At 48.2% G+C, this 72089-nt stretch overlaps 1 protein-coding gene across 3 annotated transcripts; it reads right to left on the reverse strand.

The window, feature by feature from the left end:
- Nucleotides 1-4280: 4280 nt before the first annotated feature.
- LOC147101939 (lipocalin-like) lies at nucleotides 4281-50634 on the reverse strand. 3 transcript variants are annotated; one of them, XM_085965958.1, is made up of 7 exons: nucleotides 50483-50634; nucleotides 31371-31510; nucleotides 28098-28174; nucleotides 14225-14338; nucleotides 10729-10830; nucleotides 7260-7285; nucleotides 4281-4424 (listed from the first exon to the last, which is right to left on the reverse strand). In XM_085965958.1, exons 1-7 carry the CDS (start codon nucleotides 50576-50578, stop codon nucleotides 4419-4421), a joined length of 561 nt encoding a protein of 186 aa, XP_085822084.1. In that variant the 5' UTR covers nucleotides 50579-50634; the 3' UTR covers nucleotides 4281-4418. The 3 variants fall into 3 exon arrangements, with proteins under 3 accessions (XP_085822084.1, XP_085822082.1, XP_085822083.1); XM_085965956.1 differs by lacking the exon at nucleotides 50483-50634 and adding an exon at nucleotides 32259-32691; XM_085965957.1 differs by lacking the exons at nucleotides 4281-4424; nucleotides 50483-50634 and adding exons at nucleotides 4566-4594; nucleotides 32259-32693.
- Between the last annotated feature and the right edge of the window lie 21455 nt (nucleotides 50635-72089).

The raw sequence follows: 72089 nt of genomic DNA on the forward strand, positions 1-72089 counted from the left end.
GGAAGAAGACCAACGACAACAAAAAGGCTACTAAGGAACTGTACAGGAAAGTACAAAAGATGACGGACAGTAGTTCCGAAGACCAGATGAGCGATAGTGAATCCGGGAACAGGAGACTAAGCTGTCTCAAACTTCATAACGTAATCGCAAAAGAGGATCACCGAACCATTTGGGTCACCCTCACGATAGCAGGGTCCCAAGTCAAAACGGAATTGGATACAGGATCAGCTCTAACCGTCATGAATCGACGAGACTACGAGCGGCTATTCTCACACATACCCTTGAGAGAGACATCCATTGTCTTGAGGACGTATACGGGGCAAAAAGTATACCCCAGAGGAAAAATAAGGGTGCCTGTCGAATACAACGGCAAGAAAATACGGAAATTGTATCTCTACATTTTGCAAGATGGTGGACCACCGTTATTGGGACGTGAATGGATCAGAAAGATGAGTTTAGACTGGCACTCCATTCAGGCACTGACGGTGGCTGGTAAAAAGGATGACGACGTCACTCCTGGACGATTGTCAACAATCTTAGCTGATGCCAAAGAGGTATTTCAACAAGAACTGGGCACTCTTAAAGGCGTAACCGCCTCGATAAAAATAGAGGAGAATGCAATTCCCAAGTTTTTCAAAGCAAGACCGGTACCATATGCAATTCGCCCAGCCGTCGAGGCAGAGCTGGAGAATCTGGAGAAGGCAGGCGTGTTATCTAAGGTAGACTGGAGCGAGTGGGCGACACCCATCGTTCCTGTCATGAAGAAAACGTTAAACAATAAGTCTGAGGAGCCAAGGAAGGTTCGCATCTGTGGGGACTTCAAGGTGACGGTGAACCCAGTCCTTCACACAGTACAATATCCTCTTCCAAGGATAGAAGACATCTTCGCCTCACTATCTGGAGGGAAGCATTTTACAAAAATTGACCTAGCACAAGCATATTTGCAGATGGAGGTTGAAGAATCCTCTAGGAAGTATCTCACGATAAACACTCACAAAGGTCTTTACCAGTATAATCGACTGGTATTCGGAGTAGCATCAGCTCCGGCGATATGGCAAAGAGCGATGGAACAAGTCCTGCAAGGGATTCCAGGGACTCAGTGTTACTTGGACGACATCCTAGTGACAGGTGAAGATGACAGTGAACACCTTGCCAACCTAGAGCAGGTGCTCACTAGACTACGTGAACATGGGCTACGAGCCAATCGCCCTAAGTGCGAGTTTTTAAAGAAACAGATATCGTATTGTGGCCACGTGATTGATGAAGAGGAGTTGCATAAGTCCCCTGACAAAATTGAAGCGGTAGTTAAGGCTCCAGCGCCTGAAAATGTGTCGCAACGGAGGTCATTCCTCGGATTGGTGAATTACTACCATAAGTTTTTGCCGAATTTGTCCACAATTCTGCATCCACTGAACGCCCTACTACGAACGGGAGTAGCATGGAAATGGAGCGATGAATGTAAGCGGGCCTTTCAGAAGAGTAAGGACCTAATCACTTCAGGAGAAGTATTGGCTCACTACAACCCATCACTACCGATAAGACTGGCGTGTGATGCGTCTCCCTACGGCATTGGGGCGGTACTGTCACGTAAATTCCTTGATGGTTCAGAGAGGCCGATAGCTTTTGCGTCACGCTCGTTAACTTAGCCCAGCGTAACTACGCCCAGATGGACAGAGAGGCCCTCAGCCTGGTGTGGGGGGTGAAGAAGTTCAATCACTGCCTGCACGGTCAGAAATTTACTCTACTAACTGATCATCAACCTCTCGTCTCCATTTTCAACCCTCAGAAGGGCGTACCGATAATGACGGCACAACGGCTACAGAGGTGGTCCCTTTTCCTAGGGGCACACCAATATGACATCGAGTACAAAGGAACTAAACAGCATGGGAATGCTGATGGATTGTCGCGCCTACCGTTGCCGACGGTGGAAGAAGAACTGGCAGTGGATCCAGTGGAGTTATTCCACTCGACTATAGTCGAATGTCTCCCTGTGACGAATGCAAACATAGAAAAGGAAACACGAAATGACCCGACACTCTCCTGGGTCTATGATTTAACGGTGAAGGGATGGCCAGCACATGGCGAACCACTGCTGCCAGCATTCTCGCCGAGAAGAGAACAGCTGTCAGTGTGCAGAGGAACCTTGATGTGTGGATCCAGAGTAGTAATTCCACCCAAATTGAAGGATAGAGTGCTCAATGAGCTTCAGGAGGGTCATCTGGGAGGGGTAAAAATGAAGGACTTAGCCAGAGCGTTTGTGTGGTGGCCGGGAATCGATAGAGAAATCGAAGAGATGACCAAGAGCTGTACAGGATGCCAAAAGGTCCAAAACGCCCCACCACAAGCCCCTCTACATCCATGGGAGTGGCCCTCATCTCCATGGCAAAGGGTGCACATTGATTTTGCTGGTCCCTTTATGGACTCGATGTTTTTAATTGCGGTGGATGCACATTCAAAGTGGCCAGAGGTAATAAAAATGTCCTCAACCACCACAGAAAAAACTATCACAGTCTTACGAACCATATTTGCCAGGAATGGGCTGCCTGAACAGATTTGCTCTGACAATGGACCACAGTTTGTGTCTGAAGAGTTCCGGAGGTTCTTAAAGAACAATGGTGTTAAGCATTACACATCCGCCCCATATCATCCAGCCACTAATGGATTGGCCGAGAGGTTTGTTCAAACATTCAAGAAGGCTATCAAGGCAATGTGTAATGAAGATATACCCCTACAACACAAGGTGGATAACTTCTTGTTTGCCTACCGGAATGCGACACATGCGGTTACCAACCAAACTCCAGCTATGGTGTTCTTCAATTGAAGACTACGATGCCGCTTGGATTTGGTTAAGCCAAATGTCAGAAGAGATGTGGAGAACAGGCAGTTTCAGAATATGAATGAAAGGCCGACCAGGAGTTTTAAGATAGGTCAACCAGTTTTGGCCCGGGACTACCGCACAGAGAAATGGCAGCCAGGAACGATCTGTACACGGCAAGGACCTCTAATGTATACCGTGGACGTTGGAGAGAGCATTGTAAGACGCCATGCTGACCAGATTCTAGAGTCACTGGAAAACGTCAACTCCACACCACGATCTGATACACCTGGCGATGAAACCGAAGTACCAATTGCATCTACCGCAGAATCGGTGATATTGGAAGCCGACGAACCAAACAACGACATTGATCCCGATTCAACCTTTCCAGAAGAACCTGATACCCCAAAGAGGCATTATCCAGACAGAATCAGGAAGCCTCCTCAAAGACTGAACTTATAATTGCTTAACTTCAACCTATGTATCTAGCAACCGTAATTGTAATTAGTTATTATTTAGTTGTTAAATTAATGTTATGTACTGTTTATCTAAAAGGGGAGGAATTGTTGTGTATGTACCTTTAAGGGAATAACTGGTCTCAGACTGCAGTACCGGCAGTGACCACCCCTGTATAAAAGGCCCTAGCAGGCTTCTGTAGTTTCAGTTTCCAGGTTGTCTCCATTCAGTAAAGACTTGTTATAATCAACTCCTGCAGTCCGTGTCTCAATTATACACGGACATAATAGTCCCTTTGCAACTTTCTGCTCCCATCTACAGTATTTACTGTGCCACCTAACTTGGTGTTGTCAGCAAACTTAGATATACGGCTCTCTACTCCTTCATCCGAGTCATTGATAAACAGTGGTGCATTCTGGCTTCCAGCATTGCTATGGCAGTGGAGGAGTTATTTAAACTTTAAAAGCCGCATAGCCTATGCAATTGAGGTGCGTTTTTAAAAATAAAATTCAGTGTGTGACCCGCCCCAAGACTGCCAGCCTGGTACACACAGCATGTGAGCCAGTCCTGCCACAGCAGTTCTCCTGTGGTGATTACCCAGTGGAGGGCAGGAACAGGCCTGAACTATGCATCGTTCCCTGAATTTACTGCCTCGTCTCACACATCAAGAATGGCCACTTGGGAGAGACAGCCGGTGCCTGTGTGACACTGTCCCCTGGCGGAGATCAGAATGTTCCGGAGAGGAGCGGGGACGTAAACTGTGCACAAATGGGACCCATCAAATCTGCTGTAATGTGGCAAATATTGGCCATGATCAGATAGCGAAGGCCGATCTTGCCTGCAGATTGCTGCCTCCATCCACCATCCCACTGGGGCCTGCGCTATATCAATGTTTTATCACTTCTCTTTCTCTTTCTTGGGAGGCAGTTCCGAATCAAACACGTAACCTTCTCCTGCGCGCAAATCTCCCGATAGGACCTCAGCAAATGTGAAAGCATTCAGGCAGAGATTGTGGGTGATTACTATTGACTTTATTGATAGCTGGCTGTGTAACTGCAGTTTACAAAGTACGTAGAGAACGGCATGAAGCAGATTGTCGGAGAGACTATTCCTTCCTCTAGGGTTCTTTCTGCACAGGCTCCACCATTCAGTTCTGTAGAAAGATTTGAAATTGTATTTAGCTGTGTGTCCCCAGTGGGTGTCCATCCCAGCATCCCCTGAAAAACTGGAAAGGTGTTCTGGCTGGTTCACTGTGTAAAGCCAACACCACATAGCAACAGGAGGAGGCCATTCAACCCCTCGGGCCTGTTCCACCATTCAGTTAGATCATGGCTGATCTGTACCTTAAGTACATTTACCTGCCTTTGCTCCGCATCCCTTGATAACCTGACCCAGCAAAAATCCATCGACCTCAGGCTCGAAAGCTCCCCAAATATGTTGTATCAGTCTTTACAGTAGAGGACACTAAAAATATCCCAACACTGGACAAACAGGGGGCAATGGGGGTGGAGGAGCTAAACACGATTAAAATCACTAAGGAGATGGAACTCTGTAAAATAATGGGACTTAAGGCGGATAAATCCCCCGGACCTGATGGCCTACATCCTAGGGTCTTGAGAAAAGTGGCGGTAGGGATTGTGGATGCATTGGTGATTATTTTCCAAAACTCCCTGGACTCAGGAAAGGTCCCGGCAGATTGGAAAACTGCTAATGTAACACCCTTATTTAAGAAGGGAAGTAGACAAAAAGCTGGAAACTATAGACCAGTTAGTCTAACATCTGTGGTTGGCAAAATGTTGGAGTCCATTATTAAGGAAACAGTAACAGAGCATTTGGATAAACATAATTTAATAGGACAGAGTCAGCATGGTTTTATGAAGGGAAAGTCATGTTTGACAAATTTGCTCGAATTCTTTGAGGACGTAACATACAGGGTGGATAAAGGGGAACCAGTGGATGTAGTGTATTTGGACTTCCAAAAGGCATTTGACAAGGTTCCACACAAAAGATTACTGATCAAGATAAAAAATCACGGGATTGGGGGTAATATACTGGCATGGGTGGAAGATTGGCTATCTAACAGAAAACAAAGAGTTGGGATAAATGGTTCATTCTCGGGCTGGCAATCAGTAACTAGTGGTGTTCCGCAGGGGTCAGTGCTGGGACCCCAACTCTTTACAATCTATATTAACGATTTGGAGGAAGGGACCGAGTGCAACATATCCAAGTTTGCCGACGATACAAAGATGGGAGGGAAATCAGTGAGTGAGGAGGACATAAAAAACCTGCAAAAGGACATAGACAGGCTAAGTGAGTGGGCAGAGATTTGGCAGATGGAATATAATATTGGAAAGTGTGAGGTTATGCACTTTGGCAGAAAAAATCTAAATGGAGAGAAACTGCAGAGTGCTACAGTACAAAGGGATCTGGGGGTCCTGGTGCATGAAACACAGAAGGTTAGTATGCAGGTGCAGCAGGTGAGCAGGAAGGCCAATGGAATCTTGGCTTTATTTGCAAGGGGGATGGAGTATAAAAACAGGGAAGTCTTGCTACAGTTATACAGGGTATTGGTGAGGCCACACTTGGAATACTGCATGCAGTTTTGGTTTCCATATTTAAGTAGAGATACACTTGCTCTCAAGGCGGTTCAGAGAAGGTTCACTCGGTTGATTCCGGAGATGAGGGGGTTGACGTATGAGGAAAGTTTGAGTAGGTTGGGACTCTACTCATTGGAGTTCAGAAGAATGAGAGGTGATCTTATCGAAACATATAAGATTGTGAGGGGGCTTGATCGGGTGGATGCGGTGAGGATGTTTCCACTGATGGGTGAGACTAGAACTAGGGGGCATAATCTTAGAATAAGGGGCTGCCCTTTCAAAACTGAGATGAGGAGAAACTTCTTCACTCAGAGGGTAGTAAATCTATGGAATTTGCTACCCCAGAGAGCTGTGGAAGCTGCAACATTAAATAAATTTAAAATGGAGATAGACAGTTTCCTAGCAGATAAGGGAATTAGGGGTTACGGGGAGAGGGCAGGGAAGTGGACGTGAGTCTAGATTCAGATCAGCCATGATCCTATTGAATGGTGGAGCAGGCCCGAGGGGCCGTACGGCCTACTCCTGCTCCTATTTCTTATGTTCTTATGTTCTTATGTAACATCCACAGCCTTTTGGGGGAGTGATTTCCAAGTTTCCACCACCCTCAGAATCCCTAGGATTTTAACCAACGGATGCTCACTCTCCTGCCATAGGAGGACACCTGATTAGCTAATCACAGTGAGCGTAGGCACAGGGTGGCGAGAGTCAAGGGTTAGCGACTCTGTGTGCACAGAGAGGTACCAGTAGAAGTTAGCTAGTTAAAACTGTGTAGCTCACCGACACAGACCTGCTGCTTGTCCAGTTCAGGCCGCCATACCCATTTGGACACTGATTGCAGTGTCTTCTGCTCCAAATGCCATCAATGAACCAGGGTGGCTGGCCAGTTATCAACAGCCTGCCAGGGTCCAGTACTGGGCACTGAGATTGCTACACGTGTGTTGGCTTGGTCCCACCTCCCCTCACCAGAGAGGTCCTGGTCCAACTTTCCACCAACAATTCCATTTATCTCTCCAACCAGAAGAGCCATGAACTGTCAAACACCCCACCCCCCATCCTTCCCACCCATCCCCACCCACCCACCACCCCACACCCCACCCACCCACCCCCCCCACCCACCCCACCCAACCCCCATCCCACCACCCCACCCCTCGCCCACCCCCCCCACCCACCCCACCCAACCCACCACCCACCCCACCCCCCACCCCACCCCTCGCCCACCCCCCCACCCACCCCACCCAACCCCCATCCCCCCACCCCCCACCCACCCACCACCCCACCCCTCGCCCACCCCCCCCACCCACCCCACCCACCCACCACCCCACCCCTCGCCCACCCCCCCCACCCCCCACCCACCCACCACCAGAAAGTGAACTAAAAGTGCCAGTACTGACCGGAGCAGATTTTGGTTGGCATTCACCTGTAAAGAGATCAAAAGGAGGAAAAAAATAAAAGTTAATTGTTATACCTGAGGCACAGAAAAATGTTGGTTATTTAAACTACGACTGAATCTTGTGCTCCACTGGTATTTACACTAGCTTGGCTGTCAGTCATGGCTCAGTAATTAGCTCTCTTCCCCTCGGAGTCACTAGGTTGTGGGTTCAAGTCCCACTCCAGAGACTTGTGTCCATAATCCAGGCTGACACCCAGGCAGTACTGAGGGAGTGCTGCACTGTCGGAGGAGCCATTAAACCGAGGCCCAATCTGCCCTCAGGTGAAAGTAAAAGCTCCCACTGCACGATCCCTCAACCAAAATTACTCAAAAACAGGTCATCTGGTTATTATCACATTGCTGTTTGTGGGACTTTGCTGTGCGCAAATTGGTGGCTGTATTTCCCCACATTACAACAGTGGCTACGCTTAAACAATTCTTCATGGGCTGTGAAATGCTTTGCAATGGCTTGAGGATGTGAAAGGTGCTGTTTAATTCAAGTATATTCTTCCTCTATTGAAAGAAAAAAGAAAAGACTTGCATTTATATAGCGCCTTTCACGACCACCAGACATCTCAAAGTGCTTTACAGCCAATTAAGTACTTTTGGAGTGTAGTCACTGTTATAATGTGGGAAACGCGGCAGCCAATTTGCGCACAGCAAGCTCCCACAAACAGCGATATGATAATGAACAGATAATCTGTTTTTGTTAAGTTGGTTGTGGGATAAATATTGGCCAGGACACCAGGGGTAACTCCCCTGCTCCTCTTCGAAATAGTGCCATGGGATCTTATATGTCCACCTGAGAGAGCAAACTTTTAGTTTAACATCTCATCCAAAAGTCGGCACCACCGACAGTGCAGCACTCCCTCAGCACTGCACTGGAGTGTCAGCCTAGATTTTATGTGCTTAAGTCCCTGAAGTGGGACTTAAACCCACAACCTTCTGACTCAGAGGCGAATGTGCTACCATCTGAGCCACAGCTGACACCTGAGTGCGACAATATCTTGGTTAAAGTGAAAAGAGGACCAGCCATGGGACAGAATCCATATCCATGGGTCAGGGTCTATTTCCGTGGGATAAGATCTCCACCCATGGGACAAGGGAACAGGGTTTATACCCATGGGCTAAGGGGACACGATCTACATCCATGCAAAAATGTCTATACCCATTGGATATATCTGTATGCATGAGACAGGTTCCGTAGCATTGGGAATGGGTTCAAACCTACAGGACAGGGGTAGAGTATCTATATGCAGGACAGAGTCTATATTTATGGGACCTATGTGCTGATAGAATGGGGATTGAGTTTATAGCCATGGGTCAGAAGGACAGACTCTATAAACATAGCTTAGGGAGACATGATCTGTAACCACAGGACTGAATCCATATCCATGGAACATGACAAATATGCATGGAATAAAATCTGTACCCATGAGACACTGGGAAAGGGTTTTAACCCATTGGACAGCGTAACAGGATTGATATCTGTGGGCCCGGATTTATACCAGGGGACTGGGTCCATATCCATGTATAGCAGTGAATAGCAGTGAACTGAGTCTACAGCCATGGGAAAGAGGGACAGGTCTAATTTCATGAGATTTGCAGGGACTATACCCAACACGGAGGGACTATACACATGGGGCAGGGTCTATACACATGGGCCTCTACACTGTCCCATCAAACACTCCCAGGGCAGGTACAGCACAGGTTAGATACAGAGTAAAGCTCCCTCTACACTGTCCCATCAAACACTCCCAGGGCAGGTACAGCACGGGTTAGATACAAAGCAAAGCTCCCTCTACACTGTCCCATCAAACACTCCCAGGGCAGGTACAGCACGGGTTAGATACAGAGTAAAGCTCCCTCTACACTGTCCCATCAAACACTCCCAGGGCAGGTACAGCACGGGTTAGATAGAGAATAAAGTTCCCTCTACACTGGCCCATCAAACACTCCCAGGACAGGTATAGCACGGGTTAAATACAGAGTAAAGCTCCCTCTACACTGTCCCATCAAACACTCCCAGGGCAGGTACAGCACGGGTTAGATACAGAGTAAAGCCCCTCTACACTGTCCCATCAAACACTCCCAGGGCAGGTACAGCACGGGTTAGATACAGAGTAAAGCCCCTCTACACTGTCCCATCAAACACTCCCAGGGCAGGTACAGCACGGGTTAAATACAGAGTAAAGCTCCCTCTACACTGTCCCATCAAACACCCCCAGGGCAGGTACAGCACGGGTTAGATACAGATTAAAGCCCTCTCTACACTGTCCCATCAAACACTCCCAGGGCAGGTACAGCACGGGTTAGATACAGAGTAAAGCTCCCTCTACACTGTCCCATCAAACACTCCCAGGGCAGATACAGCACGGGTTAGATACAGAGTAAAGCTCCCTCTACACTGTCCCATCAAACACTCCCAGGGCAGGTACAGCACGGGTTAGATAGAGAATAAAGTTCCCTCTACACTGGCCCATCAAACACTCCCAGGACAGGTATAGCACGGGTTAAATACAGAGTAAAGCTCGCTCTACACTGTCCCATCAAACACTCCCAGGGCAGGTACAGCACGGGTTAGATACAGAGTAAAGCCCCTCTACACTGTCCCATCAAACACTCCCAGGGCAGGTACAGCACGGGTTAGATACAGAGTAAAGCCCCTCTACACTGTCCCATCAAACACTCCCAGGGCAGGTACAGCACGGGTTAAATACAGAGTAAAGCTCCCTCTACACTGTCCCATCAAACACTCCCAGGGCAGATACAGCACGGGTTAGATACAGAGTAAAGCTCCCTCTACACTGTCCCATCAAACACTCCCAGGGCAGGTACAGCACGGGTTAGATACAGAGTAAAGCTCCCTCTACACTGACCCATCAATCACTCCCAGGACAGGTACAGCACGGGTTAGATACAGAGTAAAGCTCCCTCTACACTGTCCCATCAAACACTCCCAGGGCAGGTACAGCACGGGTTAGATACAGAGTATAGCTCCCTCTACACTGTCCCATCAAACACTCCCAGGGCAGGTTCAGCACGGGTTAGATACAGAGTAAAGCTCCCTCTACACTGTCCCATCAAACACTCCCAGGGCAGGTACAGCACGGGTTAGATACAGAGTAAAGCTCCCTCTACACTGTCCCATCAAACACTCCCAGGGCAGGTACAGCACGGGTTAGATACAGAGTAAAGCTCCCTCTACACTGTCCCATCAAGCACTCCCAGGGCAGGTACAGCATGGGTTAGATACAGAGTAAAGCTCCCTCTACACTGTCCCATCAAACACTCCCAGGGCAGGTACAGCACGGGTTAGATACAGAGTAAAGCTCCCTCTACACTGTCCCATCAAACACTCCCAGGGCAGGTACAGCACGGGTTAGACCAGAGGTTTGCATTGTTTATCTGCAGTACATGCAAAGGGTTACCTTGCTTAGCAGAAGTTAGGATGTTTTCTTTCTCCAGTCCCTGTTGCAGACAATACTGTCTGAACCTCTCCACGATTTCCTGTCTCAGCTCTTGGCCTCTACCTAAAACAATGCAGAACATTCAGACCGCGTTTAACGTAGGTTCTGGGAGCTCCACTGTATTATAGAACATGTTCAACAAGTGACAAAATCCTGCACCGGATAAATGCAACACACATTCCCATCGTGGCAGCCTTATCCCAGCAAGGGGAAGACATTGGTTGGCGCCCATTTTGGGGCACTAACCTTGCCGGGGCACCAATTTTAGCACCCCAAAAAGTTAGCGCCCCTACCCGGTAAATTCATTGGCAGCACCCCAAGAAGGAGGTGGGGCGCTAATGGAAGCTCCCCTTCTCCTTGGGGCGCTACTACTCCTGGTTAAAATGGGAAGGGTCTAGCGTTGTGTGCGCCGGGGCCCAGCCAGACCACCGGGGAGCGGACCGCTGTGGAAACAGCCCAGCACTCAAGAGGAGCGCCAGGCTGAACGATCAGACCCGGCAACCCGCGTACAAATGTCAACGGGGGCAGGGGCTGGCAGTCGGCCAAAATAAAAATGGCCGCCCGACACCTGCCCTTTAAATTGCGCAGCGGCCCGCTACCGCCACTGCAAGAGCTCCCCCTGACCCTGTCGCACATATCGCCCGGAGATAGGTCAGCGGGCAGAAGGGAAGTTTGCAGACAGGGCGTAAACAGGACACTGCGCACAGCGATGACATCGTCATCACCAGAGCGGCAGAGCGGGGCGTTACCGGCAACCGCCGCCGCGAAAGTCCCGCTGAATTTCATGGGGCGGTTAGTGGCACCACGCCTGCACGCCAGGGCATTTCCACCCGATTAGCGCCCCCTCGTGGGCGCAAAGGAGGCGCAGAGCAGCCCAGTTTCTAGCCAAAAGTGTCGATGGAATCTATACCCCAGCAATAATAAGTAACAGTGGAACTGTAACCCAGTGAGAGTCAGTCTCTGTGGAACTGTACCCCAGTGAGAGTCAGTGTCTGTGGAACTGTACCCCAGTGAGAGTCAGTGTCTGTGGAACTGTACCCCAGTCAGAGTCAGTGTCTGTGGAACTGTACCCCAGTCAGAGTCAGTGTCTGTGGAACTGTACCCCAGCAATAATCAGTAACAGTGGAACTGTAACCCAGTGAGAGTCAGTGTCTGTGGAACTGTACCCCAGTGAGAGTCACTGTCTATGGAACTGTACCCCAGTGAGAGTCAGTGTCTGTGGAACTGTACCCCAGTGAGAGTCAGTGTCTGGGCAACTGTACCCCAGTGAGAGTCAGTGTCTGTGGAACTGTAACCCAGTGAGAGTCAGTGTCTGTGGAACTGTATCCCAGTGAGAGTCAGTGACTGTGGAACTGTACCCCAGTGAGAGTCAGTGTCTGTGGAACTGTACCCCAGTGAGTGTCAGTGTCTGTGGAACTGTACCCCAGTGAGAGTCAGTGTCTGTTGAACTGTACCCCAGAGAGAGTCAGTGTCTGTGGAACTGTACCCCAGTGAAAGTCAGTGTCTGTGGAACTCTACCCCAGTGAGTGTCAGTGTCTGTGGAACTGTACCCCAGTGAGAGTCAGTGTCTGTGGAACTGTACCCCAGTGAGAGTCAGTGTCTGTGGAACTGTACCCCAGTGAGAGTCAGTGTCTGTGGAACTGTACCCCACTGAGAGTCAGTGTCTGTGGAACTGTACCCCAGTGAGAGTCAGTGTCTGTGGAACTGTACCCCAGTGAGAGTCAGTGTCTGTGGAACTGTACCCCAGTGAGAGTCAGTGTCTGTGGAACTGTACCCCAGTGAGAGTCAGTCCCTGTGGAACTGTACCCCAGTGAGAGTCAGTGTCTGTGGAACTGTACCCCAGTGAGAGTCAGTGTCTGGGCAACTGTACCCCAGTGAGAGTCAGTGTCTGTGGAACTGTAACCCAGTGAGAGTCAGTGTGTGGAACTGTACCCCAGTGACAGTCAGTGTCTGGGCAACTGTACCCCAGTGAGAGTCAGTGTCTGGGCAACTGTACCCCAGTGAGAGTCAGTGTCTGTGGAACTGTATCCCAGTGACTGTCAGTGTCTGGGCAACTGTACCCCAGTGAGAGTCAGTGTCTGTGGAACTGTACCCCAGTGAGAGTCAGTGTGTGGAACTGTACCCCAGTGAGAGTCAGTGTCTGGGCAACTGTACCCCAGTGAGAGTCAGTGTCTGTGGAACTGTACCCCAGTGAGAGTCAGTGTCTGTGGAACTGTACCCCAGTGAGAGTCAGTGTCTGTGGAACTGTAACCCAGTGAGAGTCAGTGTCTGTGGAACTGTACCCCAGTGAGAGTCAGTGTGTGGAACTGTACCCCAGTGAGAGTCAGTGTGTGGAACTGTACCCCAGTGAGAGTCAGTGTGTGGAACTGTACCCCAGTGAGAGTCAGTGTCTGTGGAACTGTACCCCAGTGAGAGTCAGTGTCTGGGCAACTGTACCCCAGTGAGAGTCAGTGTGTGGAACTGTACCCCAGTGAGAGTCAGTGTGTGGAACTGTACCCCAGTGAGAGTCAGTGTCTGTGGAACTGTACCCCAGTGAGAGTCAGTGTCTGGGCAACTGTACCCCAGTGAGAGTCAGTGTCTGGGCAACTGTACCCCAGTGAGAGTCAGTGTCTGTGGCACTGTACCCCAGTGAGCGTCAGTGTCTGTGGAACTGTACCCCAGTGTGAGTCAGTGCCTGTGGAACTGTACCCCAGTGAGAGTCAGTGCCTGTGGAACTGTACCCCAGTGAGAGTCAGTGCATTGAGGAGAATCGGTGGGGGTGGTCGTCAGATACTGGGCAAGCTGCTCTTACCATACATAGACATATACACAGAAGTTACAGCACAGAAACAAGCTATCCGGCCCATCCAGTCTGTGTTCGTGTTTACCCTCCATGTGAACAAATAGTCCTGATCACATTAACCCGGCCTGTCCCCATATCTCTGAAACCCCTTTTCCTGAATCCACCTCTCCAATCCAATCTTCAATGTTGACACAGTTTCTGCCTCAGTCCCTGACCCAGGAAGTGAGTTCCACAGCCTCACGACTCTCTGTGTGGCGAGGTTTCTCCTGCTCACTGTTCTAAATCTCTTACATTTAATCTTGTATCTCTGGCCCCTCGTTCTAGACCCTCAACTACTGGAACAGGCTGTTTCCATCGAGCCTGGCCCATCCTTTCATACCTTTAAACACCTCGATCACATCGCCCTGTAATCTGTGTTGTTCTAATGAAAAAGTCTGTATTTGGATTGGAGTTTGCTCCTCCCAGGCAGCATCCTGAACCAGCACAGCTACAGAAAGGCTATAAAGTGAAATGTCCCACACCATGTACAGTGTTCACTTGTGTGCATAGTATAAATAAGAAGAGGGATGTGTGCCTGGTTTTCCAGAGTAGCAGCTCACAGGGATTGCACATTGATTCACTTTTGGACCTTAGTTCATACTGAACAGGAGAGATATCAGAATCAGCGCTTCATACCGTACAGCTTAACCAGGGTCGTGACCTCAGAGCCTTTGGTGATGGAGCTGTGTACGACAGCATATTCATCGTAGTTGGTTTCTGTCACGTATACCTCTTGGTCATTGTTCCAACCTGCACATGAACAGAAAAGTGTTACAGCAGTAATTATTATGCTGGGACAGACTGAGATATATTAGATAGAGTGCAGTGTGACACACCGAGATATATTAGATAGAGTGCAGTGTGACACACCGAGATATATTAGATAGAGTGCAGTGTGACACATCGAGTTATATTAGATAGAGTGCAGTGTGACGCACCGAGATATATTAGATAGAGTGCAGTGTGACACATCGAGTTATATTAGATAGAGTGCAGTGTGACACACCGAGATATATTAGATAGAGTGCAGTGTGACACATCGAGATATATTAGATAGAGTGCAGTGTGACACATCGAGATATATTAGATAGAGTGCAGTGTGACACACCGAGATATATTAGATAGAGTGCAGTGTGACACACCGAGATATATTAGATAGAGTGCAGTGTGACACATCGAGATATATTAGATAGAGTGCAGTGTGACACATCGAGTTATATTAGATAGAGTGCAGTGTGACACACCGAGATATATTAGATAGAGTGCAGTGTGACACATCGAGTTATATTAGACAGAGTGCAGTGTGACACACCGAGATATATTAGATAGAGTGCAGTGTGACACACCGAGATATATTAGATAGAGTTCAGTGTGACACACCGAGATATATTAGATAGAGTGCAGTGTGACACATCGAGTTATATTAGACAGAGTGCAGTGTGACACACCGAGATATATTAGATAGAGTGCAGTGTGACACACCGAGATATATTAGATAGAGTGCAGTGTGACACACCGAGATATATTAGATAGAGTGCAGTGTGACACACCGAGATATATTAGATAGAGTGCAGTGTGACACACCGAGATATATTAGATAGAGTGCAGTGTGACACACCGAGATATATTAGATAGAGTGCAGTGTGACACACCGAGATATATTAGATAGAGTGCAGTGTGACACACCGAGATATATTAGATAGAGTGCAGTGTGACACATCGAGATATATTAGATAGAGTGCAGTGTGACACACCGAGATATATTAGATAGAGTGCAGTGTGACACATCGAGATATATTAGATAGAGTGCAGTGTGACACACCGAGATATATTAGATAGAGTGCAGTGTGACACACCGAGATATATTAGATAGAGTGCAGTGTGACACACCGAGATATATTAGATAGAGTGCAGTGTGACACATCGAGATATATTAGATAGAGTGCAGTGTGACACACCGAGATATATTAGATAGAGTTCAGTGCTTCACACCGAGATATATTAGATAGAGTGCAGTGTGACACACCGAGATATATTAGATAGAGTGCAGTGTGAAACATCGAGATATATTAGACAGAGTGCAGTGTGACACATCAAGATATATTAGATAGAGTGCAGTGTGAAACATCGAGATATATGAGAGAGCAGTGTGACACACCGAGATATATTAGATAGAGTGCAGTGTGACACACCGAGATATATTAGATAGAAAGAATGCAGTGTGACACATCGAGATATATTAGATAGAGTGCAGTGTGACACATCGAGATATATTAGATAGAGTGCAGTGTGACACACCGAGATATATTAGATAGAGTGCAGTGTGACACATCGAGATATATTAGACAGAGTTCAGTGTTTCACACCGAGATATATTAGATAGCGTGCACTGTGACACATCGAGATATATTAGATAGAGTGCAGTGTGACACACCGAGATATATTAGATAGAGTGCAGTGTGACACATCGAGATATATTAGATAGAGTGCAGTGTGACACATCGAGATATATTAGATAGAGTGCAGTGTGACACACCGAGATATATTAGATAGAGTGCAGTGTGGCACATCGAGATATATTAGATAGAGTGCAGTGTGACACTTCGAGATATATTAGATAGAGTGCAGTGTGACACACCGAGATATATTAGATAGAGTGCAGTGTGACACATCGAGATATATTACACAGAGTGCAGTGTGACACACCGAGATATATTAGATAGAGTGCAGTGTGACACACCGAGATATATTAGATAGAGTGCAGTGTGGCACATCGAGATATATTAGATAGAGTGCAGTGTGACACATCGAGATATATTAGATAGAGTTCAGTGTGACACACCGAGATATATTAGATAGAGTGCAGTGTGACACACCGAGATATATTAGATAGAGTGCAGTGTGACACACCGAGATATATTAGATAGAGTGCAGTGTGACACATCGAGATATATTAGATAGAGAGCAGTGTGACACACCGAGATATATTAGATAGAGTGCAGTGTGACACACCGAGATATATTAGATAGAGTGCAGTGTGACACATCGAGATATATTAGATAGAGTGCAGTGTGGCACATCGAGATATATTAGATAGAGTGCAGTGTGACACATCGAGATATATTAGATAGAGTGCAGTGTGACACATCGAGATATATTAGATAGAGTGCACTGTGATATAGGCGGGGTTTTAAATGAATTTTTTGCATCTGTGTTCACTATGGAGAAAGACGATGCAGACATAGAAATCGGGCAAGGGGACTGTGACATACCTGAACATATTAGCATCGAGAGGGAGGAGGTGCTAGCGGTTTTAGCAGGCCAAAAAGTGGATAAATCCCCAGGCCCGGATGAGATGTATCCCAGGCTGCTGTGGGAGGCAAAGGAGGAGATTGCAGGGGCTCTGACACAAATTTTCAGAACCTCTCTGGCCACAGGGGATGTACCAGAGGACTGCAGAACAGCTAACGTAGTACCATTATTCAAGAAGGGTAGCAGGAATAAACCAGGGAATTACAGGCCAGTGAGCCTAACATCTGTGGTAGGGAAATTATTGGAAAAAATTCTGAGGGACAAAATTAGTCTCCACTTGGAGAGGCAAGGATTAATCGGGGATAGTCAGCATGGCTTTGTCAAGGGTAAATCATGTCTGACAAATCTGATTGAATTTTTCGAGGGGGTGACTAGGGGGGTGGATGAGGGAAATGCTGTGGATGTGGTTTACATGGACTTCAGTAAAGCTTTTGACAAAGTCCCGCATAGGAGACTGGTCAAGAAGGTAAGAGCCCATGGGATCCAGGGTGCCTTGGCGCGTTGGATCCTAAACTGGCTGAGTGGCAGGAGGCAGAGGGTGATGGTCGAAGGTTGCTTTTGTGACTGGAAGCCTGTGTCCAGTGGGGTACCTCAGGGATCGGTGCTGGGTCCCTTGTTGTTTGTGATCTACATAAATGATCTGGATGAGAATGTAAAAGGTATGATCAGTAAGTTCGCAGATGACACGAAAATTGGTGGGGTGGTAAATTGCGAGGAGGAAAGCCTCAGGCTACAGGATGATATAAACGGGTTGGTCAGATGGGCGGAAAAGTGGCAAATGGAATTTAACCCGGAAAAGTGCGAGGTGATGCATTTTGGACGGACAAATAAGGCAAGGGAATACACAATGAGTGGTAGGACCCTAGGAAGTACAGAGGCTCAGAGGGACCTTGGTGTACATGTACATAAATCCCTGAAGGCAGCGGAACAGGTAGATAAGGTGGTTAAAAAGGCATATGGGATACTTGCCTTCATTAGCCGAGGCATAGAATATAAGAGCAGGGAGGTTATGATGGAGCTGTACAAAACACTGGTGAGGCCACAGCTGGAGTACTGTGTGCAGTTCTGGTTGCCTCACTATAGGAAGGATGTGATTGCTTTGGAGAGGGTGCAGAGAAGATTCACCAGGATGTTACCTGGGATGGAGCGCCTCCGCTATGAAGAGAGGCTGGACAGGCTGGGGTTGTTTTCCTTGGAGCAAAGAAGGCTGAGGGGGGACCTGATTGAGGTGTACAAAATGATGAGGGGCATAGATAGGGTAGATAAAGAGGAAGTTTTCCCCTTAGTAGGGGGGTCAATAACAAGGGGGCATAGATTCAGGGTAAGGGGCAGGAGATTCAGAGGGGATTTGAGGAGGAACTTTTCACCCAGAGGGTGGTTGGAATGTGGAACTCAATGCCTGAAAGGGTGGTAGAGGCAGGAACCCTCACAACATTCAAGAAGCATTTGGATGAGCACTTGAAATGCCATTGCATACAAGGCTATGGACCAAATGCTGGAAAATGGGATTAGACTGGACAGGGATGGATGGGCGGCGCAGACACGATGGGCCGAAGGGCCTCTTTCTGTGCTGTAAAACTCTATGACTCTATGACACCGACATACATTAGATAGAGTGCAGTGTGACACACCGAGATATATTAGATAGAGTTCAGTGTGACACACCTAGATATATTAGATAGAGTGCAGTGTGAAACATCGAGATATATTGCTGGAGTTCAGTGCGACACATCGAGATATATTAGACAGAGTTCAGTGTGAAACATCGAGATATATTAGATAGAGTGCAGTGTGACACATCGAGATATATTAGATAGAGTGCAGTGTGACACATTGAGATATATTAGATAGAGTGCAGTGTGACACACCGAGATATATTAGATAGAGTGCAGTGTGACACACCGAGATATATTAGATAGAGTGCAGTGAGACACATCGAGATATATTAGATAGAGTGCAGTGTGACACACCGAGATATATTAGATAGAGTGCAGTGTGACACACCGAGATATATTAGATAGAGTTCAGTGTGACACACCGAGATATATTAGATAGAGTGCAGTGTGACACACCGAGATATATTAGATAGAGTGCAGTGTGACACATCGAGATATATTAGATAGAGTGCAGTGTGACACATCGAGATATATTAGATAGAGTGCAGTGTGACACACCGAGATATATTAGATAGAGTGCAGTGTGACACACCGAGATATATTAGATAGAGTGCAGTGTGACACACCGAGATATATTAGATAGAGTGCAGTGTGACACACCGAGATATATTAGATAGAGTGCAGTGTGACACACCGAGATATATTAGATAGAGTGCAGTGTGACACACCGAGATATATTAGATAGAGTGCAGTGTGACACACCGAGATATATTAGATAGAGTGCAGTGTGACACACCGAGATATATTAGATAGAGTGCAGTGTGACACACCGAGATATATTAGATAGAGTGCAGTGTGACACATCGAGATATATTAGATAGAGTGCAGTGTGACACACCGAGATATATTGGCCCAGTAATTCCTGTCGGGGGCTTGCCGCGCGTGCAAGCCCCCGATGTGCGCTCACCCTGCACGCCGACATCTGAAACCTGGCCCGCAGTGGATTTCCTGTCAGTGGCCCGGTTCTGATGTCGGCGCGCTGTGCTAACCTGACCCAGCGGCGTAGTTAGTGCGATGTGCCGGCTGGGATCAGGTGAGCACTGTTCAGCCAATCAGGGGAGGGGAAACTTCATTCATAAGTTTGATAGTAAAGACTGTCAAACTCATGAAAAGTACGGCACCCCAAAACACTACTTAAACTTTAAATAAAATTTTAAAAAGCATCCCAATAATTAAATTAACTATGAATAACTTTAAAAAACTATTTTAAACAATTAATCAAATTTTTGAAAAAAATAAATTTTTAAAAAATAGCGTCTAAAACTAAACTTACCTTACTGTAGATTCTTTAAAAATAATAAACCTGTTGAAAAAAAAATTCTAAATTGTACTAAAAGACCACTTACCTGTAAAACTAAGTATTTACGTGTGGTTTTTCAATGCGTATAAACCAGAGGCCTTTACACTCGGGCAACTCTGTAAAAATACAGGAAATCCAAGTCGCACGCGCTGCCCAATACCGCGCATGCGTTCAGCCTCTTAACCCCTTGGGTCAGAGGACAGGAAATGCCGGTTTTCAGCGCATGCGCTGTGCATGCTGAAAACCGACAATTCCTCCTGGCACAACGCGTGAGTGCCCTGTCCGTACTCACGTGTTGTGACAGGAATTACTGGGCCATTAGATGGAGTGCAGTGTGACACACCGAGATATATTGGCCCAGTAATTCCTCTCTGAACGCGTGAGTCCGGTCGGGGTACTCACGCGTCTGGCCGGAGGAAATGCCCGTGTTCAGCATGCACAGCGCATGCGGGGAAAACCGGAATTTCCTGTCCTCTGAACGAAGGGGTTCAGAGGCACAGCGCGTGCGCAGTGAAATTCCTTTTTTCCCCCAGAGTTGCGCGAGTGTAAAGGCCTCCGGTTTTTACGCGTGGAAAAACCAGACGTAAGTACTTAGTTTTACAGGTAAGTGGGCTTTTAGTACAATTTAGAATTTTTTTTTCCACAGGTTTGTTATTTTTAAAGAACTTACACTAAGGTAAGTTTAGTTTTAGCCCCGATTTTTTAAAAATTTATTTTTTTCAAAAATGTGATTAATTGTTTAAAATAGTTTTTTTTAAAGTTATTCATCGTTAATTTAATTATTGGGATGCTTTTTAAAATTTTATTTAAAGTTTAAGTAGTGTTTTGGGGTGCCGTACTTTTCATGAGTTTGACAGTCTTTACTATCAAACTTATGAATGAAGTTTCCCCTCCCCTGATTGGCTGAACAGTGCTCACCTGATCCCAGCCGGCACATCGCACTAACTACGCCGCTGGGTCAGGTTAACACAGCGCGCCGACATCAGAACCGGGCCACTGACAGGAAATCCACTGCGGGCCAGGTTTCAGATGTCGGCGCGCAGGGTGAGCGCACATCGGGGGCTTGCACGCGCGGCAAGCCCCCGACAGGAATTACTGGGCCATTAGATAGAGTGCAGTGTGACACATCGCGATATATTAGACAGAGTTCAGTGTGACACATCGAGATATATTAGATAGAGTGCAGTGTGACACATCGCGATATATTAGACAGAGTTCAGTGTGACACATCGAGATATATTATATAGAGTGCAGTGTGACACATCGCGATATATTAGACAGAGTTCAGTGTGACACATCGAGATATATTAGATAGAGTGCAGTGTGACACATCGCGATATATTAGACAGAGTTCAGTGTGACACATCGAGATATATTAGATAGAGTGCAGTGTGACACACCGAGATATATTAGATAGAGTGCAGTGTGACACACCGAGATATATTAGATAGAGTGCAGTGTGACACATCGAGATATATTAGATAGAGTGCAGTGTGACACATCGAGATATATTAGATAGAGTGCAGTGTGACACACCGAGATATATTAGATAGAGTGCAGTGTGACACATTGCGATATATTAGATAGAGTGCAGTGTGACACATCGAGATATATTAGATAGAGTGCAGTGTGACACACCGAGATATATTAGATAGAGTTCAGTGTGACACATTGCGATATATTAGATAGAGTGCAGTGTGACACATCGAGATATATTAGATAGAGTGCAGTGTGACACATCGAGATATATTAGATAGAGTGCAGTGTGACACATCGAGATATATTAGATAGAGTGCAGTGTGACACATCGAGATATATTAGATAGAGTGCAGTGTGACACATCGAGATATATTAGATAGAGTGCAGTGTGACACACCGAGATATATTAGATAGAGTTCAGTGTGACACATTGCGATATATTAGATAGAGTGCAGTGTGACACATCGAGATATATTAGATAGAGTGCAGTGTGACACATCGAGATATATTAGACAGAGTTCAGTGTGACACATCGAGATATATTAGATAGAGTGCAGTGTGACACATCGAGATATATTAGATAGAGTGCAGTGTGACACATCGAGATATATTAGATAGAGTGCAGTGTGACACATCGAGATATATTAGACAGAGTTCAGTGTGACACATCGAGATATATTAGATAGAGTGCAGTGTGACACACCGAGATATATTAGATAGAGTGCAGTGTGACACATCGAGATATATTAGATAGAGTGCAGTGTGACACATCGAGATATATTAGATAGAGTGCAGTGTGACACATCGAGATATATTAGACAGAGTTCAGTGTGACACATCGAGATATATTAGATAGAGTGCAGTGTGACACATCGAGATATATTAGATAGAGTGCAGTGTGACACACCGAGATATATTAGATAGAGTGCAGTGTGACACATCGCGATATATTAGATAGAGTGCAGTGTGACACATCGAGATATATTAGATAGAGTGCAGTGTGACACACTGAGATATATTAGATAGAGTGCAGTGTGACACATCAAGATATATTAGATAGAGTGCAGTGTGACACATCGAGATATATTAGATAGAGTGCAGTGTGACACATCAAGATATGTTAGATAGAGTGCAGTGTGACACATCGAGATATATTAGATAGAGTGCAGTGTGACACACCGAGATATATTAGATAGAGTTCAGTGTGACACACTGAGATATATTAGACAGAGTGCAGTGTGACACACCGAGATATATTAGATAGAGTGCAGTGTGACACACCGAGATATATTAGACAGAGTGCAGTGTGACACACCGAGATATATTAGATAGAGTGCAGTGTGACACACTGAGATATATTAGACAGAGTGCAGTGTGACACACCGAGATATATTATATAGAGTGCAGTGTGACACATCGAGATATATTAGATAGAGTGCAGTGTGACACACTGAGATAGATAGAGTGCAGTGTGACACACCGAGATATATTAGATAGAGTGCAGTGTGACACATCGAGATATATTAGATAGAGTGCAGTGTGACACACCGAGATATATTAGATAGAGTGCAGTGCGACACATCGAGATATATTAGATAGAGTGCAGTGTGACACACCGAGATATATTAGATAGAGTGCAGTGTGACACACCGAGATATATTAGATAGAGTGCAGTGTGACACACCGAGATATATTAGATAGAGTGCAGTGTGACACATCGAGTTATATTAGATAGAGTGCAGTGTGACACATCGAGATATATTAGATAGAGTGCAGTGTGACACACCGAGATATATTAGATAGAGTTCAGTGTGACACATCGAGATATATTAGATAGAGTGCAGTGTGACACACTGAGATATATTAGATAGAGTGCAGTGTGACACATCGAGATATATTAGATAGAGTGCAGTGCGACACATCGAGATATATTAGATAGAGTGCAGTGCGACACATCGAGATATATTAGATAGAGTGCAGTGTGACACATCGAGATATCTTAGATAGAGTGCAGTGTGACACACCGAGATATATTAGATAGAGTTCAGTGTGACACATCGAGATATATTAGATAGAGTGCAGTGTGACACATCGAGATATATTAGATAGAGTTCAGTGTGACACACCGAGATATATTAGATAGAGTGCAGTGTGACACACCGAGATATATTAGATAGAATGCAGTGTGACACACCGAGATATATTAGATAGAGTGCAGTGTGACACACCGAGATATATTAGATAGAGTGCAGTGTGACACACCTAGATATATTAGATAGAGTGCAGTGTGACACACCGAGATATATTAGATAGAGTGCAGTGTGACACATTGCGATATATTAGATAGAGTGCAGTGTGACACATCGAGATATATTAGATAGAGTGCAGTGTGACACATCGAGATATATTAGATAGAGTGCAGTGTGACACATCGAGATATATTAGATAGAGTGCAGTGTGACACATCGAGATATATTAGATAGAGTGCAGTGTGACACATCGAGATATATTAGATAGAGTGCAGTGTGACACACCGAGATATATTAGATAGAGTGCAGTGTGACACACCGAGATATATTAGATAGAGTTCAGTGTGACACATTGCGATATATTAGATAGAGTGCAGTGTGACACATCGAGATATATTAGATAGAGTGCAGTGTGACACATCGAGATATATTAGACAGAGTTCAGTGTGACACATCGAGATATATTAGATAGAGTGCAGTGTGACACATCGAGATATATTAGATAGAGTGCAGTGTGACACATCGAGATATATTAGATAGAGTGCAGTGTGACACATCGAGATATATTAGACAGAGTTCAGTGTGACACATCGAGATATATTAGATAGAGTGCAGTGTGACACACCGAGATATATTAGATAGAGTGCAGTGTGACACATCGAGATATATTAGATAGAGTGCAGTGTGACACATCGAGATATATTAGACAGAGTTCAGTGTGACACATCGAGTTATATTAGATAGAGTGCAGTGTGACACATCGAGATATATTAGATAGAGTGCAGTGTGACACACCGAGATATATTAGATAGAGTGCAGTGTGACACATCGAGATATATTAGATAGAGTGCAGTGTGACACACCGAGATATATTAGATAGAGTTCAGTGTGACACATCGAGATATATTAGATAGAGTGCAGTGTGACACATCGAGATATATTAGATAGAGTTCAGTGTGACACACCGAGATATATTAGATAGAGTGCAGTGTGACACACCGAGATATATTAGATAGAGTGCAGTGTGACACACCGAGATATATTAGATAGAGTGCAGTGTGACACACCGAGATATATTAGATAGAGTGCACTGTGACACACCGAGATATATTATATAGAGTGCAGTGTGACACATCGAGATATATTAGATAGAGTGCAGTGTGACACACTGAGATAGATAGAGTTCAGTGTGACACACCGAGATATATTAGATAGAGTGCAGTGTGACACACCGAGATATATTAGATAGAATGCAGTGTGACACACCGAGATATATTAGATAGAGTGCAGTGTGACACACCGAGATATATTAGATAGAGTGCAGTGTGACACACCGAGATATATTAGATAGAGTGCAGTGTGACACACCGAGATATATTAGATAGAGTGCAGTGTGACACATCGAGATATATTAGATAGAGTGCAGTGTGACACACCGAGATATATTAGATAGAGTGCAGTGCGACACATCGAGATATATTAGATAGAGTGCAGTGTGACACACCGAGATATATTAGATAGAGTGCAGTGTGACACACCGAGATATATTAGATAGAGTGCAGTGTGACACACCGAGATATATTAGATAGAGTGCAGTGTGACACATCGAGTTATATTAGATAGAGTGCAGTGTGACACATCGAGATATATTAGATAGAGTGCAGTGTGACACACCGAGATATATTAGATAGAGTGCAGTGTGACACATCGAGATATATTAGATAGAGTGCAGTGTGACACACCGAGATATATTAGATAGAGTGCAGTTTGACACATCGAGATATATTAGATAGAGTGCAGTGTGACACTTCGAGATATATTAGATAGAGTTCAGTGTGACACATCGAGATATATTAGATAGAGTGCAGTGTGACACACTGAGATATATTAGATAGAGTGCAGTGTGACACATCGAGATATATTAGATAGAGTGCAGTGCGACACATCGAGATATATTAGATAGAGTGCAGTGCGACACATCGAGATATATTAGATAGAGTGCAGTGTGACACATCGAGATATCTTAGATAGAGTGCAGTGTGACACATCGCGATATATTAGATAGAGTGCAGTGTGACACACCGAGATATATTAGATAGAGTGCAGTGTGACACACCGAGATATATTAGATAGAGTTATTTAATGGAAATATTAATCCAATTATTTATCAGAAATATCCATTTAATAGCAAAAGTTAAAATCTATTTATGCAGCAGGTGTACTGATCAATTTATTTAATGGGAGTACCAAACCAGTTAATTAATAGGAGTATTCATCCATTAACTTAACATGAGTATGAATCCAATTATTCAATGGGAGTACTAATCCATTTGCTTAATAAGATTAGTAAATATTTTAATTTAACTAGAGTAATAATCCATTTATTTAATGGGAGTACTTATTTTTTTTACCCAGCGAGTTGTTGTGATCTGGAATGCGCTGCCTGAAATGGCGGTGGAAGCAGATTCAACGGTAACTTTCAAAAGAGAGTTGGATAAATACTCTAATGGGAGAAAACTATAGGGCTATGGGGGAAAAGCAGGGGAATGAAACTAATTGGATAGTTATTTCAAAGTTTCGGCACAGGCACAATTGGCCTGTGATTTGGCAGGATGTGACCATGGCATGTGGTATTCCCCAGGGATCTGCACTGGGGCCTCAGCTTTTCATTATATATATCAATGACTTGATGAACGAATAGCGAGCTGTATATCCAGGTTGGCACTAAGTTAGGTGGCACAGTATGTTGTGTAGATGGGAGCAGAAAGTTACAAGTGGCATTGATAGACTAAGTGAGTGGGCAAGTCTGTGGCAGATGCAGTTCAGTGTAGGGAAATGTGAGGTCATCCACTTTGGATCCAAGAAGACCAATCGGAATATTTTCTTAAATGGTGAGAGACTATGAACTGTGGAGGAGCAGAGAGATTTAGGGCTCCATGTGCACAAATCACCAAAAACCAGTGCACAGGTTCAAAAATAACCAAAAAGACGAATGGAATGTTGGCCTTTGTCTCGGGGGCTGGAATACAAAGGGGTGAAGTGATGTTCCAGCTGTTCAGAGCTCTGGTCAGACCCCATCTGGACACTGGGTTCAGTTCTGGGCCCCGGACCTCAGGAAGGATATATTGGCCTTGGAGAGGGAGCAGCCCAGATTCACCAGAATGACACCGGGGCTAAAATGGTTAAATTATGAGGACAGTTTGCACAGACTAGGCTTCTATTCCCTTGAGTATAGAAGCTTAAGGGTGATCTAATTGAGGTGTTTAAGATGATTAAAGGAGTCGATCGGGTCGAGAGAGAGAAACTATTTCCTCTGGTGGGGGGAGTCCAGAACAAGGGGGCAGAACCTTAAAATTAGAGCCAGGCTGTTCAGGGGTGATGTCAGGAAGCACTTCTTCACACAAAGGGTAGTGGTGAAAATCTGGAACTCCCCCAAAAGGCTGTAAATGTTGGGGGTCAATTACATTTTTCAAGACTGAGATTGATAGATTTTTGTTGTGTAAAGATATCAAGGAATATGAAGCTAAATCGGATAAGTGGAGTTACAGTACAGTTCAGCCATGATCTAATTGAATGGTGGAGCAGGCTCGCGGGGCTGAATGGCCTCCTCCTGTTCCTATGTAACAGACTCGAGGGGTTGAATGGCCTCCTCCTGTTCCTATGTAACAGACTCGAGGGGTTGAATGGCCTCCTCCTGTTCCTATGTAACAGACTCGAGGGGTTGAATGGCCTCCTCCTGTTCCTATGTAACAGACTCGAGGGGTTGAATGGCCTCCTCCTGTTCCTGTGTAACAGACTCGAGGGGCTGAATGGCCAACTCCTGTTTCTGTGTAACAGGCTTAAGGGGCTGAATGGCCTCCTCCTGTTTCTGTGTAACAGGCTCGAGGGGCTGAATGGCCTCCTCCTGTTCCTGTGTAACAGTCCCAAGGGGCTGAATGGCCTCCTCCTGTTCCTATGTAACAGACTCGAGGGGTTGAATGGCCTCCTCCTGTTCCTGTGTAACAGTCTCGAGGGGCTGAATGGCCTCCTCCTGTTCCTGTTTAACAGTCTCGAGGGGCTGAATGGCATCCTGTTCCTGTGTAACAGTCTCGAGGGGCTGAATGGCCTCCTGTTCCTGTGTAACAGTCTCGAGGGGCTGAATGGCCTCCTGTTCCTATGTAACAGTCTCGAGGGGCTGAATGGCCTCTTCCTGTTTCTGTATAACAGTCTAAAGGGGCTGAATGGCCTCCTCCTGTTCCTATGTAATTACAAGCGCCCATTTGTTTCTGGATAAAGTTGGGCACAAACCGTGGGTCAGAGTTTGAGTTTAGGGAGGATGTAAGGGTCATTACAACAGTGACTCCACTTCAAAAGTACTTCATCGGCTGTAAAGCGCTTTGAGACTTCCGGTGGTTGTGAAAGGCGCTATATAAATGCAAGTCTTTCATTCTTTTCGAGGGTTCATGCTACCAAAGTAAGGTGGGCTCGGGTAAACCAAAGCCCCAGGTACTGACGGTCACTGTGGAACGTGAATCGTCCTTCCTGTTCTGTCTTCCTGTAGGGAAAGATTATCTGATAGCACTCCCCACGCCTGCAAAAAATAAAAAATAATAACAGTGTGAGGATTGATGAGATTCTGAGAGACTTACCAAACCGTAGAGCTAATGGTAACGCTTATCCTGAAACCACATTATAATCCAGCTACCCTCTTTGTCATTAATCATGCATGGAGGAGCAGAATATTGGGCTGTGTGGTCACTCTGGGCTGTGGTCACTCTGGTCTGTGAGGTCACTCTGGGCCGTGTGGTCACTCTGAGCTGCGGTGACTCTGGGCTGTGTGGTCACTCTGGGCTGTGGTGACTCTGGGCTGTGTGGTCAATCTGGGCTGTGTGGTCACTCTGAGCTGTGTGGTCACTCTGGGCTGTGGCCACTCTGGTCTTTGTGGTCACTCTGGGTTGTGTGGTCACTCTGGGCTGTGGTCACTCTGGTCTTTGTGGTCACTCTGGGCTGTGTGGTCACTCTGGGCTGTGGTCACTCTGGTCTTTGTGGTCACTCTGGGTTGTGTGGTCACACTGGCCTGTGAGGTCACTCTGGGCTGTGTGGTCACTCTAGTCTGTGTGGTCACTCTGGTCTTTGTGGTCACTCTGGGTTGTGTGGTCACACTGGCCTGTGAGGTCACTCTGGTCTGTGTGGTCACTCTGGGCTGCGGTCACTCTGGTCTGTGGTCACTCTGGTCTGTCTGGTCACTCTGAGCTGTGTGGTCACTCTGAGCTGTGGTGACTCTGGGCTGTGTGGCCACTCTGGGCTGTGGTCACTCTGGTCTGTGAGGTCACTCTGGGCCATGTGGTCACTCTGAGCTGTGTGGTCGCTCTGGGCTGTGTGGTCACTCTGGTCTGTGTAGTCACTCTGGACTGTGTGGTCACTCTGGTCTTGGTGGTCACTCTGGTCTTGGTGGTCACTCTGGTCTGTGTGGTCACTCTGGTCTGTGGTCACTCTGGTCTGTGTGGTCCCTCTGGGCTGTGGTCACTCTGGTCTGTGTGGTCACTCTGGGCTGTGTGATCACTCTGGTCTGTGGTCACTCTGGTCTGTGGTCACTCTGGTCTGTGGTCACTCTGGTCTGTGTGGTCACTCTGGTCTGTGTGGTTACTCTGGGCTGTGAAGTCACTCTGGGCTGTGGTCACTGTGGGCTGTGGTCACTGGGCTGTGAGGTCACTCTGGTCTGTGTGGGCACTCTGGTCTGTGTGGTCACTCTGGGCTGTGTGATCACTCTGGGCTGTGGTCACTCTGGTCTGTGTGGTCACTCTGGGCTGTGAAGTCACTCTGGGCTGTGGTCACTCTGGTCTGTGAGGTCGCTCTGGGCTGTGAGGTCACTCTGGTCTGTGTGGGCACTCTGGTCTGTGTGGTCACTCTGGGCTGTGAAGTCACTCTGGGCTGTGGTCACTCTGGGCTGTGGTCACTGTGGGCTGTGAGGTCACTCTGGTCTGTGTGGGCACTCTGGTCTGTGTGGTCACTGGGCTGTGTGATCACTCTGGGCTGTGGTCACTGGTCTGTGTGGTCACTCTGGGCTCTGAAGTCACTCTGGGCTCTGAAGTCACTCTGGGCTGTGAGGTCGCTCTGGGCTGTGAGGTCACTCTGGTCTGTGTGGGCACTCTGGTCTGTGTGGTCACTCTGGTCTGTGAGGCCACTCTGGGCTGTGTGGGCACTCTGGGCTGTGAGGTCACTCTGGGCTGTGAGGTCACTCTGGTCTGTGTGGTCACTCTGGGCTGTGTGATCACTCTGGGCTGTGGTCACTCTGGTCTGTGTGGTCACTCTGGGCTGTGAAGTCACTCTGGGCTGTGGTCACTTTGGTCTGTGAGGTCACTCTGGGCTGTGAGGTCACTCTGGTCTGTGTGGGCACTCTGGTCTGTGTGGTCACTCTGGTCTGTGAGGTCACTCTGGTCTGTGAGGTCACTCTGGGCTGTGAGGTCACTCTGGTCTGTGTGGGCACTCTGGGCTGTGAGGTCACTCGGCTGTGAGGTCACTCTGGGCTGTGAGGTCACTCTGGGCTGTGTGGGCACTCTGGGCTGTGAGGTCACTCTGGGCTGTGTGGGCACTCTGGGCTGTGAGGTCACTCTGGGCTGTGTGGTCACTCTGGGCTGTGTGGGCACTCTGGGCTGTGTGGGCACTCTGGGCTGTGAGGTCACTCTGGGCTGTGTGGTCACTCTGGGCTGTGAGGTCACTCTGGGCTGTGAGGTCACTCTGGGCTGTGAGGTCACTCTGGGCTGTGAGGTCACTCTGGGCTGTGAGGTCACTCTGGGCTGTGAGGTCACTCTGGGCTGTGAGATCACTCTGGTCTGTGTGGGCACTCTGGGCTGTGAGATCAATCTGGTCTGTATGGGCACTCTGGGCTGTGTCGTCATTGAAACTTGTCTAGTCCCTCTGGGGTGTAAGCAGGAGAATGGGATTAGAGTACATGGGATATTAAAGGGTATGGGAAGTGATCAGGAAGGTGAGATTAGACTAGACCATATCCCTCAATCTCACCTACCCCTCTCTCCATATCCCTCGATCTCACCTACCTCCCTCTCTCCACATCCCTCAATCTCACCTACCGCTCTTCCCATATCCCTCCATCTCACCTACCTCCCCCTCTCCACCTCCCTCAATCTCACCTACCCCCTTCCCATATCCCTCGATCTCACCTACCTCCCCCTCTCCACCTCCCTCAATCTCACCTACCCCTCTTCCCGTATCCCTCCATCTCACCTACCTCCCCCTCTCCACCTCCCTCAATCTCACCTACCCCCTTCCCATATCCCTCGATCTCACCTACCTCCCCCTCTCCACCTCCCTCAATCTCACCTACCCCTCTTCCCATATCCCTCCATCTCACCTACCTCCCCCTCTCCACCTCCCTCAATCTCACCTACCCCCTTCCCATATCCCTCCATCTCACCTACCTCCCTCTCTCCACATCTCTCAATCTCACCTATCCCCCTCTCCCCATATCCCTCAATCCTCTCTGTTTCTGAATATGTAAAGTGTGCCGTATTAGTCAAGATCTTCCTTTCTCACATAGAAAATTCTCGATGTTCATTCTTGTGTTTATTAAATTGCATTTTCAAGAGTTTATATTCACATTCTGAATCCTTCCTGCATTTGACTGGACAATGTTTGTGGGGAGTAAATGGCTACTCTAAGTTTCTCAGTGTGGGAGTGATGCGGGTTTAAGAATTGAAGCAATTGGTTTGTTCTGCTCTCTGGAGTTCAGTTATGATTGGAACTATATTCAGGTTTTATATTCTTACTTTTTTCTAGTCAAAATGACCTCGAATGTGTCGTCCTCAGTAGGTTTCATAAGAATCGTGCTCATCTTAAACTTCCCCTTCCTTGTTGTGAACCATTGTGCATCAGAAGCCCACCCGATGATGTACCACTTTCCTGTAAACTGAGCAGAAATGGATCCTTAGACATTAAAACACTGACTAAGGTACAATCCTTGATGCCTTAGACTTTGGGCTGATTGAAGTTAGAAACTGCATTGTCCTTTTGCACTTTGTGAGAGTGATGAATTTACTTGCTGTGTCATGCAAGGCATCAGTGACCTGCTTGACACATGCAGAGTGACTGATGTTCTCTAGGCAGCCTGTAATAAGCCTGAGCCACAATGGTTCAGGACTGAACTGGTGTTCACAGCCATTGGTAGTGCAGTGCCTGTCCTGGCATTTGGTTCAAGGTCAGTAGGCAGCATGCGGTACATGTCTTTGACTACCTCCACATGAATCTTACTCTATGCATACACAGTCCTTGGACAAGCCCAGGTGAGTCCAACTTTGTCTATAGATGTGGTTGGGAGGCGAATGACAGATGGGTCCAATCCTTCTCTCGTGGGGTCCCTTCATTCTGTCATCTTTTCTACATCCTCCAAATAGCATAACTGCAGGGGGGTCTCCATAGGAACACCCACCGTCTGCCTTTGTGGGCTACTTACAAAAAATGGATGGGTCCATGTCACTGACCCTCTTCAGCTACTGAGTTGCCTGAAAACAATGGGGGAGAAAATGGCTTCCTTTGCGCCTCCCGTTAACGCCTCCGGGGGGCGATAACGGGGGGCTAAGGGCTTACCGACCAGGCGCGGCAAAATTACCGACGCCCATGAACTTCCATGGCGGGTTAGCGCTGGTGCTGAAGCTTACCGCCTGGATCTCCTGCGCTCTGGAGATGATGACGTTATCCGGTGCGCGGCGCCCCGTTATCACCCCGGATGTGAAATTCGCTCCTGCCCCCTGCAGCATCGCCGGGCGTCAACAACAGCAGCTGCAGGAGGCGCGTCACCTCGGCCGGCTGCTTGCAGAGCGCTAATTAAAGGCAGCGTGGTCAGGTAGGCCAACATTTAATAATCTCCCCAGTCTGTTGTACTTTGATTATTTTCCAGCCCAGGATTGATCAGCCCTGCACTCTGAGTGCTCGGGGCTGCTGTGTGCGTATCGCAGGTGCTGTCGATGACCATTCCCAGCCTCAGCCTTCAATGACCGCAGCTTTGGCCCTTCCCTTTACGGGAGGGAAGGAGCCTGTAAAACCGGCAGTGCTGCACGGGACATCGCTCTGCCGCTCCCGCCCCTCTCACTCACTCTGGCGCTCAAAGGGAAGTGGTGTCACTTGATTTAGCGCTTCACTTCCCTCTGGGAGCGCGAAACCGGAAGGTTCCGTCGGAATCAATAGTGGAGCGCCGGGCGATGCTTTCTTGCTTCCACAAATGTTATCGGCCCAAACGGGGCTCGATGCAATTTCTAGCCTAATGAGTTTATAGAACAAAAGTTCCAAAGACCAATTCAAAAGCAAACCTGGACCTTCTAGCCCATTCTTTTAAATAACAATGCATTCAAAGGTTTAGTCCAGCGATCCCGACGTGTCCAGTGTCATTAAATGAATTAAGAAGCTGTGTCCTTTCAGCACAGAGGCAAGGAAACAGTATCATTACATTCACCAGTTATAATGAATCTCTGCCTATTACTGCAAGGAGTTTCTGGTACCAGTGAAATTACATTGGAGGCACCGCAAAGAGACAGGCCATTTGGGGGATCAGAGGAGGATCGGAGGAGGGTTCGAAAGGGGGATCGGAGGGGGGATCGTAAGGGGATCGGAGGAGGATCGGAGGAGGGATCGGAGGAGGGATTGAAAGGGGGATTGGACGAGGGATCGGAGGGGGGATCGAAAGGGGGATTGGAGGGGGGATCGTAAGGGGATCAGAGGAGGATCGGAGGGAGGATCGGAGGAGGGATCGAAAGGGGGATCGTAAGGGGATCGGAGGAGGATCGGAGGGGGGATCGGAGGAGGGATCGGAGGGGGGATCGTAAGGGGATCGGAGGAGGATCGGAGGGGGGATCGGAGGAGGGATCGGAGGAGGGATTGAAAGGGGGATTGGACGAGGGATCAGAGGGGGGATCGAAAGGGGGATTGGAGGGGGGATCGTAAGGGGATCAGAGGAGGATCGGAGGAGGGATCGAAAGGGGGATCGGAGGAGGATCGGAGGGGGGATCATAAGGGGATCGGAGGAGGATCGGAGGAGGGATCGAAAGGGGGATCGGAGGGGGGATCGGAGGAGGATCGGAGGGAGGATCGGAGGAGGGATCGAAAGGGGGATTGGAGGGGGGATCGTAAGGGGATCGGAGGAGGATCGGAGGGAGGATCGGAGGAGGGATCGAAAGGGGGATCGGAGGGGGGATCGAAGGAGGATCGGAGGAGGGATCGGAAGGGGGATCGGAGGGGGGATCATAAGGGGATCGGAGGAGGATCGGAGGGGAATCGGAGGAAGGATCGGAGGGGGGATCGAAAGGGGGATTGGAGGAGGATCGGAGGGGGGATCATAAGGGGATCGGAGGAGGATCGGAGGAGGGATCGAAAGGGGGATCATAAGGGGATCAGAGGAGGATCGGAGGAGGGATCAAAAGGGGGATCGGAGGAGGATCGGAGGGGGGATCATAAGGGGATCGGAGGAGGATCGGAGGAGGGATCGAAAGGGGGATCGGAGGAGGATCGGAGGGGGGATCATAAGGGGATCGGAGGAGGATCGGAGGAGGGATCGAAAGGGGGATCATAAGGGGATCGGAGGAGGATCGGAGGGGGGATCGGAGGAGGGATCGGAGGAGGGATTGAAAGGGGGATTGGACGAGGGATCGGAGGGGGGATCGGAGGGGGGATCGGAGGGGGGATCGAAAGGGGGATTGGAGGGGGGATCGTAAGGGGATCAGAGGAGGATCGGAGGGAGGATCGGAGGAGGGATCGAAAGGGGGATCGGAGGGGGGATCGGAGGAGGATCGGAGGGGGGATCATAAGGGGATCGGAGGAGGGATCGAAAGGGGGATTGGAGGGGGGATCGTAAGGGGATCAGAGGAGGATCGGAGGGAGGATCGGAGGAGGGATCGAAAGGGGGATCGGAGGGGGGATCATAAGGGGATCGGAGGAGGGATCGAAAGGGGGATCGGAGGGGGGATCGGAGGAGGATCGGAGGGAGGATCGGAGGAGGGATCGAAAGGGGGATCGGAGGGGGGATCGGAGGAGGATCGGAGGGAGGATCGGAGGAGGGATCGAAAGGGGGATTGGAGGGGGGATCGTAAGGGGATCGGAGGAGGATCGGAGGGAGGATCGGAGGAGGGATCGAAAGGGGGATCGGAGGGGGGATCGAAGGAGGATCGGAAGGGGGATCGGAGGGGGATCATAAGGGGATCGGAGGAGGATCGGAGGGGGATCGGAGGAAGGATCGGAGGAGGGATCGGAGGAGGATCGGAGGGAGGATCGGAGGGAGGATCGGAGGGAGGATCGGAGGAGGATCGGAGGAGGATCGGAGGGAGGATCGGAGGAGGATCTAAATTAAATGGCAGGGGGTTGGGAACCTGAGAGGGGAGACAGAGGAAAGTGAAACAAGGATAAAGGCAAAAGACAGGAAGGAGAAAAACAAAAGTGGCAGACAGAGAAATCAAGGGTTTAAATCAAACATGGCCAGAGTAAATAATAATTCTAAAAGATCTAAGAGCATTAAAAAAACAAGCCTGAAGGCTTTGTGTCTTAATGCGAGGAGCATTCGTAATAAAGTGGATGAATTAGCTGCACAAATAGAGGTAAATGAATATGATTTGATTGGGAAACATGGCTCCAGGGTGGCCAAGGCTGGGAACTCAACATCCAAGAGTATTCAATATTCAGGAAATATAGGCAAAAAGGAAAGGGAGGTGGGGTAGCATTGCTGGTTAAAGAGGAGATTAACACAATAGTAAGGAAGGATATTAGCTCTGATGATGTGGAATCTGTATGGGTAGAACTGAGAAATACCATGGGGCAGAAAACGTTAGTGGGAGTGGTATATAGACCTCCAAACAGTAATACTGAGGTTGGGGATGGCCTTAAAAGGGAAATTAGAGAAACGTGCAATAAGGGCACAGCAGTCATCATGGGTGACTTTAATCTACATATAGATTGGGCTAACCAAATTAGTAACAATACTGTGGAGGGGGAATTCCTGGAGCGTTTACGGGATGGTTTCCTGGACCAATATGTCGAGGAACCAACCAGATCAGGCCATCTTAGACTGGGTATTATGCAACGAGAAAGGATTAATTAGCAATCTTGTTGTACGAGGCCCCTTGGGTCGGAGCAATCATAATATGATAGAATTCTTCATTAAGATGGAGAATGAAGTAGTTGACTCCGAGACTCGGGTCCTGAATTTAAATAAAGGAAACTACGATGGTCTGAGGTGCTAGTTGGGTAGGATTGATTGGGGAATGTCACTCAAAGGGTTGACGGTGGATAGGCAATGGCAAACATTCAAAGACCGCATGGATGAACTACAGAATTTGTTCATCCCAGTTTGGCATAAAAATAAAACAAAAACGGTGACTCAGCCATGGCTAACAAGGGAAATTAGGGATAGCATAAGATCCAAGGAGAGGACATATAAATTGGCCAGAAAAAGCAGTAAACCTGAGGATTCGGAGCAGTTTAGGATTCAACAGAGGACAAAGGGATTAATTAAGAAGGGGAAAATAGAATATGAGAGTAAGCTTTCAGGGAACATAAAAACTGACTGTAAAAGCTTTTATAGATATGTGAAGAGAAAAAGATTGGTGAAGTCAAGCGTAGGTCCCTTGCAGTCAGAATCAGGGGAATTTATAATGGGGAACAAAGAAATGGCAGACCAATTAAATACATATTTTGGTTCTGTCTTCACAAAAGAGGACACAAATAACCTCCCAGAGATGTCGGGGAACATAGGGTCTAATGAAAGGGAGGAACTGAAAGAAATCAGTATTTGTAGGGAAATGGTGTTAGGGAAATTGATGGGATTGAAGGCCGATAAATCCCCAGGGCCTGATAATCTACATCCTAGGGTACTTAAGGAAGTGGCCCTAGAAATAGTAGATACATTGCTGGTCATCTTCCAAAATTCGATAGACTCTGGAACAGTACCCATGGATTGGCGGGTAGCTAATGTTACCCCACTGTTCAAAAAAGGTGGTAGAGAGAAAACGGGGAATTACAGACCGGTAAGCCTGACATCGGTAGTGAGGAAAAGGCTAGAGTCCATTATAAAAGATGTAATAGCAGAGCACTTGGAAAACAGTGACAGGATCGGACAAAGTCAACATGGATTTACAAAAGGTAAATCGTGCTTGACTAATCTACTGGAATTTTTTGAGAATGTAACTGGTAAAATAGATAAGGGAGAACCAGTGGATGTGGTGTTTTTGGACTTTTAGAAGGCTTTCGATAAGGACCCGCATAAGAGATTAGCATGTAAAGTTAAGGCACATGGGATTGGGGGCAAGGTATTGACTTGGATAGAGAACTGGTTGGCAGACAGAAAGCAAAGAGTTGGAATAAACGAATCTTTTTCCGAGTGGCAGGCAATGACTAGTGGGGTACTGCAGCGATCGGTCCTTGGACACCAGCTATTCACAATATATATCAATGATCTGGACGAGGGAACTAGATGTAATATCTCCAAGTTTGCAGATGACACGAAGCTGGGTGGGTGTGTGTGCTGTGAGGATGATGCCAAGAAACTCCAGTATGATTTGGACAGGTTGGGTGATTGGGCAGAAGCATGGCAGATGCAATATAATGTGGATAAATGCGAAGTTATCCACTTTGGTGTCAAAAACAGGAAGGCAGATTATTATCTGAATGCCAATAGATTGAGAGAAGGGGAAGTGCAACGAGACCTGGGCGTCCTTGTGCACCAGTTGCTGAAGGTAAGCATGCAGGTGCAGCAGGCGGTTAAGAAGGCAAATGGTATGTTGGCCTTCGTAGCGAGAGGGTTTGAGTACAGGAACAAGGATGTCTTGCTGCAGTTGTACAGGGCCTTGGTGAGACCACATCTTGAGTATTGTGTGCAGTTTTGGTTGCCTTATCTGAGGAAGGATGTTCTTGCCATGGAAGGAGTGCAGCGACGATTCACCAGGCTGATACCTGGGATGGCAGGAATGACGTATGAGGAGAGATTGGGTCGATTGGACTTGTACTCGCTGGAGTTTAGAAGAATGAGAGGGGATCTCATTGAAACTTATAAAATTCTAACAGGACTAGACAGACTAGATGCAGGAAGGATGTTCCCGATGGTCGGGGAGTCCAGAACTAGGGGTCACAGTCTAAGGATAAGGGGTAAGCCATTTACGACAGGGATGAGGAGGAATTTCTTCACCCAGTGAGTGGTGAACCTGTGGAATTCTCTACCAAAGAAGGCAGTAGAGGCCAATTCATTAAATATATTCAAGAAGGAGTTAGATATATTTCTTAAGGCTAAAGGGATCAAGGGATATGGGGAGAAGGCAGGGACCGGGTACTGAATTTGGATGATCAGCCATGATCTCATTGAATGGTGGAGCAGGCTCGAGGGGCCGAATGGCCTACTCCTGCTCCTATCTTCTATGTTTCTATGGATCGGAGGAGGATCGGAGGAGGGATCGGAGGAGGATCGGAGGAGGATCGGAGGGGGATCGGAGGGGGGATCGGAGGAGGATTGGAGGAGGATCGGAGGGGGATCGGAGGAGGATCAGAGGAGGGATCGGAGGAGGGATCGGAGGAGGATCGGAGGAAGATCGGAGGAGGATCGGAGAGAGGGGTCGGAGGAGTATCGGAGGGGGGATCAGAGGAGGATCGGAGGGGGGATCAGAGGAGGATCAGAGGAAGATCGGAGGAGGATCGGAGGGAGGATCGGAGGAGGATCAGAGGGGGGATCGGAGATAGGGATCGGAGGAAGGATCGGAGGGGGGATCGGAGGGGGGATCGGAGGGGGGATCGGAGGAGGATCGGAGGGAGTATTGGAGGAGGGATCAGAGGAGGGATCGGAGGGGGGATCGGAGGAGGATCAGAGGGGGGATCGGAGGATGATCGGAAGGGGGATCAGAGGAGGATCGGAGGGAGGATCGGAGGAGGATCGAGGAGGATCGGAGGAGGATCGGAGAGAGGGGTCGGAGGAGTATCGGAGGGGGGATCAGAGGAGGATCGGAGGGGGGATCAGAGGAGGATCAGAGGAAGATCGGAGGGAGGATCGGAGGAGGATCAGAGGGGGGATCGGAGATAGGGATCGGAGGAAGGATCGGAGGGGGGATCGGAGGGGGGATCGGAGGAGGATCGGAGGGGGGATCAGAGGATGATCAGAGGAGGATCGGAGGGAGTATTGGAGGAGGGATCGGAGGGGGGATCGGAGGGGGGATCGGAGGAGGATCGGAGGAGGATCAGAGGGGGGATCGGAGGATGATCGGAAGGGGGATCAGAGGAGGATCGGAGGGAGGATCGGAGGAGGATCGAGGAGGATCAGAGGGGGGATCGGAGGTAGGGATCGGAGGGAGGATCGGAGGGGGGATCAGAGGAGGATCGGAGGGGGGATCGGAGGATGATTGGAGGAGGATCAGAGAAGGATCAGAGGAGGATCAGAGGGAGGATCGGAGGAGGGATCGGAGGGGGGATCGGAGGAGGATCGGAGGAGGATCAGAGGGAGGGATCAGAGGGAGGATCAGAGGGGGGATCGGAGGGAGGGATCGGAGGGAGTATCGGAGGGGGATCGGAGGATGATCGGAGGAGGATCAGAGGAGGATCAGAGGGGGGATCGGCGGGAGGGATCAGAGGGGGGATCGGAGGAGGATCGGAGGAGGATCAGAGGGGGGATCGGAGGAGGATCGGAGGGAGGATCGGAGGAGGGATCAGATGGAAGATCGGAGGAGGGATTGGAGGGAGGATCGGAGGAGGGATCGGAGGAGGGATCGGAGGAGGATCGGAGGAAGATCGGAGGAGGATCGGAGTGAGGATTGGAGGGAGGATTGGAGGGAGGATCGGAGGGAGAATCTGAGGAGGAGCGGAGGGGGGATTGGAGGGAGGATCGGAGGAGGATCAGAGGGAGGATCGGAGGAGGATCGGAGGGGGAATCGGAGAGTGGATTGGAGGAGGATCGGAGGAGGGATCGGAGGAGGATCGGAGGAGGATCGGAGGGAGGATCTGAGGAGGAGCGGAGGGGAGATCGGAGGGAGGATTGGAGGAGGATTGGAGGAGGATTGGAAAAGGATCGGAGGAGGATCGGAGGGGGGATTGGAGGAGGATCGGAGGGGGATCGGAGGGAGGATCGGAGGAGGATCGGAGGGGGCATCGGAGGAGGATTGGAGGGGGGATCGGAGGAGGATTGGAGGAGGATCAGAGGGGGGATCGGAGGAGGATAGGAGGAAGATCGGAGGAGGATAGGAGGAAGATCGGAGGAGGATCGGAGGGGGAATCGGAGGGGGATCAGAGGGAGTATCGGAGGGAGGATTGGAGGAGGATCAGAGGGGGGATCGGAGGGGGATCGGAGGGAGGATCAGAGGGAGGATCGGAGGGGGATCGGAGGAGGATCAGAGGGAGGATCGGAGGAGGATCGGAGGAGGATCGGAGGGAGGATCGGAGGAGGATTAGAGGGGGGATTGGAGGAGGATCGGAGGGAGGATCGGAGGGAGGATCGGAGGAGGATAGAGAGGGGATTGGAGGAGGATCGGAGGGAGGATCAGAGGAGGATCAGAGGAGGATCGGAGGGAGGATCGGAGGAGGATCGGAGGAGGATGAGAGGGGGGATTGGAGGAGGATCGGAGGGAGGATCGGAGGAGGATCAGAGGAGGATCAGAGGAGGATCAGAGGAGGATCGGAGGGAGGATCGGAGGAGGATCGGAGGAGGGATTGGAGGAGGATCGGAGGGAGGATCGGAGGAGGATTAGAGGGGGGATTGGAGGAGGATCGGAGGAGGATCAGAGGAGGATCGGAGGAGGTTCGGAGGGAGGATCGGAGGAGGATTGGAGGAGGATTAGAGGGAGGATCAGAGGAGGATTAGAGGAGGGATTGGAGGAGGATCGGAGGGAGGATCGGAGGAGGATTAGAGGGGGGATTGGAGGAGGATCGGAGGGAGGATCGGAGGAGGATCAGAGGAAGATCGGAGGAGGATCGGAGGAGGTTCGGAGGGAGGATCGGAGGAGGATTGGAGGAGGATTAGAAGGAGGATCAGAGGAGGATTAGAGGAGGGATTGGAGGAGGATCGGAGGGAGGATCGGAGGAGGATTAGAGGGGGGATTGGAGGAGGATCGGAGGGAGGATCGGAGGAGGATCGGAGGAAGATCGGAGGAGGATCGGAGGAGGTTCGGAGGGAGGATCGGAGGAGGATTGGAGGAGGATTAGAGGGAGGATCGGAGGAGGATTGGAGGAGGATTGGAGGAGGGATCGGAGGAGGGATCGGAGGAGGGATCGGAGGAGGATCGGTGGAGGATTGGAGGAGGATCAGAGGGAGGATCGGAGGAGGATCAGAGGGGGGATTGGAGGAGGATCGGAGGGAGGATTGGAGGAGGATCAGAGGAAGATTGGAGGAGGATCGGAGGAGGTTCGGAGGGAGGATCCGAGGGGGATCGGAGGAGGATCGGTGGAGGATTGGAGGAGGATCAGAGGGAGGATCGGAGGAAGATTGGAGGAGGATTAGAGGGAGGATCGGAGGAGGATCGGAGGAAGATCGGAGGAGGATCGGAGGAGGATCGGTGGAGGATCGGAGGGGGATCGGAGGAGGATCGGAGGGAGGATCGGAGGAGGATCGGAGGGGGATCAGAGGGGGATCGGAGGAGGATCGGAGGAGGATCAGAGGGGGGATCGGAGATAGGGATCGGAGGGAGGATCGGAGGGGGGATCGGAGGGGGAATCGGAAGGGGGATCGGAGGGGGATCAGAGGGAGGATCGGAGGAGGATCGGAGGGGGAATCGGAAGGGGGATCGGAGGGGGATCAGAGGGAGGATCGGAGGAGGATCAGAGGGAGGATCGGAGGAGGATTAGAGGGGGGATTGGAGGAGGATCGGAGGAGGTTCGAAGGGAGGATTGGAGGAGGATTAGAGGGAGGATCGGAGGAGGATCGGAGGAGGATTGGAGGAGGGATCGGAGGAGGATCGGAGGGGGATCGGAGGAGGATCGGTGGAGGATTGGAGGAGGATCAGAGGGAGGATCGGAGGAAGATTGGAGGAGGATTAGAGGGAGGATCGGAGGAGGATCGGAGGAGGATTAGAGGGAGGATTGGAGGAGGTTCGGAGAAGGATCGGAGGAGGATTGGAGGAGGGATCGGAGGAGGATCGGAGGGAGGATCAGAGGAAGATTGGTGGAGGATTAGAGGGAGGATTAGAGGGAGGATTAGAGGGAGGATCGGAGGAAGATCGGAGGAGGATCGGAGGAGGATCAGAGGAGGGATTGGAGGAGGATCGGAGGGAGGATCGCAGGAGGGTCGGAGGAGGATTAGAGGGGGGATTGGAGGAGGATCGGAGGGAGGATCGGTGGGAGGATCGGAGGAGGATCGGAGGAAGATTGGAGGAGGATCAGAGGAGGTTCGAAGGGAGGATCGGAGGAGGATTGGAGGAGGATTAGAGGGAGGATCGGAGGAGGATCGGAGGAGGATCGGAGGAGGATCGGAGGAGGGATCGGAGGAGGGATCGGAGGAGGATCGGAAGGAGGATCGGAGGAGGATCGGAGGAGGATCGGAGGAGGATCGGAGGAGGATCGGAGGGAGGATCGGAGGAAGATCGGAGGAGGATCGGAGGAGGATCGGAGGAGGGATCGGAGGAGGATCGGAGGGAGGGTCGGAGGAGGATCGGAGGAGGATCGGAGGAGGATCGGAGGGAGGATCGGAGGAAGATTGGAGGAGGATTAGAGGGAGGATCGGAGGAGGATCGGAGGAGGATCAGAGGAGGGATCGGAGGAGGATCGGAGGGAGGGTCGGAGGAGGATCGGAGGAGGGATCGGAGGAGGATCGGAGGGAGGATCGGAGGAGGATCGGAGGAAGATTGGAGGAGGATCAGAGGAGGTTCGAAGGGAGGATTGGAGGAGGATTAGAGGGAGGATCGGAGGAGGATTGGAGGAGGGATCGGAAGGAGGATCGGAGGAGGATCGGAGGGGGATCGGAGGAGGATCGGAGGGAGGATCAGAGGGAGGATCGGAGGAAGATTGGAGGAGGATCAGAGGGAGGATCGGAGGAAGATTGGAGGAGGATTAGAGGGAGGATCGGAGGAGGATCGGAGGAGGATTAGAGGGAGGATCGGAGGAGGATTGGAGGAGGATGGGGGGGGATCGGAGGTAGGGATCGGAGGGAGGATCGGAGGGGGTTTCAGAGGATGATTGGAGGAGGATCAGAGGAGGATCAGAGGAGGATCGGAGGGAGGATTGGAGGAGGGATCGGAGGGAGGATCGGAGGGGGGATCGGAGGAGGATTGGAGGAGGATCAGAGGAGGATCAAAGGAGGATCAAAGGAGGATCGGAGGGAGGATCAGAGGGGGGATCGGAGGGATTATCGGAGGGGGATCGGAGGATGATCGGAGGAGGATCAGAGGGGGATCGGAGGAGGATCAGAGGGGGGATCGGAGGAGGATCGGAAGAGGGATCAGATGGAAGATCGGAGGAGGGATTGGAGGGAGGATCGGAGGAGGGATCGGAGGAGGATCGGAGGGAGGACCGGAGGGAGGATCTGAGGAGGATCGGAGGGGGGTCAGAGGAGGATCAGAGGGGGGATCGGAGGAGGATTGGAGGGAGGATCGGAAGAGGGATCAGATGGAAGATCGGAGGGGGGTCGGAGGAGGATCAGAGGGGGGATCGGAGGAGGATTGGAGGGAGGATCGGAAGAGGGATCAGATGGAAGATCGGAGGAGGGATCGGAGGGAGGATCGGAGGAGGGATCGGAGGAGGATCGGAGGAAGATCGGAGGAGGATCGGAGGGAGGATCGGAGGGAGGATCTGAGGAGGAGCGGAGGGGGGATCGGAGGGAGGATCAGAGGAGGATCGGAGGAGGATCGGAGGGGGATCGGAGGAGGATTGGTGGAGGATTGGAGGAGGATCAGAGGGAGGATCGGAGGAAGATTGGAGGAGGATTAGAGGGAGGATCGGAGGGGGATCGGAGGAGGATTAGAGGAGGATCGGAGGATGATCGGAGGATGATCGGAGGAGGATCGGAGGAGGATCAGAGGAGGGATTGGAGGAGGATTGGAGGGAGGATCGGAGGAGGGTCGGAGGGGGGATCGGAGGGGGATCGGTGGAGGATTGGAGGAGGATCAGAGGGAGGATCGGAGGAAGATTGGAGGAGGATTAGAGGGAGGATCGGAGGAGGATTAGAGGGAGGATCAGAGGAGGATTGGAGGAGGGATCGGAGGAGGATCGGAGGGAGGATCAGAGGAAGATTGGAGGAGGATTAGAGGGAGGATCGGAGGAAGATCAGAGGAGGATCGGAGGAGGATCGGAGGAGGATTAGAGGAGGGATTGGAGGAGGATCGGAGGGAGGATCGGAGGAGGGTCGGAGGAGGATCAGAGGGGGGATTGGAGGAGGATCGGAGGGAGGATCGGAGGAGGATCGGAGGAAGATTGGAGGAGGATCAGAGGAGGTTCGAAGGGAGGATTGGAGGAGGATTAGAGGGAGGATTGGAGGAGGATCAGAGGGGGATCGGAGGAGGGATCGGAGGAGGATCGGAGGGGGATCGGAGGAGGATCAGAGGGAGGATCGGAGGAGGCATCGGAGGAGGATCGGTGGAGGATTGGAGGAGGATCAGAGGGAGGATCGGAGGAAGATTGGAGGAGGATTAGAGGGAGGATCGGAGGAGGATTGGGGGGGATCGGAGGTACGGATCGGAGGGAGGATCGGAGGGGGGATCGGAGGAGGATTGGAGGATGACCGGAGGAGGATCGGAGGAGGATCAGAGGGGGGATCGGCGGGAGGGATCAGAGGAGGGATCGGAGGGGGATCGGAGGGAGGATCGGAAGAGGGATCAGATGGAAGATCGGAGGAGGGATTGGAGGGAGGATCGGAGGAGGATCGGAGGAAGATCGGAGGAAGATCGGAGGAGGATCGGAGGGAGGATCAGAGGGAGGATCTGAGGACGAGCGGAGGGGGGATCGGAGGAAGATCGGAGGAGGATCGGAGGAGGATCAGAGGAGGATTAGAGGAGGGATTGGAGGAGGATTAGAGGGAGGATCGGAGGAGGATCAGAGGGGAATCGGAGGGAGGATCGGAGGAGGATCGGAGGAGGATCGGAGGAGGATCGGAGGAAGGATCGGAGGAGGATCGGAGGAGGATCGGAGGAGGCATCGGAGGAGGATCGGAGGAGGATTGGAGGAGGGATTGGAGGAGGATCGGTGGAGGATTGGAGGAGGATCAGAGGGAGGATCGGAGGAAGATTGGAGGAGGATTAGAGGGAGGATCGGAGGAGGATCGGAGAAGGATTGGGGGGGGGTCGGAGGTACGGATCGGAGGGGGGATCGGAGGAGGATTGGAGGATGATCGGAGGAGGATCAGAGGGGGGATCGGCGGGAGGGATCAGAGGAGGGATCGGAGGAGGCTCGGAGGGGGATCGGAGGGAGGATCGGAAGAGGGATCAGAGGGAGGATCGGAGGAGGATCGGAGGAAGATCGGAGGAGGATCGGAGGGAGGATCAGAGGGAGGATCTGAGGAGGAGCGGAGGGGGGATCGGAGGAGGATTGGAGGGAGGATCGGAGGAGGATCGGAGGGGGGATCAGAGGAGGATCGGAGGAGGATCGGAGGGAGGATCGGAGGAGGATCGGAGGGAGGATCGGAGGAGGATCGGAGGGAGGATCGGAGGAGGATCGGAGGAGGATCGGAGGGGGATCGGAGGAAGGATCAGAGGAGGATCGGAGGAGGATCGGAGGGGGGATCGGAGGGAGTATCGGAGGGAGGATTGGAGGAGGATCAGAGGGGGGATCGGAGGGAGGATCGGAGGAGAATCGGAGGAAGATCGGAGGGAGGATTGGAGGAGGATCAGAGGGGGGATCGGAGGAGGATTGGAGGAGGATCAGAGGGAGGATCGGAGGAGGATTGGAGGAAGATCGGAGGGGGGATCGGACCAGGATCGGAGGAGGATCCGAGGGGGAATCGGAAGGGGGATTGGAGGGAGGATCGGAGGAGGATTAGAGGGGGAATTGGAGGAGGATCGGAGGGAGGATCGGAGGAGGATCGGAGGAAGGTTGGAGGATGTTCGGAGCGAGGATTGGAGGAGGATTAGAGGGAGGATCGGAGGAGGATTGGAGGAGGGATCGGAGGAGGATCGGTGGAGGATTGGAGGAGGATCAGAGGGAGGATCGGAGGAGGATTAGAGGGAGGATCGGAGGAGGGATCGGAGGAGGATCGGAGGGAGGATCGGAGGAAGATTGGAGGAGGATTAGAGGGAGGATCGGAGGAGGATAGGAGGAAGATTGGAGGAGGATCGGAGGAGGATCGGAGGAGGATCGGAGGATCAGAGGAGGATCGGTGGAGGATTGGAGGAGGATCGGAGAATGCATCAGAGGAGGATCAGAGGGGGATCGGAGGGAGGATCGGAGGAGGATCGGAGGAGGATCAGAGGGGGGATTGGAGGAGGATCGGAGGAGGATCAGAGGGGGGATCGGAGATAGGGATCGGAGGGGGGATCGGAGGAGGATCGGAATAGGATCAGAGGGAGGATCGGAGGGGGATCGGAGGAAGGATCGGAGGGGGGATCGGAGGAGGATCGGAGGGAGGATTGGAGGAGGATCAGAGGGGGGATCGGAGGAGGATCGGAGGAAGATCGGAGGAGGATCGGAGGGGGGATCGGAGGAGGATTGGAGGGGGAATCGGAAGGGGGATTGGAGGGAGGATCGGAGGGAGGATCAGAGGGAGGATCGGAGGGGGATTGGAGGAGGATCAGAGGGAGGATCGGAGGAGGATCGGAGGGAGGATCAGTGGAGGATCGGAGGGAGGATCGGAGGAGGATTAGAGGGGGGATTGGAGGAGGATCGGAGGGAGGATCGGAGGAGGATCGGAGGGGGGTCGGAGGGGGATCTGAGGAAGGATCGGAGGGGGATCGGAGGAGGATCGGAGAGAGTATCGGAGGGAGGATTGGAGGAGGATCAGAGGGAGGATTGGAGGAGGATCGGAGGGGGGATCGGAGGAGGATCGGAGGGGGGATCGGAGGAGGATTGGAGGGGGGATCGGAGGGGGAAACGGAAGGGGGATCGGAGGGAGGATCGGAGGGAGGATCGGAGGGAGGATCGGAGGGAGGATCGGAGGGGGATTGGAGGAGGATCAGAGGGAGGATCAGAGGGAGGATCGGAGGGAGGATCGGAGGGAGGATCGGAGGAGGATCAGAGGGAGGATCGGAGGAGGATTAGAGGGGGGATCGGAGGAGGATCGGAGGGAGGATCGGAGGAGGATCGGAGGAAGATTGGAGGAGGATCGGAGGAGGTTCGGAGGGGGAATCGGAAGGGGGATCGGAGGGAGGATCGGAGGGGGATCGGAGGGAGGACCGGAGGGGGATCGGAGGGGGATCGGAGGGAGGATCGGAGGGGGATCGGAGGGAGGATCGGAGGGGGGATCGGAGGGGGATCAGAGGGAGGATCGGAGGGAGGATCGGAGGAGGATCGGAGGGGGATCGGAGGGGGATCGGAGGGAGGACCGGAGGAGGATCGGAGGAGGATCGGAGGGGGATCGGAGGGGGATCGGAGGGAGGATCGGAGGGGGGATCGGAGGGGGATCGGAGGGAGGATCGGAGGGGGATCGGAGGGAGGATCGGAGGGGGGATCGGAGGGGGGATCGGAGGGGGGATCGGAGGGGGGATCGGAGGGGGATCGGAGGGGGGATCGGAGGGGGATCGGAGGGGGATCGGAGGGAGGATCGGAGGGAGGATCGGAGGGGGGATCGGAGGGGGATCGGAGGGCGGTCTTAGTTTGAGCTCCTCCTATTTCCACAGAGATGGAAATTACATGGACTGCTGGATTGGTCGCTCACACCCAGAACAACTGGGCACGTACAGCACAAGCTCCGCCCATTTGTACACCAAACTCAATTGGGGTCCTAGAAGTGGCGTTAGGACCTCGGTTTGGATGTGTAAGACGCCTAACACTTGTTTCAGAGGCACGCTCCGCACACCTTAAGTTACTCTTCCAAGCTGGTCCCGACACGCTGCCGGAGAGAGCTCGATACAGATTACAGCCCCGCAAACTTCATTTCATGGCCAAAAACAGGGCAAACCTGCTTTAAATTCCGCCCTCATACAACGTCAATCAACTTTACATTCTCCTCTGTTCCTACAGTAAGTAGAAATCACAGACTACAACCCTAGAAAATGACAAAATCAGGAGCGACTCAATGGAACCGCACCCTGGAAATCAAAGCCTCCTCACCCACCACCGTAATCCTCACCCACATACCGCCCCGCCTCACCCATCACCCCAATCCTCACCCACATACCGCCCCGCCTCACCCATCACCCCAATCCTCACCCACATACCGCCCCGCCTCACCCATCACCCCAATCCTCACCCACATACCGCCCCGCCTCACCCATCACCCCAATCCTCACCCACATACCGCCCCGCCTCACCCATCACCCCAATCCTCACCCACATACCGCCCCGCCTCACCCATCACCCCAATCCTCACCCACATACCGCCCCGCCTCACCCATCACCCCAATCCTCACCCACATACCGCCCCGCCTCACCCATCACCCCAATCCTCACCCACATACCGCCCCGCCTCACCCATCACCCCAATCCTCACCCACATACCGCCCCGCCTCACCCACCACCGTAATCCTCACCCACATACCGCCCCGCCTCACCCATCACCGTAATCCTCACCCACATACCGCCCCGCCTCACCCACCACCGTAATCCTCACCCACATACCGCCCCGCCTCACCCATCACCCCAATCCTCACCCACATACCGCCCCGCCTCACCCATCACCCCAATCCTCACCCACATACCGCCCCGCCTCACCCACCACCGTAATCCTCACCCACATACCGCCCCGCCTCACCCACCACCGTAATCCTCACCCACATACCGACCCGCCTCACCCATCACCGCAATCCTCACCCACATACCGCCCCGCCTCACCCACCACCATAATCCTCACCCACATACCAACCCGCCTCACCCATCACCGCAATCCTCACCCACACACCGCCCCGCCTCACCCACCACCGTAATCCTCACCCACATACCAACCCGCCTCACCCACCACCGTAATCCTCACCCACATACCGACCCGCCTCACCCACCACCGTAATCCTCACCCACATACCGACCCGCCTCACCCACCACCGTAATCCTCACCCACATACCTACCCGCCTCACCCACCACCGTAATCCTCACCCACATACCGCCCCGCCTCACCCATCACCGTAATCCTCACCCACATACCGACCCGCCTCACCCACCACCGTAATCCTCACCCACATACCGACCCGCCTCACCCACCACCGCAATCCTCACCCACATACCAACCCGCCTCACCCATCACCGTAATCCTCACCCACATACCGACCCGCCTCACCCATCACCGCAATCCTCACACATCACCGCAATCCTCACCCACATACCAACCCGCCTCACCCACCACCGTAATCCTCATACACATATCAACCCACCTCACCCACCACCGTAATCCTCACCCACATACCGACCCGCCTCACCCACCACCGTAATCCTCACCCACATACCGACCCGCCTCACCCACCACCGTAATCCTCACCCACATACCGACCCACCTCACCCATCACCGCAATCCTCACACATCACCCCAATCCTCACCCACATACCGCCCCGCCTCACCCACCACCGTAATCCTCACCCACATACCGACCCGCCTCACCCATCACCGCAATCTGCACCCACATACCGTCCCGCCTCACCCATCACCGCAATCCTCACCCATCACCGCAATCCTCACCCACATACCGATCCCCTCACCCATCACCGCAATCTGCACCCACATACCGACCCGCCTCACCCATCACCGCAATCCTCACCCATCACCCCAATCCTCACCCACATACCGACCCTCCTCACCCATCACCGCAATCCTCACCCACATACCGACCCGCCTCACCCATCACCGCAATCATCACCCACATACCGCCCCGCCTCGCCCATCACCGCAATCCTCACCCACATACCGCCCCACCTCGCCCATCACCCCAATCCTCACCCATCACCCCAATCCTCACCCATCACCCCAATCCTCACCCATCACCCCAATCCTCACCCATCACCCCAATCCTCACCCACATACCGATCCCCTCACCCATCACCACAATCCTCACCCACATTACGGCCCGCCTGACCCATCACCCCAATCCTCACCCATCACCCCAATCCTCACCCACATACCGACCCCTCACCCATCACCCCAATCCTCACCCATCACCACAATCCTCACCCACATACCGACCCCTCACCCACCAACGCAATCCTCACCCACATACCAACCCCCTCACCCATCGCCCCATCCTCACCCATCTCCCCAATCCTCACACATCACCGCAATCCTCACCCACATACCAACCCGCCTCACCCATCTCCCCAATCCTCACACATCACCGCAATCCTCACCCACATACCAACCTGCCTCACCCATCGCCGCAATCCTCACACATCTCCGCAATCCTCACCCACATACCGATCCCCTCACCCATCACCCCAATCCTCACCCACATACCGATCCCCTCACCCATCACCCCAATCCTCACCCACATACCGATCCCCTCACCCATCACCCCAATCCTCACCCATCGCCAGTATCCGCTCCCACCTCCACTGGGTTCTTGTGCCTTACATTGCTATCCTTGTTTTCAAATTCTTCCCTGTGCCTCACTCCCCGCTCTCTGTGAAATGTTGCTGCAGTGATCTCAGCCCACATTCTGCATTCCTTACTGTCCATTCCTCCACCATGGATATGCTCTGAGATGTTCCCCTGAGTGATGAGCAGTGGATAGTTGACGGGTTGATTGTATGTGGGTGAGGTACCGGAGGATGGGCAGTCTCCCAGAATCCCATGCTCGTCTGGAAACATTGCCTTGAGAGAGGGAGAAAATTATAAAACACAGAGAAACGCAATACATCCTGCAACACCCATAGTACCTGGTTGAGGTTGAAGTTGCTCTGCACATGGATTTCCCCGTGCACGGCTAGTGCGCAGAACAGTGCCAGAGCGGCACACAACATCATCTTGTCCATTACTGCTGGTCCTGGTGCTGCCACAGACTCTCAGAGATTGTCCTTATCACAGTCATCTGGAAGCTCATATTTATAAAGGAAAAAAACAGACAGCCGGATAGTGAGCCGCACCCAGCAACATACTGAACTCATTTAAATCTCTCACATGACACTGCATCAAAGTGGGCTCATCGACAACAGACATACATTTCGAATCTCACGACAATCAGATCCTATTCTCACGAACATCGAAACACTCACATCAGATCCTAATCCCACAAATATCAAACACTCACATCAGATCCTAGTCTCACGAACATCTAAACACTCACATCAGATCCTAATCCCACAAATATCAAACACTCACATCAGATCCTAGTCTCACGAACATCTAAACACTCACATCAGATCCTAGTCTCACGAACATCTAAACACACACATCAGATCCTAGTCTCACGAACATCTAAACATTCACATCAGATCCTAGTCTCACGAACATCTAAACACTCACATCAGATCCTAATCCCACAAATATCAAACACTCACATCAGATCCTAGTCTCACGAACATCTAAACACTCACATCAGATCCTATTCTCACGAATATCAAACACTCACATCAGATCCTAATCCCACAAACATCTAAACACTCACATCAGATCCTAGTCTCACGAACATCTAAACACACACATCAGATCCTACTCCCACAAATATCTAAACACTCACATCAGATCCTAATCCCACAAATATCTAAACACTCACATCAGATCTTAGTCTCACGAACATCTAAACACACACATCAGGTCCTAGTCTCACAAACATCTAAACACTCACATCAGATCCTAGTCTCAGGAACATTCAAACACTCACATCAGATCCTAGTCTCAGGAACATACAAACACACACATCAGATCCCAGTCTCAGGAATATTCAAACACTCACATCAGATCCCAGTCTCAGGAACATCCCAACACTCACATCAGATCCTGGTCTCAGGAACATCGAAACACTCACATTAGATCCTAGTCTCAGGAACATCTAAACACTCGCATCAGATCCTAGTCTCACAAACATCTAAACACTCACATCAGATCCTACTCTCACAAATATCCAAAAACACACATCAGATCCTAGTCTCAGGAACATGTAAACACTCACATCAGATCCTAGTCTCAGGAACAGCCAAACACTCACATCAGATCCTAGTCTCACAAATATCTAAACACTCACATCAGATCCTAGTCTCACAAACATCTAAACACTCACATCAGATCCTAGTCTCACAAACAGCTAAACACTCACATCAGATCCTAGTCTCACAAACATCTAAACACTCACATCAGATCCTAGTCTCACAAACATCTAAACACTCACATTACATCCTAGTCTCACAAACATCCAAATACTCACATCAGATCGTAGTCTCACAAACATCCAAATACTCACATCAGATCGTAGTCTCACAAATATCTAAACACTCACATCAGATCCTAGTCTCAAGAACATTCAAACACTCACATCAGATCCTAATCCCACAAATATCAAACACTCACATCAGATCCTAGTCTCACGAACATCTAAACACTCACATCAGATCCTATTCTCACGAATATCAAACACTCACATCAGATCCTAATCCCACAAACATCTAAACACTCACATCAGATCCTAGTCTGACGAACATCTAAACACACACATCAGATCCTACTCCCACAAATATCTAAACACTCACATCAGATCCTAATCCCACAAATATCTAAACACTCACATCAGATCTTAGTCTCACGAACATCTAAACACACACATCAGGTCCTAGTCTCACAAACATCTAAACACTCACATCAGATCCTAGTCTCAGGAACATTCAAACACTCACATCAGATCCTAGTCTCAGGAACATACAAACACACACATCGGATCCTAGTCTCAGGAATATTCAAACACTCACATCAGATCCCAGTCTCAGGAACATCACAACACTCACATCAGATCCTGGTCTCAGGAACATCGAAACACTCACATTAGATCCTAGTCTCAGGAACATCTAAACACTCGCATCAGATCCTAGTCTCACAAACATCTAAACACTCACATCAGATCCTACTCTCACAAATATCCAAAAACACACATCAGATCCTAGTCTCAGGAACATGTAAACACTCACATCAGATCCTAGTCTCACAAACAGCTAAACACTCACATCAGATCCTAGTCTCACAAACATCTAAACACTCACATCAGATCCTAGTCTCACAAACAGCTAAACACTCACATCAGATCCTAGTCTCACAAACATCTAAACACTCACATCAGATCCTAGTCTCACAAACATCTAAACACTCACATTACATCCTAGTCTCACAAACATCCAAATACTCACATCAGATCGTAGTCTCACAAATATCTAAACACTCACATCAGATCCTAGTCTCAAGAACATTCAAACACTCACATCAGATCCTAGTCTCACAAACATCTAAACACTCACATCAGATCCTAGTCTCACAAACAGCTAAACACTCACATCAGATCCTAGTCTCACAAATATCTAAACACTCACATAATATCCTAGTTTAAAAATATCTAAACACTCACATCAGATCCTAGTCTCAGGAACATCCAAACACTCACATCAGATCCTAGTCTCACAAACATCTAAACACTCACATCACATCCTAGTCTCACAAACATCTAAACACTCACATCAGGTCCTAGTCTCAAGAACATTCAAACACTCACATCAGATCCTAGTCTCACAAACATCTAAACATTCACATCAGATCATAGTCTCAGGAACATCCAAACACTCACATCAGATCCTAGTCTCACAAACATCTAAACATTCACATCAGATCATAGTCTCATGAACATTCATACACTCACATCAGATCCTAGTCTCATAAACATCTAAACACTCACATCAGATCCTAGTCTCACAAACATCTAAACACTCACATCAGGTCCTAGTCTCAAGAACATTCAGACACTCACATCAGATCCTAGTCTCACAAACATCTAAACACTCACATTAGATTCTAATCTCATGAACATCTAAACATTCACATCAGGTCCTAGTCTCAAGAACATCTAAACACACACATCAGATCCTAGTCACATGAACATCCAAACACTCACATCAGAGCCTAGTCTCACAAATATCTAAACACTCACATCAGATCCTAGTCTCACTAACATCTAAACACTCATAACAGATCCTAGTCTCACAAGTATCTAAACACTCACATCAGATCCTAGTCTCAGGAACATCCCAACACTCACATCAGATCCTAGTCTCATGAACATTAATACACTCACATCAGATCCTAGTCTCAGGAACATCTAAACACTCACATCAGATCCTAGTCTCATAAATATCTAAACACTCACATCAGATCATAGTCTCAGGAACATCCAAACACTCACATCAGATCCTAGTCTCATGAACATTCATACACTCACATCAGATCTGAGTCTCAGGAACATCTAAACACTCACATCAGATCCTAGTCTCACAAACATCTAAACACACACATCAGATCCTAGTCTGACGAATATCTAAACACTCACATCAGATCCTAGTCTCACAAATATCTAAACACTCACATCGGATCCTATTCTCACAAATATCTAAACACTCACGTCAGATCCTAGCCTCACAAACATCTAAACACTCACATCAGATCCTAGTCTCACAAACAGCTAAACACTCATATCAGATCCTAGTCTCACAAACATCTAAACACTCACATTACATCCTAGTCTCACAAACATCCAAATACTCACGTCAGATCCTAGTCTCACAAATATCTAAACACTCACATCAGATCCTAGTCTCACAAACATCTAAACACTCACATCAGATCCTAGTCTCACAAACATCTAAACATTCACATAAGATCCTAGTCTCACAAACATCCAAATACTCACATCAGATCCTAGTCTCACAAACATCTAAACTCTCACATCAGATCCTAGTCTCAGGAATATCTAAACACTCATATCGGATCCTAATCTCTGGAACATCCAAACACTCACATCAGATCCTAATCTCAAGAACATCCAAACACTCACATCAGATCCTAATCTCAGGAACATCCAAACACTCACATCAGATCCTAATCTCAAGAACATCCAAACACTCACATCAGATCCTAATCTCAGGAACATCTAAACACTCATATCAGATCCTAGTCTCACAAATATCTAAACACACACATCAGATCCTAGTCTCACGAACACCTAAACACTCACATCAGATCCTAGTCTCGCAAATATCTAAACACTCACATAATATCCTAGTTTCACAAACATCTAAACACTCACATCAGATCCAAGTCTCACAAACATCTAAAGACTCACATCAGATCCTAGTCTCCGGAACATCTGAACACTCACATCAGATCCTAGTCTCACAAACATCTAAACACTCACATCACATCCTAGTCTCACAAACATCTAAACACTCACATCAGGTCCTAGTCTCAAGAACATTCAAACACTCACATCAGATCCTAGTCTCATAAACATCTACACACTCACATCAGATCCTAGTCTCACAAACATCTAAACACTCACATCAGGTCCTAGTCTCAAGAACATTCAAACACTCTCATCAGATCCTAGTCTCACAAACATCTAAACACACACATCAGATTCTAATCTCATGAACATCTAAACACTCATATCAGGTCCTAGTCTCAAGAACATCTAAACACACACATCAGATCCTAGTCACATGAACATCCAAACACTCACATCAGATCCTAGTCTCACTAACATCTAAACACTCATATCAGATCCTAGTCTCACAAATATCAAAACACTCACATCAGACCCTAGTCTCAGGAACATCTAAACACTCACATCAGATCCTAGTCTCACAAATATTTAAACACACACATCAGATCCTAGTCTCGTGAACATCTAAACACACACATCAGATCCTAGTCTCACGAACATTTAAACACTCATATCAGATCCTAGTCTCATAAATATCTAAACACTCACATCAGATCATAGTCTCAGGAACATCCAAACACTCACATCAGATCCTAGTCTCATGAACATTCATACACTCACATCAGATCCTAGTCTCAGGAACATCTAAACACTCACATCAGATCCTAGTCTCACAAACATCTAAACACACACATCAGATCCTAGTCTGACAAATATCTAAACACTCACATCGGATCCTAGTCTCACAAACATAGAGTCATAGAGTCATAGAGTAATACAGCACGGATAGAGGCCCTTCAGCCCATCGTGTCCGTGCCGGCCATCAAGCCCTATCTAATCTAATCCCATATTCCAGCATTTGGCCCGTAGCCTTGTATGCTATGGCATTTCAAGTGCTCATCCAAATGCTTCTTAAATGTTGTGAGGGTTTCTGCCTCCACCACCCTTTCAGGCAGTGAGTTCCAGACTCCAACCACACTCTGGGTGAAAAAGTTCTTTCTCAAATCCCCTCTAAACCTCCCGCCCTTTACCTTGAATCTATGCCCCCTAGTTATTGACCCCTCTACTAAGGGAAAAAGCTCCTCAGCATCCATCCTATCTATGCCCCTCATAATTTTGTACACCTCAATCATGTCCCCCCCTCAGCCTCCTCTGCTCCAAGGAAAACAAACCCAATCTGCCCAGTCTCTCTTCATAGCTGAAGCGCTCCAGCCCTGGTAACATCCTGGTGAACCTCCTCTGCACCCTCTCTAACGCGATCACATCCTTCCTGTAGTGTGGCGACCAGAACTGCACACAGTATTCCAGCTGTGGCCTAACCAGTGTTTTATGCAGCTCCATCATAACCTCCTTGCTCTTATATTCAATGCCTCGGCTAATGAAGGCAAGTATCCCATATGCCTTTTTTACCACCTTATCCACCTGTTCCGCCGCCTTCAGGGATCTGTGTACTTGCACACCCAGATCCCTCTGACCCTCCGTCTTGCCTAGGGTCTTTCCATTCATTGTGTATTCCCTTGCCTTGTTAGTCCCCCCAAAGTGCATCACCTCGCACTTTTCCGGGTTAAATTCCATTTGCCACTGTTCCGCCCATCTGACCAACCCATCTATATCGTCCTGCAGACTGAGGCTACCCTCCTCGCTATTTACCACCCTACCAATTTTTGTATCATCCGCGAACTTACTGATCATACCTTTTACATTCATATCCAAGTCATTAATGTAGACCACAAACAGCAAGGGACCCAGCACCGATCCCTGTGGTACCCCACTGGCCACAGGCTTCCAGTCACAAAAACAACCTTCGACCATCACCCTCTGCCTTCTGCCACTAAGCCAGTTTTGTATCCAATGTGCCAAGGCACCCTGGATTCCATGGGCTCTTACCTTCTTGACCAGTCTCCTGTGCGGGACTTTATCGAAGGCCTTACTGAAATCCATGTATACCACATCCACTGCGTTACCCTCATCCACACACCTAGTCACCCCCTCAAAAAATTCAATCAAATTAGTCAGACATGATCTTCCCTTGACAAAACCATATTGACTATCCCTGATTAATCCTTGCCTCTCCAAGTGGAGACAAATTTTGTCCCTCAGAATTTTTTCCAATAATTTTCCTACCACTGATGTTAGGCTCACTGGCCTGTAGTTCCCCGGTTTTTCCCTACTACCCTTCTTGAATAATGGTACTACATTAGCGGTTCTCCAGTCCTCTGGCACATCCCCTGTGGCCAGAGAGGTCCTGAATATATGTGTTAGAGCCCCCGCAATCTCTTCCTTTGCCTCACACAGCAGCCTGGGATACATTTCATCCGGGCCTGGGGATTTATCCATTTTTAGGCCAGCTAAAACCGCCAATACCTCCTCCCTCTCGATGTTAATATGTTCGAGCATATCACAGTCCCCCCGCCCTATTTCTATGTCTACATCGTCCTTCTCCATAGTGAAAACAGATGCAAAAAATTCATTTAGAACCCCTCCTACATCTTCCGGCTCCACACACAGATTGCCACTTTTGTCCCTAATGGGCCCTATTTTTTCCCTAGTTATCCTCTTACCCTTAATATACTTATAAAACATCTTCGGATTTTCCTTTAGTTTGCTCGCCAGTGTTATTTCATGGCCCCTCCTTGATCTCCTAATTTCTTTTTTAAGTATCCCCCTGCACTTTTTGTACTCCTCTAGGGCTTCCTCCATCTTTAGCCTTTTGTATCTACCAAAAGCCCTCCTTTTTTTCCTAATCCATTCTCGTATATCCCCTGACATCCAAGGTTCCCTGTGGTTTTTGGAACCACTCTTGACCTTTACGGGAACATGTTGCCATTGTATGATCTCAATCTCCCTTCTGAAAGCCTCCCATTGCTCCGATGCGGATTTTCCTACAAGTAGCTGATCCCAGTCCATTTTGGCCAGACCCTGCCTTATCCTATTAAAATCGGCCTTCCCCCAATTTAGAACCTTTATTTCCGGCCCATCCCTGTCCTTTTCCATGACCACCTTAAATCTTACCATATTATGGTCACTATCACCAAAGTGCTCACCTACTAGCACTTTTTCCACTTGGCCGGCCACAATCCTTAGAATTAGGTCCAGTACCGCCCCCTCTCTTGTAGGACTTTCTACATGCTGGCTCAAAAAGCTCTCCTGGATGCACTTTAAGAATTCGACACCCTCTGAGCCTTTCACACTCTGACTATCCCAGTTAATATTGGGGAAGTTGAAATCCCCCATTATTATTACCCTATTATTTGCACATTTCTCTGAGATTTGCCGACATATCTGTTCCTCTATCTCCCCCTGACTGTTTGGAGGCCTATAGTACACTCCCAGCAAAGTGCTTGCCCCCTTTTTGTTTTTAAGCTCCACCCATATGGCCTCATTAGAGGACTCTGCTAATATATCATCCCTCCTTACTGCAGTAATTGACTCCTTAATTAATATTGCGACACCCCCTCCTCTTATACCTCCCCCTCTGTCTCGCCTGAAGATTCTGTACCCCGGAATATTGAGCTGCCAGTCTTGCCCCTCCCTCAACCATGTCTCCGTGATAGCAACAATATCATACTCCCATGTGTTTATCAACACCTTCAGTTCATCCACCTTATTTGCAAGACTCCTTGCATTAAAATAGATGCCATCCAGCCTTGCCCTTATATATTTGCCCTGTCTACCAAGCTGACTTGTTTTTTTCTCTATAATTGGCAGCACATCACCCCCTATTTCAGCTCCCCTCTGTATCCCATCCCCCTGCCAAGTTAGTTTAAACCCCCCCCCCAACAGTGCTAGCAAACCTCCCCGCAAGGATATTTGTCCCGCTCTGGTTCAGGTGCAACCCGTCCGACTTGTACAAGTCCCACATTTCCCAGAAGCAGGCCCAGTGATCCAGGAAAGTAAAACCCTCCCCCCTACACCAACTCTTTGGCCACGCATTCATCTGCTCTATCCTCCCATTCCTATACTTACTAGCAGGTGGCACTGGGAGTAATCCAGAGATTACAACCTTTGAGGTCCTGCTCTTTAATCTGTTACCTAGCTCCCTAAATTCTTGATGCAGGACCTCATCCCCCTTCCTTCCTATATCGTTGGTCCCAATGTGGACCACAACCTCTGCCTGCTCCCCCTCCCCCTTAAGAATGCCCTGTAGCCGCTCAGTGACATCCCAGACCCTGGCCCCAGGGAGGCAACAAACCATCCTGGAGTCACGTTTGCGGCAATAGAAACGCCGAAACATCTAAACACATACATCAGAGCCTAGTCTCACGAACATCTAAACACTCACGTCAGATCCTCGTCTCACAAATATCTAAACACTCACATCAGATCCTAGTCTCAGGAACATCCAAACACACACATCAGGTCCTAGTCTCACAAACATCTAAACACACACATCAGAACCTAGTCTCACAAGCATCTAAACACTCACATCAGATCCTAGTCTCAGGAACATCTAAACACGCACATCAGATCCTAGTCTCAGGAAAATCTAAACACTCACATCAGATCCTGGTCTCAGGAGCGTCCAAACACTCACATCAGATCCTAGTCTCACGAACATCCAAACACTCACATCAGATCCTAGTCACACAAATATCTAAACACTGACATCAGATCCTAGACTTACAAACATCCAAACACACACATCAGATACTAGCCTCAGGAACATCTAAACACTCACATCAGATCCGAGTCTCACAAATATCTAAACACTCACATCAGATCCTAGTATCAGCAACATCTAAACACTCACATCAGATCCTAGTCTCACAATTATCTAAACACTCACATCAGATCCTAGTCTCAGGAACATCTAAACACTCACATCAGATCCTAGTCTCAGGAACATCGAAACACTCACATCAGATCCTAGTCTCAGGAACATCCAAACACTCACATCAGATCCAAGTCTCAGGAACATCTAAACACTCACATCAGATCCTAGTCTCAGGAACATTCAAACACACACATCAGATCCTAGTCTCAGGAACATCTAAACACTCACATCAGATCCTAGTCTCAGGAACATCCGAACACTCACATCAGATCCTAGTCTCACAAACATCTAAACACACACATCAGAACCTAGTCTCAGGAACATCCAAACACTCACATCAGATCCGAGTCTCACAAACATCTAAACACACACATCAGATCCTGGTCTCAGGAACTTCCAAACACTCACATCAGATCCTAGTCTCACAAACATCTAAACACTCACATCAGATCCTAGTCTCACAAACATCTAAACACTCACATCAGATCCTAGTCCCAGGAAAATCTAAACACGCACATCAGATCCTAGTCTCAGGAAAATCTAAACACTCACATCAGATCCTCGTCTCAGGAACATCCAAACACTCACATCAGATCCTAGTCTCACGAACATCTAAGCACTCACATCAGATCCTAGTAACACAAATATCTAAACACTCACATCAGATTCTAGACTCACAAACATCCAAACACACACATCAGATATTAGCCTCAGGAACATCTAAATACTCACGTCAGATCCTAGTCTCACGAATATCCAAACACTCACATCAGATCCTAGTCTCAGCAACATCTAAACACTCACATCAGATCCCAGTCTCACAATTATCTAAACACTCACATCAGATCCTAAACTCAGGAACATCCAAACACTCACATCAGATCCAAGTCTCAGGAACATCTAAACACTCACATCAGATCCTAGTCTCACAAACATCTAAACACACACATCAGATCCTACTCTCAGGTACATCCAAACACTCACATCGGATACTAGTCTCAGGAACATTCAAACACACACATCAGATCCTAATCTCACGAACATCTAAACACACACACCAGATCCTAGTCTCAGGAAAATCCAAACACTCACATCAGATCCTAGTCTCACAAACATCTAAACACTCACATCAGATCCTGGTCTCACAAACATCTAAACACTCACATCAGATCCTAGTCTCAGGAACATCTAAACACGCACATCAGATCCTAGTCTCAGGAAAATCTAAACACTCACATCAGATCCTGGTCTCAGGAACATCCAAACACTCACATGAGATCCTAGTCTCACGAACATCTAAACACTCACATCAGATCCTAGTCTCACGAACATCTAAACACTCACATCAGATCCTAGTCACACAAATATCTAAACACTCACATCAGATCCTAGACTCACAACCATCCAAACACACACATCAGATACTAGCCTCAGGAACATCTAAACACTCACATCAGATCCTAGTCTCACAAATATCTAAACACTCATCTCAGATCCTAGTCTCAGGAACATCTAAACACTCACATCAGATCCTAGTCTCAGAAACATCTAAACACACACATCAGATCCTAGTCGCACAAATATCTAAACACTCATCTCAGATCCTAGTCTCAGGAACATCTAAACACTCACATCAGATCCTAGTCTCACAAATATCTAAACACTCATATCAGATCCTAGTCTCAGGAACATCTAAACACTCACATCAGATCCTAGTCTCAGGAACATCTAAACACTCACATCAGATCCGAGTCTCACAAATATCTAAATGCTCATATCAGATCCTAGTCTCAGGAACATCTAAACACTCACATCAGATCCTAGTCTCACAAACATCTAAACACACACATCAGATCCTAGTCTGAGGAATATCTAAACACTCACATCAGATCCTAGTCTCACAAATATCTAAACACTCACATCAGATCCTAGTCTCACAAATATCTAAACACTCACATCAGATCCTAGTCTCACGAACATCTAAACACTCACATCAGATCCTCCTCTCACAAATATCTAAACACTCACATCAGATCCTAGTCTGAGGAACATCTAAACACTCACATCAAATCCTAGTCTCAGGAACATCCAAACACTCACATCAGTTCCTAGTCTCACAAACATCCAAACACTCACATCAGATCCTAGCCTCACTAACATCCAAACACTCACATCAGATACTAGTCTCTGGAACATTCAAACACACACATCAGATCCTAGTCTCACGAACATCTAAACACTCACATCAGATCCTAGACTCGGGAACATCCAAACACTCACATCAGATCCAAGTCTCAGAAACATCGAAACACTCACATCCGGTCCTAGTCTCACAAACATCTAAACACACACATCAGAACCTAATCTCACAAGCATCTAAACACTCACATCAGATCCTAGTCTCAGGAACATCTAAACACGCACATCAGATCCTAGTCTCAGGAAAATCTAAACACTCACATCAGATCCTGGTCTCAGGAACATCCAAGCACTCACATCAGATCCTAGTCTCACGAACATCTAAACACTCACATCAGATCCTAGTCACACAAATATCTAAACACTCACATCAGATCCTAGACTCACAAACATCCAAACACAAACATCAGATACTAGCCTCAGGAACATCTAAACACTCACATCAGATCCTAGTCTCACAATTATCCAAACACTCACATCAGATCCTAGTCTCAGGAACATCCAAACACTCACATCAGATCCAAGTCTCAGGAACATGTAAACACTCACATCAGATCCTAGTCTCAGGAACATCTAAACACGCACATCAGATCCTAGTCTCAGGAAAATCTAAACACTCACATCAGATCCTTGTCTCAGGAACATCCAAACACTCACATCAGATCCTAGTCTCAGGAACGTTAAAACACACATATCAGATTCTAGTCTCAGGAACATCTAAACACTCACATCAGATCCTAGTCTCAGGAACATCTGAACACTCACATCAGATCCTAGCCTCACAAACATCTAAACACTCACATCAGATCCTGGTCTCAGGAACTTCCAAACACTCACATCTGATCCTAGTCTCACAAACATCTAAACACTCACATCAGATCCTAGTCTCAGGAACATCTAAACACGCACATCAGATCCTAGTCTCAGGAAAATCTAAACAGTCACATCAGATCCTGGTCTCAGGAACATCCAAACACTCACATGAGATCCTAGTCTCACGAACATCTAAACACTCACATCAGATCCTAGTCACACAAATATCTAAACACTCACATCAGATCCTAGTCTCAGGAACATCTAAACACTCACATCAGATCCTAGTCTCACAATTATCTAAACACTCACATCAGATCCTAGTCTCAGGAACATCCAAACACTCACATCAGATCAAGGTCTCAGGAACATCAAAACACTCACATCAGATCCTCCTCTCACAAATATCTAAACACTCACATCAGATCCTAGTCTCAGGAACATCTAAACACTCACATCAGATCCTAGTCTCACAAACATCCATAACACTCACATCAGATCCTAGCCTCACAAACATCCAAACACTCACATCAGATCCTAATCTCTGGAACATTCAAACACACACATCAGATCCTAGTCTCACGAACATCTAAACACTCACATCAGATCCTAGACTCGGGAACATCCAAACACTCACATCAGATCCAAGTCTCAGAAACATCTAAACACTCACATCCGGTCCTAGTCTCACAAACATCTAAACACACACATCAGAACCTAATCTCACAAGCATCTAAACACTCACATCAGATCCTAGTCTCAGGAACATCTAAACACTCACATCAGATCCTAGTCTCACAATTATCTAAACACTCACATCAGATCCTAGTCTCAGGAACATCCAAACACTCACATCAGATCAAGGTCTCAGGAACATCTAAACACTCACATCAGATCCTAGTCTCAGGAACATCCAAACACTCACATCAGATCCTAGTCTCACAAATATCTAAACACTCACATCAGATCCTAGTCTCACAAATATCTAAACACTCACATCAGATCCTAGTCTCAGGAACATCTAAACACGCACATCAGATCCTAGTCTCACGAACATCAAAACACTCACATCAGATCCTCCTCTCACAAATATCTAAACACTCACATCAGATCCTAGTCTCAGGAACATCTAAACACTCACATCAGATCCTAGTCTCACAAACATCCAAACACTCACATCAGATCCTAGCCTCACAAACATCCAAACACTCACATCAGATCCTAATCTCTGGAACATTCAAACACACACATCAGATCCTAGTCTCACGAACATCTAAACACTCACATCAGATCCTAGACTCGGGAACATCCAAACACTCACATCAGATCCAAGTCTCAGAAACATCTAAACACTCACATCCGGTCCTAGTCTCACAAACATCTAAACACACACATCAGAACCTAATCTCACAAGCATCTAAACACTCACATCAGATCCTAGTCTCAGGAACATCTAAACACGCACATCAGATCCTAGTCTCAGGAAAATCTAAACACTCACATCAGATCCTGGTCTCAGGAACATCCAAGCACTCACATCAGATCCTAGTCTCACGAACATCTAAACACTCACATCAGATCCTAGACTCAGGAACATCCAAACACTCACATCAGATCCAAGTCTCAGAAACACCTAAACACTCACATCCGGTCCTCGTCTCACAAACATCTAAACACACACATCAGAACCTAATCTCACAAGCATCTAAACACTCACATCAGATCCTAGTCTCAGGAACATCTAAACAGGCACATCAGATCCTAGTCTCAGGAAAATCTAAACACTCACATCAGATCCTGGTCTCAGGAACATCCAAGCACTCACATCAGATCCTAGTCTCACGAACACCTAAACACTCACATCAGATCCTAGTCACACAAATATCTAAACACTCACATCAGATCCTGGACTCACAAACATCCAAACACAAACATCAGATACTAGCCTCAGGAACATCTAAACACTCACATCAGATCCTAGTCTCACAATTATCCAAACACTCACATCAGATCCTAGTCTCAGGAACATCCAAACACTCACATCAGATTCAAGTCTCAGGAACATGTAAACACTCACATCAGATCCTAGTCTCAGGAACATCTAAACACGCACATCAGATCCTAGTCTCAGGAAAATCTAAACACTCACATCAGATCCTTGTCTCAGGAACATCCAAACACTCACATCAGATTCTAGTCTCAGGAACATCTAAACACTCACATCAGATCCTAGTCTCACAAACATCTAAACACTCACATCAGATCCTGGTCTCAGGAACATCTAAACAGTCACATCAGATCCTAGTCTCACAAACATCTAAACACTCACATCAGATCCTAGTCTCACAAACATCTAAACACTCACATCAGATCCTGGTCTCAGGAAAATCTAAACAGTCACATCAGATCCTGGTCTCAGGAACATCCAAACACACACATGAGATCCTAGTCTCACGAACATCTAAACACTCACATCAGATCCTAGTCACACAAATATCTAAACACTCACATCAGATCCTAGTCTCAGGAACATCTAAACACTCACATCAGATCCTAGTCTCACAATTATCTAAACACTCACATCAGATCCTAGTCTCAGGAACATCCAAACACTCACATCAGATCAAGGTCTCAGGAACATCTAAACACTCACATCAGATCCTAGTCTCAGGAACATCCAAACACTCACATCAGATCCTAGTCTCACAAACATCTAAACACACACATCAGATCCTAGTCTCAGGAACATCCAAACACTCACATCAGATCCTAGTCTCACGAACATCTAAACATTCAAACCAGATCCTAGTCTCAGGAACATCCAAACACTCACATCAGATTCTAGTCTCACAAACATCTAAACACACACATCAGAACATAGCCTCAGGAACATCCAAACACTCACATCAGATCCTATTTTACAAACATCTAAACACACACATCAGATTCAGGTCTCAGGAACATCCAAACACTCACATCAGATCCTAGTCTCACAAATATCTAAACACTCACATCAGATCCTAGTCTCACAAATATCTAAACACTCACATCAGATCCTAGTCTCAGGAACATCTAAACACGCACATCAGATCCTAGTCTCACGAACATCAAAACACTCACATCAGATCCTCCTCTCACAAATATCTAAACACTCACATCAGATCCTAGTCTCAGGAACATCTAAACACTCACATCAGATCCTAGTCTCACAAACATCCAAACACTCACATCAGATCCTAGCCTCACAAACATCCAAACACTCACATCAGATCCTAATCTCTGGAACATTCAAACACACACATCAGATCCTAGTCTCACGAACATCTAAACACTCACATCAGATCCTAGACTCGGGAACATCCAAACACTCACATCAGATCCAAGTCTCAGAAACATCTAAACACTCACATCCGGTCCTAGTCTCACAAACATCTAAACACACACATCAGAACCTAATCTCACAAGCATCTAAACACTCACATCAGATCCTAGTCTCAGGAACATCTAAACACGCACATCAGATCCTAGTCTCAGGAAAATCTAAACACTCACATCAGATCCTGGTCTCAGGAACATCCAAGCACTCACATCAGATCCTAGTCTCAAGAACATCTAAACACTCACATCAGATCCTAGACTCAGGAACATCCAAACACTCACATCAGATCCTAGTCACACAAATATCTAAACACTCACATCAGATCCTGGACTCACAAACATCCAAACACAAACATCAGATACTAGCCTCAGGAACATCTAAACACTCACATCAGATCCTAGTCTCACAATTATCCAAACACTCACATCAGATCCTAGTCTCAGGAACATCCAAACACTCACATCAGATTCAAGTCTCAGGAACATGTAAACACTCACATCAGATCCTAGTCTCAGGAACATCTAAACACGCACATCAGATCCTAGTCTCAGGAAAATCTAAACACTCACATCAGATCCTTGTCTCAGGAACATCCAAACACTCACATCAGATTCTAGTCTCAGGAACATCTAAACACTCACATCAGATCCTAGCCTCACAAACATCTAAACACTCACATCAGATCCTGGTCTCAGGAACTTCCAAACACTCACATCTGATCCTAGTCTCACAAACATCTAAACACTCACATCAGATCCTCGTCTCACAAACATCTAAACACTCACATCAGATCCTAGTCTCAGGAACATCTAAACACGCACATCAGATCCTAGTCTCAGGAAAATCTAAACAGTCACATCAGATCCTGGTCTCAGGAACATCCAAACAATCACATGAGATCCTAGTCTCACGAACATCTAAACACTCACATCAGATCCTAGTCACACAAATATCTAAACACTCACATCAGATCCTAGTCTCAGGAACATCTAAACACTCACATCAGATCCTAGTCTCACAATTATCTAAACACTCACATCAGATCCTAGTCTCAGGAACATCCAAACACTCACATCAGATCAAGGTCTCAGGAACATCTAAACACTCACATCAGATCCTAGTCTCAGGAACATCCAAACACTCACATCAGATCCTAGTCTCACAAACATCTAAACACACACATCAGATCCTAGTCTCAGGAACATCCAAACACTCACATCAGTCCCTAGTCTCAGGAACATTCAAACACACACATCAGATCCTAGTCTCACGAACATCTAAACATTCAAACCAGATCCTAGTCTCAGGAACATCCAAACACTCACATCAGATTCTAGTCTCACAAACATCTAAACACACACATCAGAACATAGCCTCAGGAACATCCAAACACTCACATCAGATCCTATTTTACAAACATCTAAACACTCACATCAGAACCAAGTCTCAGAAACATCTAAACACTCACATCCGGTGCTAGTCTCACAAACATCTAAACACACACATCAGAACCTAATCTCACAAGCATCTAAACACTCACATCAGATCCTAGTCTCAGGAACATCTAAACACGCACATCAGATCCTAGTCTCAGGAAAATCTAAACACTCACATCAGATCCTGGTCTCAGGAACATCCAAGCACTCACATCAGATCCTAGTCTCACGAACATCTAAACACTCACATCAGATCCTAGTCTCAGGAACATCCAAACACTCACATCAGATCCAAGTCTCAGGAACATGTAAACACTCACATCAGATCCTAGTCTCAGGAACATCTAAACACGCACATCAGATCCTAGTCTCAGGAAAATCTAAACACTCACATCAGATCCTAGTCTCAGGAACGTTAAAACACACATATCAGATTCTAGTCTCAGGAACATCTAAACACTCACATCAGATCCTAGTCTCAGGAACATCTGAACACTCACATCAGATCCTAGTCTCACAAACATCTAAACACTCACATCAGATCCTGGTCTCAGGAACTTCCAAACACTCACATCAGATCCTAGTCTCACAAACATCTAAACACTCACATCAGATCCTAGTCTCACAAACATCTAAACACTCACATCAGATCCTAGTCTCAGGAACATCTAAACACGCACATCAGATCCTAGTCTCAGGAAAATCTAAACAGTCACATCAGATCCTGGTCTCAGGAACATCCAAACACTCACATGAGATCCTAGTCTCACGAACATCTAAACACTCACATCAGATCCTAGTCACACAAATATCTAAACACTCACATCAGATCCTAGTCTCAGAAACATCTAAACACTCACATCAGATCCTAGTCTCACAATTATCTAAACACTCACATCAGATCCAAGTCTCAGGAACATCTAAACACTCACATCAGATCCTAGTCTCAGGAACATCCAAACACTCACATCAGATCCTAGTCTCACAAACATCTAAACACACACATCAAATCCTAGTCTCAGGAACATCCAAACACTCACATCAGTCCCTAGTCTCAGGAACATTCAAACACACACATCAGATCCTAGTCTCACGAACATCTAAACATTCAAACCAGATCCTAGCCTCAGGAACATCCAAACACTCACATCAGATTCCAGTCTCACAAACATCTAAACACACACATCAGAACATAGCCTCAGGAACATCCAAACACTCACATCAGATCCTAGTCTCAGGAACATCTAAACACGCACATCAGATCCTAGTCTCAGGAAAATCTAAACACACACATCAGATTCAGGTCTCAGGAACATCCAAACACTCACATCAGATCCTAGTCTCACAAACATCTAAACACTCACATCAGATCCTAGTCTCACAAACATCTAAACACTCACATCAGATCCTAGTCTCAGGAACATCTAAACACGCACATCAGATCCTAGTCTCAGGAAAATCTAAACACTCACATCAGATCCTGGTCTCAGGAACATCCAAACACTCACATCAGATCCAAGTCACACAAATATCTAAACACTCACATCAGATCCTAGACTCACAAACATCCAAACACACACATCAGATACTAGCCTCAGGAACATCTAAACACACACATCAGATCCTAGTGTCACAAATATCCAAACACTCACATCAGATCCTAGACTCACAATTATCTAAACACTCACATCAGATCCTAGTCTCAGGAACATCCAAACAATCACATCAGATCCAAATCTCAGGAACGTCTAAACACTCACATCAGATCCTAGTCTCACAATTATCTAAACACTCACATCAGATCCTAGTCTCAGGAACATCCAAACACTCACATCAGATCCTAGTCTCAGGAACATCCAAACACTCACATCAGATCCTAGTCTCAGGAACATCTAAACACTCACATCAGATCCAAGTCTCAGGAACATCCAAACACTCACATCAGATCCAAGTCTCAGGAACATCTAAACACTCACATCAGATCCTAGCCTCAGGAACATCCAAACAATCACATCAGATCCTAGTCTCAGGAACATCTAAACACGCACATCATATCCTAGTCTCAGGAAAATCAAAACACTCACATCAGCTCCTAGTCTCAGGAACATCCGAACACTCAAATCAGATCCTCGTCTCACAAACATCTAAACACTCACATCAGATCCTGGTCTCTGGAACATCCAAACACTCACATCAGATCCTAGTATCACAAACATCTAAACACTCAGATCAGATCCTAGTCTCAGGAACATCTAAACACACACATCAGATCCTAGTCTCACGAATATCTAAACGCTCACATCAGATCCTAGTCTCAGGAACATCTAAACACTCACATCAGATCCTAGTCTCACAATTATCTAAACACTCACATCAGATCCTCGTCTCAGGAACATCCAAACACTCACATCAGATCCAAGTCTCAGGAACATCTAAACACTCACATCAGATCCTAGTCTCAGGAACATCCAAACACTCACATCAGATCCTAGTCTCACGAACATCTGAACACACACATCAGATTCTAGTCTCAGGAACATCCAAACACTCACGTCAGATCCTAGTCTCACCAATATCTAAACACTCACATCAGATCCTAGTCTCACAAATATCTAAACACACACATCAGATCCTAGTCTCACGAACATCTAAACACTCACATCAGATCCTCCTCTCACAAATATCTGAACACTCACATCAGATCCTAGTCTCAGGAACATCTAAACACTCACATCAGATCCTAGTCTCAGGAACATCCAAACACTCACATCAGATCCTAGTCTCACAAACATCCAAACACTCACATCAGATCCTAGTCTCTGGAACATTCAAACACACACATCAGATCCTAGTCTCACGAACATCTAAACACTCACATCAGATCCTAGACTCAGGAACATCCAAACACTCACATCAGATCCAAGTCTCAGAAACATCTAAACACACACATCAGAACCTAATCTCACAAGCATCTAAACACTCACATCAGATCCTAGTCTCAGGAACATCTAAACACGCACATCAGATCCTAGTCTCAGGAAAGTCTAAACACTCACATCAGATCCTGGTCTCAGGAACATGCAAGCACTCACACCAGATCCTAGTCTCACGAACATCTAAACACTCACATCAGATCCTCGTCACACAATTATACAAACACTCACATCAGATCCTAGTCTCAGGAACATCCAAACACTCACATCAGATCCAATCTCAGGAACATCTAAACACTCACATCAGATCCTAGTCTCAGGAACATCTAAACACTCACATCAGATCCTAGTCTCAGGAACATCCAAACACTCACATCAGATCCAAGTCTCAGGAACATGTAAACACTCACATCAGATCCTAGTCTCAGGAGCATCTAAACACGCACATCAGATCCTAGTCTCAGGAAAATCTAAACACTCACATCAGATCCTTGTCTCAGGAACATCCAAACACTCACATCAGATCCTAGTCTCAGGAACGTTAAAACACACATATCAGATTCTAGTCTCAGGAACATCTAAACACTCACATCAGATCCTAGTCTCACAAACATCTAAACACTCACATCAGATCCTAGTCTCAGGAACATCTAAACACGCACATCAGATCCTAGTCTCAGGAAAATCTAAACACTCACATCAGATCCTGGTCTTTGGAACATCCAAACACTCACATGAGATCCTAGTCTCACGAACATCTAAACAATCACATCAGATCCTAGTCACACAAATATCTAAACACTCACATCAGATCCTAGACTCACAAACATCCAAACACACACATCAGATACTAGCCTCAGGAACATCTAAACACTCACATCAGATCCTAGTCTCAGGAACATCTAAACACTCACATCAGATCCTAGTCTCACAATTATCTAAACACTCACATCACATCCTAGTCTCAGGAACATCCAAACACTCACATCAGATCCAAGTCTCAGGAACATCTAAACACTCACATCAGATCCTAGTCTCAGGAACATCCAAACACTCACATCAGATCCTAGTCTCACAAACATCTAAACACACACATCAGATCCTAGTCTCAGGAACATCCAAACACTCACATCAGTCCCTAGTCCCAGGAACATTCAAACACACACATCAGATCCTAGTCTCACGAACATCTAAACATTCAAACCAGATCCTAGTCTCAGGAACATCCAAACACTCACATCAGATTCTAGTCTCACAAACATTTAAACACACACATCAGAACATAGCCTCAGGAACATCCAAACACTCACATCAGATCCTACTCTTACAAACATCTAAACACAAACATCAGATTCAGGTCTCAGGAACATCCAAACACTCACATCAGATCCTAGTCTCACAAATATCTAAACACTCACATCAGATCCTAGTCTCACGAACATCTAAACACTCACATCAGATCCTCCTCTCACAAATATCTAAACACTCACATCAGATCCTAGTCTCAGGAACATCGAAACACTCACATCAGATCCTAGTCT

The sequence above is a fragment of the Somniosus microcephalus genome, chromosome 23 (genome assembly GCF_052327205.1).
Source record: "Somniosus microcephalus isolate GS21.2 chromosome 23, FLI_Smic_1.0, whole genome shotgun sequence".
Taxonomy (NCBI): domain Eukaryota; kingdom Metazoa; phylum Chordata; class Chondrichthyes; order Squaliformes; family Somniosidae; genus Somniosus; species Somniosus microcephalus.

Bases quoted from the DNA above. Each gene is read 5' to 3' on its own strand.
- LOC147101939 (XM_085965956.1), bottom strand. From the start codon at position 32,357: ATGCTGCAGGGGGCAGGAGCGAATTTCACATCCGGGGTGATAACGGGG. The intron at 31,511-32,258 runs GTAAGCTTCAGC...ATTTCTGCTCAG, and splicing joins GAGCGCAGGAGATCCAGGCG to TTTACAGGAAAGTGGTACAT. The intron at 7,286-10,728 runs GTAACCCTTTGC...ATCTCTTTACAG, and splicing joins CCTAACTTCTGCTAAGCAAG to GTGAATGCCAACCAAAATCT.